This window comes from Protopterus annectens, chromosome 3.part0 (genome assembly GCF_019279795.1).
Source record: "Protopterus annectens isolate FY-2018-M chromosome 3.part0, PAN1.0, whole genome shotgun sequence".
In the NCBI taxonomy this organism is placed as follows: Eukaryota; Metazoa; Chordata; order Ceratodontiformes; family Protopteridae; genus Protopterus; species Protopterus annectens.
This window is the reverse complement of record NC_056731.1, coordinates 432345008-432417096: the sequence shown is the minus strand read 5'-3', so window position 1 is coordinate 432417096 and position 72089 is coordinate 432345008.

Below are 72089 nucleotides of genomic sequence, written 5' to 3'. Positions count from 1 at the left end.
TGCTTCAGGTGAGAGAAGAAGCAAAGGATCATTGTTTCCCAACAGAGTGAAGCTGTGTTGAGACCTGCACTAGCAGCAGCCAGGCAGTAGCCATTCACATAACTCACCTCTTTTCATCATTCTTGACAAGCTAATTCTTTTTTTTACAGTAAGTACTACTTGATTTGTTTCTAACTTCAGAATACCTGCCTAAATACTTCATCGTTAACTTTTCAGGGTGTATATACATTAGTTTCCCCTCAAGTGTTTGACAGTGCCCTGTACAGACATACACTCCTTGAGTGACATCTTTCCTGTAAATGCACAATTGAAATTTCACCAATACAGGGTTGCACACAGGACAGCTCATTTGCAGTGACAAGCACTGTCCCCAGAGCTGCAAACCAGATACTCTTGACCTTGATTTATGTTCTCACTCCAGCTATCTAATCAATAAAAAAGAGTATGTTGCCATGGATATGAATTTTCCTACTATCTCTGTTATCAGCTTGATGGATATGGGCATCCTGAGGCAATGTAGAAATTCCTTCACGTTTACTGACAGCCAGTTAATTCTCAAATAAACTGATATGGTATGTGAGAGATGTATTTACACAATATCACTGAAGCATACCTCTCAACCTGGAAACATCAAAAATCTGGACAAGGCCCATGAAAAATAGGTACAAATCTGTACGCTGATTAACATAACATTTGCATACATAGTTTTGTAACCCCGCCCACTCCAATAGAATTGTGGGACATCAGCTTTCAAATGCAAAGTGAAGAACAGACAACCAAAATATGGCACCAGAGTCCCCCTGCAGCCATTCCAATGTCCCATTACCTGGCTATTTTGCCCCATTTACCATAAACAGTAAGGTGTGCATACTGCTTTACTTATACAGTGATTATTTCGATTTTATTTTTACATTTTATAGCACAATGCACAAACACTAGATTATATCTGCTAAACAAAGCAAGACTGTCTCACAATGAAAATAGACTTGGCATTAAAACTTCTCTGCCCTTGAAACTCACATTCATTGAAACCCACACCACATCCGAAGAAAATGCATCTGGCCAGTGGTGGATAAAGATTACCTTTGGGCTGTTTTCAAATCATAGGCCCCTTGCACACAAAACAAGAAACATACATGCATTCTTTGATACACCTTCCTGACTTTATTAAATTATATTCCTTGCATAATACAGCCCAGTTGTTAGACTTAAGTTAGAGCGCATTTTAACATTTATCATTGTTTTACTACACATATGTATTTGTCTAGTGGCCTAAGCCATTAATGAAAAGGTTCTAACCAGCTCATTTACCTGGTTAACATAAATAAATACATACTTACATAATGGTGTAAAAACTGTTTCCCACTGTTCTTTCAATGAAGTATTGCAAACTGTAAAAGTGTACCTCACATTATATCTTGCTGTTAAATGTACATATTGCTTACTTGTAATTCATATGTAATAAGCAACTGCAGCCAGGTCACTCCTTGAAAGTGTCTTGGGCCAATTCATTTAACCAGTCATCAAATGTAAAAAATAAATGCAATAAAAATAAATACCTCATGGTTAAGGACAGATATTATAATCCATTAGCATAAACAATCATAATAAAACACACTCAACATTTAACAGAACAGCAGACAGCAAACAGGGCAGAGACATTACAGAAGTTGCTCTTAAAAGCTTCCCCCCAAAAAAAACAAACAAACACACAGGCCAGAATTGCTTATCAATTGATGCTTCAGCACAACTACAGAAATGCTGCCCCTAGTACAGGTCCTAAATTCCCTTTATTAAATGTCACTCCATATTTGATGATGATGAATGAGAGGTGAAAGGTACAGGATTTTCAATGCATACGCACTAAGCACTTCCTCTGTTACCATAACAGTTAATGCTGGACAGATCACCAAATTTCTTGGCAGTGAAAGAAATACATACGGAAAATGTCTTTATAAAACAAAGATACTGTAAAGACTACCTAAGCATTTAAGGCAGTTGTTGGAAACAGTGGATATTTGGGCAAAGAAACTGTCAGGCCCTTAGCTGCAAAAATATATATGTCATCTGTGTTACAAAATTTGGGGCATTTGTGCAAATAAACTGTCAGGCATTTAGCTGCAAACATATGCATTTTATTTAACTTGGTATAAAAACAATCCACTGAAAAATATGCAGTTGGCAAAAATCAGGCTTGCGAGAATTAGTGATACGACTGTAAGAAAATAGTTAGCTGCAAAGAACACGTTAGATTATTTTCTCACACACACAAAATGCTACAACTTAACAGCTTCCCGGGGCCTTTTTGAGAACTTTTTCAACTTCCTAGATCTGCTCACACAGCAAAAATGCAAACTTTCCACACATTGCTTTTAGTTTCCTGTAGGGCGACGTTACTCGCCTACTGGGGTCTACAGCTTTTGGCAAGTGCAACAGATCCTCCAAACATATGACACCACCCCAACAATTCAACATATTTTAAGGGGACAAAAAATATCTTACCCCAGACTGCTGATGAAGCCATTAACGGACCCTTCCGCATAGAGGGAGACAATATCCCCAATGTGAAGAAAACTCAACATTTTGTCAGACATTTTTAAGCAGGTCCCCAGCCAATGCTTAACATATCCACACAAACACAACCATCTGGCTGAAGTGGGTGCTGTGGAAAGGCTCTGTGGGCAGGTGGCACAGGTTTTTATGAGCCCAGGGCAGGTAACTAGCCTCAGTAATGTAAGGAAGATCTAAGGAGTGACGTTTCCTCCACGCAAATAACTCCACGATCTCCACCAGCAAAAGCAAAACCAGCCAAAGCTCTCCAGCAGCAGTCGTTCATTTCCTATGTGCAGAATGCATATAACTCCATCAGCAAATGCAAAAACAGTCAAAGCTCTGCAGCAGCAATTGTTTTCGCGGTCACCAATCCATTCAAACAGCCAGAAAGGACGTGAGCACTCAAGCTCAATTCCGACAGGCTGAAGGTGCGGACGTCATCGCGCAAGTGATGACATCAGCTCAAAAAGGCAAGAAAAAAAAATTTTAAACAGCTGGAAAAAAATCAGAAATGAAGGGGTGCCACTCGGGAATCGTTGCACCCCATTATTTGGACCCCAAAACTCGGTAAAAACGGAGCAATTTGGTACAGTTGGGAGGCATGCACTGAAGGCAAAGCTCTCACATAAAAGTACACCTAATGTCAAAAAGGTTGGCAGTAGTACACACCCTGCGCCCATCACACACAACTCAAAGCAGACATATAGACCCACATTTGCTGAGGCACTTAAATGTAACCTCCCTAAACCCCAAAGACCTCCTAGATGAAGTGCACATAGCAAACACTGTCAGCAGCCCCAAATGCACTCTTTCAAAACAACACCTACATCAACACATAGAGCCACAGCTCATGGAGCCTCTACTTCAAATCCCATAAGGAACACCAACTAACAGTACAACATTCTGGTCATTGGATACTCCATTGAGAGACACACTGATGTCCCTTTCACTAGGCTGAGTAAGGAGGAAGTCACAGTCAGTTGCTTATTAGGGGCTAGGATCCACCACATTATGCATGCACTCAGGTCATTGGATGACAAATACCAGTAGAACTCAGTCATAGTCCATGTGGGAGTAAATGACCAAAGATGTACCTCCTTAGACTATATGAAGAAAGACATCAGGCAGCTTTCAGAATATGTGTCTCAGGCTGGTATAAGCCTAGCATTGAGCAGCGTTTTATCTTCTCCAAAGATGATGCCACAATACAAACAAAAAATGACTGACTTTAATAATTGGCTTAGTTTCTGGTGTCATTCTAAGGTAGTGAAATATTTGTCAGCATGGAAGGAGATGGTCAATAGACCACGCTGTTTGGCCAGAGATGGTCTGCACCTCTCCTCTCTAGGCTCTTGAATATTAGGTAAAACATCATCTTCCCCTATAGTGCCATTTTTAGGCAATGCCAAACTGAAAGTACTTCCAACATAGCAAATCAAAACCAAGAAAATCTAAAGGTATTACTGTTCAGTGCTAGGAGTCTAAACAAAAAACACCACTCCCTAGAAGATCTCTTCACCCTAGAGAATGCTGACATCTGTAAAGTCACTGAGACATGGTTTAAAGCTACAGAAAGCACACCGACAGTGCAAGGTTATAATGCCTTCCACACATTTAGACCACTTACTACACAGACAAGGACTAAAGCTGGTGTCTTGATTTACATTAAAACTAAATATACCTAAAGGCTGGTCAAAAAGCACAATGCATTTGAGCGTCTCCATGTTCAAGTCACCATAGGCAAAATCTAATACCACTTCTTTGCAAGCTAAAGGTCCTCCTCTATGACCCAGGAATCCTATACCATGTATTGAAACTCACCACCCAACCCAATACCATATTCATGGGTGACTTTAATCACCCCTCTATTAACTGGGAATTCTGTATGACACCAAACGTACAAGCACAGAAATTACTGGATTTTGTAAACACAAACTTCCTGGACCAGATTATCAATACACCAAACAAGGGTGTAGCCATACTGGATCTGGTCTTCACTGATATGGGAGAGTGCTGCACACCCCCTACTGTAACATCTACCCTGGTAAGGTCAGACAACAAAAAGATCTCCTTTGAAGTAAAAATAATACCTGGACCCACAGCTTAACTTAAAATATTCAGGAACTGCACTGAGGCAAACTTCCTGCTATTAAGTGATAACCTGGCAAAATATCAAGCCCCCATAAATGCTGAGAGAGAACACTGATGATTATGCAGAACTGTTCACAGAAACCTTGTACAAGCATGTTATTAGCTGCACTGAGGCAGCTGTACTCTCCAGGAAGAAGTACAGAACTAAGTCAAAAAACAAGCCACCCTGGAGGGATCACAAAATCAATAGGCTGTATAACAGATGGAAGAAAATCATGGCATAAATTAGGAGATGCATCACTCAGCAAGATAAAAGCACTCTCATCAAACTAAACAAATAACTCAGAGGACAAATAAAGTCTATCAAAGCCAAATTTGAGGTGAATTTGGCCTCACAGGCCAGGGACAACCACAAGGCATTCTTTAACTATATCTGCAACCTCAAAGGCAGGGCACATTTTAAATGGAACCACCCATACTGAGCCAGAAGATATAGCAAACCTCCTGGCTGATAAATTCAGCTCCAACTTTGCCAATCTCTCCCCCTCAACCTTCCCTCAGGAAATACCAGGAAAGATAACTCCCCTGTTATCACTAGGGAACAGGTCCTTAATGCTCTCTCTAAGGCCAAAAACACTGCATCAAAGGGCACAGACAATATTGGGTGGCACAGTGGTGCAGTGGTTAACACTGTCACCTCACAGCAAGAGGTTCTCAGGTTCAATTCTCAGCTGGGGGTCTTCTGTGCAGAGTTTACATGTTCTCCCTGCATTTGCGTGGGTTTCCTCTGGGTACTCCGGTTTCCTCCCACATTCTAAAGACATGCTTCTGGAGCATTTCTCCCCAGGCCTCTGCTGAAAACAGGATCTGTGGAACCTAGTCAGACTTTCCTGGTTAACAAATAATAAATAAATAAATAAATATTCCTGGATGCCTTCTAAATAGCATGAAACATGACCTATCAGGACTTCTGGAATTCTTATTTACTGTAGTCTCCAAACAGGCTTTGTGCCTCATGAATGGAGATCAGCAACAGCCACCCCTTTGCACAAAGGTGGACCATCTAAAGACCCTGCAAACTACAGACCCATAAGTCTCACTAGTCTTATATGTAAAGCCAAAATGGCACGGACACTGTAGCTCAAAAACACACTACCTTTAATACAATACAAAATAGTGAATGAAAAGCGATTTCATCCTGGATAGTACCAAGACTTCCTCAGATAGTTCATGCAAACAATACACCAGAATTTAAAACAAGGGTAAAAGTCATATGATAACATTGCACCTTTTCCTTTAAAGAAACAATGTGTCAGATTGCATCCACTATCTACCACTTACACAGGCTGCCAAATACAAAAAATACATTGTCTCCATAGTCTCTCATATTAAAATCTTACATACAAGTTGTGCTTACATACAAACTTGCTGGCAAAAATTTGAAACTGTTAAAAATATGAATTTGACACATAAAAACTACATTCTTAAACTTTCTCAGTAAGCTAATAATCAACAAATACTTGGGTACATATTTAAACAGTCTGAACTTCAACAAATATATATGTTATACATATCCACCCGTGCATTATAAGCTCTAAGTTATTTAATGATAATAGGCTTTTAGCTTCAACAAACAGACAATAGATAACATGTCATTTAACCCCAGGGGTTACTAGTATTCAATCAAAGTTGGATACCCAATTACATGTTTAGCTAGCACATTATTTTGACTTTTGTTTTTAATGGTATAAAGATGTTCGTGTACCCTTGCTTTAGCATCCATTCAGTTTTTCCCAAATAGAATGCTGGACAGCATTAACATAACAGAATAGATCACACCCTTAGATAAACAATCATAATGACCTACAATCCTAAACCATCTGCCCCTATGTTAAATTGATATGAGTTTAACTAACATGACAGGAATGACATCTACCACATTTAAATGTACCATTCATTCACTTTGTATTAACATCCCTCTGGGTAGCATTAAAAATATTTTTGAAACTAATGCTCCTTTTATACACAAGCTCTGATTTGTCACTAATCCTATGACCTAAATTAGAACAATCCTGTAAAAGCAACCAGTTTTTATTTAAAACTCCCTAATAATGTCACTATTCAATGAATACATTGTTGTGAAACTGCATTTAAAATCTGTGGTATTATTGTGTGAGGGAACCATAGGGGGCTACAAAGTGACCAATGGGTGAGTACAGCTTTTCACCTCAGCCTTTGAGGGAGTCAATGGAAAACTGGAAGCACTGAATTTTGGTAATAATTTTATCACTGAGGCGATGTCTGTTTCCTTCATAAACAATAATGTAGGTGACTTTAATGTTTTTAATTATTCTTCTTTAGCTGTGCAATAAGAGCATATAGGCATTTTTTCCAAAGGGTTTTCATATGTTATTGAGAAGAAAGCTTATATTGCTAAGCTCTTAATGGATTTAAAGTTATTTACAAGAAGGTTAAATTTTAGTCTTTTGTTGGACAACAGCGATAGTTCGGTTGAACATGAGTTGAAATTGTCAAGCTTTTTTTAATCCACTCCTCCTTCCAGTCATGAATCTGTTTGAAAAGATGTATGAACTGGACTTTAGATCCAGTTTGGAGTATAAAATTAATTCCAGTCCCACAAATTTAAATGACGTGGAGTGGAGTTTAATACAGGACATAAGATCTTCTGGTATTGAGGTTATGAAGCCCGATAAAGGGGGTGGGATGGTGTTAATGGATAATTTGCAATATACCAAAAATATGTATAATATTTGATTTGATTAGGCATACTGCCAAATATCCAGAAATGAAATGAATGTTGCTTATGCTAGAATTAACAGAATATCATTTGACATGTTGATGCAACAGCAGATTGATGTTAGTGAGTAAATTGTTTACATATTGAAAATCCCATGACACCTACTATCTTTAGAATTCTGAGGATTCATAAAGATGTTAAACATCCCCCAATACGTCCAGTACCAGGTATTCCATTATCTCTCCATTAGCTAAATACTTAGACTACCATTTGAAGCATGTGGTTCAGGGTATACATTACCTTTGTAGACATTCCTGGGGTTTTCTCCAGAAGTGTAATGAGTTGGTATATGATGAAGTACTGGTATTTATAACAACTGACATAAATGACATTTATATGGTGATACCACATAGCATAGATCTACAATGGTTTACGGAATGTTTGCATAATAAAATGAAACTGTACCAAAGTAAGATTCATTTGTACACCCAGTTGCTGGAGTTGGTTTTGTATAACAATTTTGAAGATCAATATTTTCTCCAGCAAAAAGGTGTTGCTTTGGGATCAGCTTGTGGGTCTCTCTATGTCAATTTAGTTATGGTGGAGTGAAAGAACCAATTTCTATTTAACAGCCCCTTTAAAGAATCATGGTACCTCTACATGAGGTACCTAGATGATATATTTATTGTATGAAAGGATAAAAGGGACAGAATTACTTCATTTTTTTGGAATATATACCTCTACATGAGGTACCTAGATGATATATTTATTGTATGAAAGGATAAAAGGGACATCATTCCTGCATTTTTGGAATATATTAATAGGACCATGGAGTTTTTGCATCTTACCTACAATACTGGGGAGTCTAGTATTTACTATCTGGATGTTAAATTAACCAAAGATAGTGTTAATAGGAGAATTATCTACAGAATTTACCATAAGCCCACATATTCTAATTCTTTTTAAAAATTTTCAAGTGCACATCCAATTAGTCAGAAAAATGCTGTGGTAAAGGGATAATTTGTCCAGGCAGCATGAATGATGAGTCATTTTGAGGAATTTTTGGATGAATGTTACATCCTAAAAATGTTTTTGAGAAGGGACTATCCTGAAAGATTTTTTGATAGTTCTGTGAATGAAGTTATTGCAAAAGGGAGATCTAATTTTTTCACCTCGATTTTGTCAAAGAAAGGGGAATCAGTAATTGCAAACAATATGGTAATTATAGGAGAGTCACCTAAGGTTCCCTCACACAATAATACCACATGTTTTAAATGCAGTTTCACAACAATGTATTCATTGGATTGTGACATTATTAGTTGGGTTTTGAATAAAAACTGGGTGCTTTTTCAGGATTGTTCTGATTTAGGTCATGGGATTAGTGACAGACCAGTGCTTGTGTACAAAAGGGGCATTAGTTTCAAAAGTCTTCTTGAAACTACCTATAGAGATGTTAATACAAAGCGAATGAATTGTACATTTAAATGTGGTAGATGTCATTCCTGTCATGTTAGTTTAAACTCATATCAGTTTAACATAGGGGCAGATGGTTTAGGGTTATGGGTCATTATGATTGTTTATCTAAGGGTGTGATCTATTGTGTGTTATGTTAATGCTGTCCAGCATTCTATTTGGGAAAAACTGAACCCATGCTAAAACAAGGGTACACGAGCATCTTTATACCATTAAAAACAAAAGTCAAAATAATGTGCTAGCTAAACATATAATTGGTTATCCAACTCATCATTTCAAATGCATTGTAGTAGAACAGGAGAAAGTTAATCCTCAGGGTGGACCAGTGTGGTTGTTTTTAGAAAGGAATGAATTTAAATGGCAACTTCAATTGAATGCTAGTAACCCCTGGGGTTAAATGGCATGCTATCTATTGTTGAAGCTAAAAGCCTATTACCATTAAATAACTTAGAGCTTATAATGTACGGGTGGATATGTATAACATTTGTTGAAGTTTGGACTGTTTAAATATTTACCCAAGTATTTGTTGATTGATTATTAGCATATTGAGAAAGTTTAAGAATGTAGATTTTATGTGTCAAATTTATATTTTTAACAATTTCACATTTTTAACAGCAGGTTTGTTTATAGATGAATACAGTTTGTATGTAAGATTTTAATATGCGAGAGTATGGAGACAACATATTTTTTGTATTAGGTAGCCTATGTAAGTGGTAGATAGTGGAGACAATCTGATGCATTGTTTCTTTAAAGGAAAAGGCGCAACGTTATCATGTAACTTTTATCCTTGTTTTATATTCTGGTGTAGTTTTTGCATTAACTATTTGAAGGAAGTCTTGGTACTATCCCGGATGAATGCACTTATCATTCACTATTTTCTATTCTATTAAAAGTAGTGTGTTTTGAGCTACTCTGTCTGTGTACAATTCATTTGGAAGGTGTAACAGTTTGTTTTATGTGTAAAGTCAAGGAAAGAATTATCATGGAAATGATCAATAGTGATGCATTAAACCTCCACACACTGGACCCAACCTAGTTTGGTTTTGTCAAGGGCAGCTCATGCCTAGTCAGCCTGGTGGACTTCTTTGAGAAGATTAACAAAGCAATGGATGAGGGCAAAATGGTTCACACTGCCTACCTTGACCTGGCCAAGGCATTTGACACAGTACCCCACTTGGGCATTGTTGACAAACTCAAGAGGTTAGGAGCAAACCCATATGTCTTCCGGTGGATAGACAACTGGCTCACAGACAGGAACCAGGAAGTTAGAAATGGGGAGTCCACCTCTACAAAGAGGCTAGTCATAAATGGAGCCCCTCAGGAATCAGTCCTTAGAATGCTCCTTTTTGACATTTACTTCTCTGAAGTCAAGGCCAATGTCAATGGTCTCTGGATGAGTAAATTTACAGATGATTGCAAATTAGGAGCTGTCATTGAATCCCACACTGACATCAATGTTCTCCAAGAAGGGCTGACACAGACAAACAACTGGTGTCAGACTGATGGACTAAAACTAAATGCCAAGAAATGCATAATAGTATCCTTCAGGAAGTCATCCACCCCTGGTAAATATCATATTGACAACACACTCCTTAGAGTTGACCTAGTAGTCAGGGACTTAGGGACACACATAGATAGCAATCTAGCCTTTGACCACAATGTGTCTACAGTAGTGAGGAAATCATTCTATGTTGTGCAACTTATAAACAAAGGTATGGCATCTAAGTCCAAGGAAGTCATTGCCTGACTGTATTTGGCATTTATCAGACGTATCACTGAGTACAATGTCCCCTTTGGTATGTACCTAACCAGGCCTATCCAACAACTGGAATGCCCACAGAGGTTCCTCGCTAAAAGAATACAGGATGTAAGTAAAATGTCCTGTTCAGACCGCCTCAAGACCCTATCCCTGTATTCTGTCTTCTCAGGGTTTTGAGGGGAGATCTATGCCTGGCATGTAGAGCACTGTCAGACCCCACTCTGATGGATCTTCTGCATATCCACAAAGCAAACAGCACCAGAATGATCCATTCTAAAAACTTAAACCTTGCCTGTAATATAAATAGCACCTGCACAGGCTCCCCATCCATGTGGCACAGATTTCCTACCTACCCCAATTCAAGTGCAACTTCGACAATTGGAAGGAGAACAGGAAATTCATCCCTGGTTTGGCACCTAGGTCTCTAATGGATACAGGCAACCTGTAAATAGTTCATCTCCCAGACCCCTGCTTGTAAATGTTTCATCTCACAAACCCCTACTTACACTTATCAAGGGTATCAGAACTTTTCAGAGATTTGGGATGCGTGGCTAGGCTTAAATAGGCCACTGTGGTTGTTAGCCTAGTAAACACCTACACACCTATGAATCTAATCATGCATCAGTCTTTCACTTTTCTTTGGGTGATGATAAAATATCTAATCAGCTTGAGTTCAGTAGTCTACCTTTGAAATATAACTATTAAAATCTCTCTGTCATAGAGATCTTCCTTTTCTATTTGTGACTTTTGAACAGTAAAACGGGTAGTGAAGGCAATATGATAAAAACAAGGCAACCATCAAAGTTAAAAACCTGCATTTAATTTGATGACTTGTAACCTTGTTATATTATCTTTTCTCACTGTTTTAAGCTGAAACATACAACACAGCTATTTCCTCTGAATTTCTCAGTTTTATGATCATTCTGAAGGGACAGATAATGGTTTGTGTGCTATATTTCACTGTCTGTGTTTATTCCTATGATTTATTTCTATAAATTAGATGTTTTTATTAAGATATTCCTATCCCTGAGCCATAGATTTGTCATTCTACACCTCTCCATCCTTGGGATTTGGAAACTTTACCACCAGCAGTAAGCCCTATTTACCACTGGTAGACTTCTTTGATTCAGAGACAGCCTTACCAAAGTACTTTTACTGAAAAAGTTGTAGAACTGTGGCCGGCTGTTCCTCTGACTTACTGCATATGTAAATGAGGCATTCTGGGAGAAAGCTCCATGACAAGGAGTCCCCCAGAAAGGCCTGCAGTAAGTGATTTACACAGCCGAGTGATTCATAGAATGGCTCAGTTGTGTAAATCACCATCACAAGCTGCATTAATTAACATGGTCAAAAGTTCACATTCTCTCATTACTTTCAATGAGAGAGATTGTGTTAGAGAAAAATACTGGGAAGTTTAGCAGATAGGTGGAGGTGGGGGACTTGGTGCCTGTGTTTATGTGTGTGAGTGCATGTGCCAGTGAAATGCAGAGGTATGTTACCCCAGGAGAGTGAATGAGTGTGTGTGTGTGTGTGTGTGTGTGTGTGTGTGTGTGTGTGTGTGTGTGTGTGTGTGTGTGTGTGTGTGTGTGTGTGTGTGTGGGTGGGTGTGTGCGTGTGTGCGTGTGTGTGAGTGTGTGTGAGGGGTGTCTCTGTGTCTATTTGTGTGGTAGCAGTATGGAGGATTAATTAAGGGATAGATAATTTTTTGTGTATGGGTGAATCGTGTGTGTCTGTAAGTGCGATCAGGTGAGGGAAGTTTTCAATGTACAGAGGGTGTCTTTGTATGTGGCAATTTCTGTGTGAGTACTGAGGGGCTTCCATACCTTTGTTATAACACTAGACATGAGGAACACTTTTTACATACAACTGCACCTTACTTAAAAGTTCAACAGAACAGACTTTGCAGAAAAAACCTTAAAACAAAAAACAAGCCCTGCAACACTCTAATCTATGTCATCATTGACTGATTGTTTTTGCCTGTGTCAGAGACACAGTCATAAGGAGCACAATAAAAGCTGTTCTGTACAGATGGGGGCACAGTTGAGAGGTATGAGGATGTGTTCATGTGTGTGGGACATGAGAGAGATTGTAAAATTGCAAAATGGTTAACACTTGAGGTAATCACCGAGCAATTTTGAGATGCAAAAAAACACCAGTATGGAGCTTTTTCCTCTTTGCAGCTAATGTGTATTTGAAACACTTGTTTCCACAATTGTGTTAAATGGCTGTCTTTGCTACAGCCTTGCCTCTCACAGCTGGGCTCATTCACATATGTTTGTGTCTTATTCTGAACTTCCTAGTTATTTATATGACATTTTGTATTTGTATTCAAGTTTTGCTTGTACTACAGTGGTGGTGCTGCGGTAGCGTTGTCGCCTCCCAGTAAGACGTTGTCCTGTTTGATTCTCAGCTAGAGCGTCTTCTGTGTGGAGACATTTGTGAATGGGTGTACCTTTGTTGAAGGTTGTGTGTCAGGGCTGGCAACTCGGCATGTAAAAATCTACTGTCAATCATTAGCGGACCGGAGTTCCGCTGAGGCGACCCCTAACCGGGAAAAGCCGAAAGACACAACAACATTCAAGTTTTGTTTGTAACTGTAATAAATACTTATCTTTGAATTAGATGTCTTTATTTTCCCATATCTTTATTACATTTCCTAGATTGTTCAGCTGCAAAGTTTTTGGTGATTCTTGCCCAAGGGTACTGTAATATAACCAGCATACTGGCAGACATATGACTTTCAGATTAGAGTTCTTCAGTTCTATTTTATATGTTGGCCATTTTAACCTTCTAGTTAACTTTCAGACTGAGCACGCTTGCTGTTCAGCCATTTATCTTAAGTTTATCTGCAATAATGAGTTTAAAATATTGCAAAAGCTTGTAGTTATTGCTAGCCTTCAGGTTGCCTTCAGATTCATCTTAAAATGCTGCTTGCATTTATATACGAGCATCATGGTACTATATTTAATTATATTAATTTGTATGTCTGAGCAAATATTTATTGTATTTTTTTTTTCATTTCTTTTTCAAAGAATGATGTGAACAATAATCCATGCTCGGCATATTTTAATAAATTATACCTCTCTCCACTAGAAGAGAGGTTTGAACAGTCAGTGCTTCCTGGAACCCCTAATCCAAATGTTAAGAGTATTTTGCCTGGTTGGTGACTCAAATAATCAACAAAACTTATATGTGCAGAATCTGCCTTTCAGTCAGCTTACGCATTCCCAAAGCAACACAGTTTGTCTGCCTTTCGTCACTCCTGCTGTGTATGTTGCACTTCTGAAATAAATGACAATTGCAGTTATGAAGCAAAGGCACCACTCTTTGTACAACTGCTTGTATTACTCTGCCTCAGAAGTATAAGCAATTTCTGTGAGAAAAAAAAAAAAAACTGGCAATCTACCATTCAAGAAACTAGAATGACCTAACTGGCAGCTGCTATAAGCAGAGCTGGCATATTAGCACATGCACAATCTAATTGTATATTATAAAGTACATCACCAGCCCACTCAGATTCTACGACAGTAATCTTATGGGATTCTTTATTTACAATCTATGCAGTAGCAGATCCAGGTTCTATTTCATACTAACGTACCACAACTGGCATTTGATTATGCAGAGAGCTCTCCTGGCCTCTTCCCCAATGTAAAATAATTTGTTTACTTCCATCTGTGAAGTGATTTCTGAAAACCCATGACTGTTATAAGCAGTGGATTTATGCTCCTCACCAAATTATGTTGGATATCAGGAGAATGATTTCTCTACACTCAGTGAAATGTAAAGTAAATGTTAAACTCAGCATTTTTGTTCTGTAATGTTGAGCTCCCCAGCTGTTTTTACTGTATGAAATCAGTGCTAGTGTGATTTCCATTTGGGTGCAAGCAAATGGCAAAAAGTGTTTGAGATTTTCTTTTTATTCCAGTGTTGTACAACTTTATGATTAATATACTAAAGTAAGGGATGGGAGCAAACCATCCATAATGGTTGTGCATAAAAGTTTGATCCCTTACAAAATTATGCCTGGGATTCATGAAGCTCGGCGCAAGGCCGGCGTTAGGCTTGCGCCGACCGTGTGGCGTGTAGATGGCGCAGTAGCGCCATATGCATATTAATGAAGGTGCGCTGCCGCCACAGCCATGTGCATAGGAAATGAGCGCGAATGCATAGGGCGTGTCGAAGTGCAGCATGGAGGCGTGGAAATGTCGGCTGTCGACGTGCAACCTAAAATGCTTGAATATAACAATCTGCCTGCAGTAGTAATCACACCTGTCAGTGTCCGTGGATACTGAAATGTATGCAAAGCATGCAAGACAGTTCTTGCAAACACAAAATTAAGAAGCAAACACAAATGCACAGTAGTGAATATCGAGTCTCCATCCCTCGAACAAATGACATTTAAAACTGTGTGCCTGTATTCTAACGCAGTGTAGATAGTTATACCAAGTGGAAGTGAAACGCATCATGTTAGCGTGCCGCCAATAGCTACGTATAGCCCAATGGTCAGGGTTACCACCTGTCCCACATTGTGAGGGATAGTACACAGCTGGGCAGTTGTGTCCATACCAAAACCATTATAAATGTAAAATATCCTGCGACCATATGACATATTTATATCCCACATCGCATGTAATAGTCACATACAATAGTTATGTCTGTATGTAACATACCACATGTTACAAGAAATAGAATAAGCAAGAAAACGAAACAGAAGGAGCATATAAACTGCTACAACAATAAGCTAACATGTAAGCAGAAAACAAAATTATTATCTGTAGTACTGACCATGGGTATGTGTTGTCCTGTAAAATCTGATTTGTGTCTGGAATATATCCCATCCTGGCCATATGAAAAGGTGGCAACCCTACCAATGGTCAGAGCATTCGGCGAAAATCCACCCATATGCGGTCCAAGCCGTTCTTGTCAGGATGTGTCACAGTTGAACGGGTATTACCCGGGTGTACCTACTATGTCATGAAAGTTAAGTGTGTGCATGTACCTATGTGTGTGATGTACAGCATGTGGAAGGTGAAAAATGCCAGGGTAGTCCTCACAACCATACAGGTACCTGACATATGTAGTGTATGCAATGTGTTCCCTTGACCGTGTCATGGGCCATCAACCAAAGAAGGGATGGATGGAGTGTCAGGAATGTGTATGTGTGGGGGGGGGATGGGTAATGGTATAATCCACAAAGGCAAGACTGTGTTGGATGCACAATAGGTGAACTGGAGGTGTATGAGGGAGCAGCGGGTGAATCAGAAAGAAACACAAAGAACAAGCATACACATCTGCAATACAACCTGACAGGCCATACTGTAGAACACAATCACACAAACATATGAATATTAAAATGTGCGATACACATGTACAGAAACGTCACCGGCACATACCCACAGAATGGTCTGGATGGAACTGGCCCATCCAAATGCAACACACCTGGATGCATAATTGAATACCCATCATCCCCTCCACAGCACACAACCCGTCCCCATACTTGAACATCCACCAAATCCAGCCATACTCAGGCTACTAGCTTGGCGCAGCCATATCTTCACATATTGACCATTACTCATATGTAGTAGGCAGTGTCACCCTAGGCAGTGTCAGGATTGTAAACTATGTATCCCTTACATGTAAAACCCTAACACGTTTTTGTAAATCCAAAAGAATGGACGGTATTTGGCTTGTTCAATTTTTGGATATCCCTCATGGGATAAGTATCCTGTGTAAACATCAGACTTGGTATCACGACACAATGTCCAGTCCTGTAGACATCTGGACACAAGTTGTATGTGCAGTAGTGGTGCACGAGACTGTTCACCCTCTAGACGGTCAAGCAGAACCTACTACCCAGGATCAAACACCTGCCCATGACGCACGTCTCCCCACATGAATAATCGAGAGAATATATTGTACACATTCGCATAGTGGCACTTGGAAATAGGGTGATTAAGGTGCTGACGTGAACAGGGTACCTCCTGACCCACTGTGTGAGGGACAGTCACTGTTTGGGTAGGTGTGTCCTGACCAAGAATGATACAATGGCAAATGTCCTGTGATTGTAGGAAATAACTATGTACCATACTTCATGTAACAGTTGCCTAAAGCAGTTAATTCTGGATATAAAATACGTAAATTGTACAAGAAACAGAATAAGCAACTAAAGTGCTAAAGGAATAGGCTCTCAGCTAGGAAAATACTGAATGTTCAAAACCCTGCACTGACCGTGGGTATGTGTTGGCCTAAACAATCTGGTGTCTCCAGAATATATCCCATCCTGTACATATGAAAATGTGGCAACCCTACCAATGGTCAGAGCATTCACACAATAACTGGCCAGCCTCTTAATCACTCACAAAACCAGTGACCTTTGGAGGAAAGGTGTTGAATGAGAATGACTAATGGCAATAATTAAGAGTAATAGATGCTTTTAACTGCAGAAAATAATTAGAAATACATATGTCTCCAAATCTGTCAATACGTTTCAAGTTAATAGTACTAATATTGTAGAAGTGTCTGTGATTGTCCCTGATTTGTCATTGCCTTGTCCCTGTCACTGTTGAAATTAGTCCCTGAGTATCACAGAGGTCCGTACACATATGCACACCAACCGTTACATTTATTGACAGTACTATTGCATACACGTAGTGAATTCATAAGTGATGTCCAGAATAATATTCATCGCATATATGAATGAATTAAATAGTCAAATGTGAAGGGAAACACCAGTGGAAATACCCCCCCACCCTGTATTATGTAGTGCCAAACTAATAATGTGGTCAGAGGTACCCAAATCCCTGCATCTGTAAACACAGGTAGAATGTTAAAATTGGGACCAACTCTGTCCATGTGCTACATCTGACAGTTCCAGTCACAAGTCGGACAAGCCTAAACCTGGACCAGCACATGAACACCCTGACAATCAAACACACATATGTGCCAGGACTATAAGCGTGGGAGTTCTGAATATCCTTGGAGTGAGTAAACATGCAGCACGGGTCCAGAGCAGTAGGGAATAGGGAATGTCGCATGTGTAGTACTGTGGTTTTCCCAGCAGGAGAATGGATGCCTGCTGTGTAAGTGAAGCGGTGAGGCATATGTTAGGGTAGCTATGAACCATGGGTATACATATAAATGAGGCAGAACACCAATAGTGTAGTGGTTAGAGCATCTGCCTAATGTAAAGGCATTCCTGGTTCAAGTACGACTATAGCACATATCATTTTTTGTGTAATGAATGCCTCTGTGCTGTAAAGCCAACATTTAAACATGTAAAGGTGAACGTGTGTTTCGCATGGGGCCGTTAACCGGATTCCATCAATCAAAGTGGTACTGTCATAATGAATAAGGCACACGTCAGCACAAACAATTGGCGGTAAACATATGTAACTCACAATAAGGAGATGCAAGTGCACCTGCGCTTGTGTAAGCAGCTCCCAGCATAGCAAATGTATGTTGTTTTGTACAGATGTAACTTATATATATATATATATATATATATAGAGAGAGAGAGAGAGAGATATGTGTGTATATAAAATAAAGAAATATATATATATATATATATATATATATATATATAGTGCTGCGGTAGCATTGTCGCCTCACAGTAAGACGCTATCCGGTTCGATTCTCAGCTAGAGCGTCTTCTGCGTGGAGACATGTGTGAATGGGTGTACCTTCGTTGAAGGTTGTGCATCAGGGCTGGTAACTCGGCACGTAAAACTCAACTACCAATCATTAGAAGACCGGAGTTCCGCTGTGGTGACCCCTAACCGGGAAAAGCCGAAAAGACACAACAAAATATATAGAATGAACACCAAAATAAGAAAGCATACACAAGGGTTGTGAAGGGAATCTAGAGCAACTAAGGTATTATATAGTGCTTGCAGCATATGTCAGATAAAGCTGCACAACAGTCAGTAGAGCACCGCTATTCACACCAGAGACAGGGTTATACCAGTGGCCATAATATCATTGAAGTGCTACATCAACATTACACACAGACGGAATGTAGTTCATGTTGTGACCACCTACACTTGTAACCCGCAAAATGTTCGTAATCCATAACACCAGGAAAGGCATGTATGTGCAAATATAAATGGAGGGAGACCCTGTGAATACACAAGGCGGTACAAAATGTGTGTAGGGCCCCAACGTTCTGGAGAGGGCAATGTGTAAAGGTGTGTCATGGCTGTGATATCAGGTGGATAATGGCTGTTACGCATGGAAACTCAACATGGGTGAGCTGGAGAAACTATGGCTTTGCGATTATGGACACAGGAGTGCCAGGGTTGGTTGTGCCGGTTGCAATGGAGCGGCCCATGTAGGTCAACTAGTACATAGGTGCGATTCCCAGCTAGAGTGTCTTCTGCGTGGAGACGTGTGAATGGGCGTACCTTCATTGAAGGTTGTGCGTCAGGGCTGGCATCTCAGCATGTAAAACCTCTCTGCCAATCATTAGCGGACCGGAGTTCTGCTGTGGTGCCCCCTAACCGGGAAAAGCCGAAAGACACAACAATATGCAGACATCAGTATGTTGACGTACATTCTCTGTAACACATGCACTCCATTTATTAACATAAATAATATGAATGTGCACAGAAACAAATACAGTAGCAGGAATAATAGGCTGTGCAGATGAGGAATACGTCAAATGACACTATCACATCACACTTATCAGCGGGACTCCATACATGAACAAAGTGCGACATCTGTCCGCTGTATAATGTGCTGTATACTGATTACAAGTTAACCGGAGTGAAGTGTCAGTGTCATAATGACTAAGGCAATAATATGCTGTTGAAGCAGAGATAAAACCCAATACGCATATGTAAGTGTGTATGTCCGGGAAATGTATTGGTTAAAGGACACACAGATGTATATATAGATATTATATATATATATATATATATATATATATACATATATATGTATATATATATATATATATATATATATATATATATATATACATACACACACACACACACATATACAATATATATATATATATATATATATATATATATATATATATATATATATATATATATAGATATAAATATATATACACATACAACAGTTATTGATATATACGCATATACACACAAAAAAATATATATATGTCATTGTAGATATACACATGTACATAACTAAGTTACTTTACACTAATTACGGGTAACATATGTTCAGACCGGGCTATGTTACTGGGAGGTCCAATAAACAAACATTTACCTCCCACATCACCCAGCTAGGCCAGTCAGACATACAGACAGGCAATAAAGATAAATACACTGCTGCTTTCCAAACCACCGGCAGGAAAGTACCAGTGGGAGAGATCTGCAAGGTCTACACTTTAAACATGGTTAACGGGGTCCCTTGCGGGACACCAAAAATTCACTTTACGTGTGAACCCTTGGTTATCGATGCGAGCAAGATGTAGGTGTACATGGAACAGTAGGTTGTGCAAGTGTAATAACACATGGGTTGACAAAACATACGACATGTGTCCCGAGACGGGGAGAGTGGGCAATGTGTAGGGGTGTGCTCGTACCCCAGCTGCGCTCACAGTAAGTATTTGTCATGAGTGCTGTAGAGGGGTGTCAGGTAGGTGAATCATGGCTATGCAATAATGGGCCTAAGTGTGCAGGTGCTGGTTGGCAGAGATGTAGTAGGCCCACCCAGTGGAAGTAATTAATATTCCTTTGTGGGCATAGCAGATGCCTATACCTCCCAAACCTGAAGAGCACATCTACTGGATAGTCTGTAAACCATTGAGGGAACACGTAGGGACTATATCAGTGCCGTGTACCCGATTAGCATGAACGTCCATATTTATGAATCAGAATGTAACAAAGTCCAACTAAACACTTCCAGAACTAGTGATATTAGGTGGACAGGTGGCGGAATACAGGGAATAACTGATGACAACATGTATGAGTCATAAACAGCATGTACCTTGACAAACATGAATGAATACATATGCCCTGTGACTATCAATGTGTCTGGTTAATAGAACCAATCATCTAAATGTGTCCCTCAGGGTGTTATGCAGTGTCCCTGATACAGTGTTCATTCTCCCCAATTGGTATGTGAGGTCTGCTAGTGACAGAAAGTGCATATTCTGCTGATCACCTTAGGTAGATGATAGCATAATAGATTTGGATTACCACCTGTTCACCTCTGTGAGGGGACACACCACTCTGGGCAGTTGTGTCCTGCAAAATGAATGTTATGGCACATGGCCTGTGATTTCGGGAAAGGAAATCATATATTGTGTGTAGTGGTGTCATAAAATGATTTTGTTGTATTAGAAACAGCTACATATTACAGGAAACAGTATTAGCAACTATAATGCTACAAGAATAACCTTAACGTATGCAAACCGGTGACGTAGTCAGTTTACTACTGACTGTGGGTATGTGTTGCCTTGCCAAATGTGACAGCTCTACATATAGGTCTTATAAGGCTGCCACCATTCCGAATGGCCAAAGTGGGACCTGCTCTGTAGAAATGTCAGACATACCAGGGCAGAACATACCTACAGCCATGCATAGTACAGAAATATACATATTAGCACAAATCAAAGCTTAGTCTAGCAGCAGTCAAGTTGCTTATGCTACTTCACATAACATATTGACGTGTCATGTATACAATAACCATTACATGCAACTATTACAGACATGTAGAATGTAATAATGTCCTCTAATCAGGACAGTTGCAATGGTTAGAGTATTTTTGCATGACACATATGCCTAATGAGGAACTGTCCCATGCAAAGTGGGAAAGGTGTTACTTCTAGAGTCTCACGTCGTCCAATCTAAAAGGTGGAAAACCTACAATAGGTATTCGGTAGCATGACCCGGTAGAGAGATGTGTTTCCCAAAAAACATTTACATGTCAGCATTGCAGAGTATCGGTTCCCATGTATCAGTCAGATGGGAGCAGATTGTATGAGGAACATGCATATAATATGATTATGTGACTGGACAGGCCGCCGAGTCCGTACAATCGAACGCCTGCCATCGCCTAATGGCTAGACACACCTGATACTGTAATCATGTAGTCCGATGTAACAGGCATCACAAGGGATTGTGCCCACCCAGCGTGAGTGACAAATGTAAGCACAAATGTTGGTGCACGTGCAAGTGAGTGAGCGAGCGTGTGTAAGCGTGTTTATCTACCAGTATGCCAGTATTGCACTGTTAAAGAAATGTGGAGTCTAAACAAGTATAAGGAGCTGTAACCAGAAGTCAGCAGTGCTTAAAACCATGCAAACCCATGCACAACCGCTCCCACCTGCTGGAATGTGTCTTACCCACTCGGTATCCAAAGGCGTCGTTTTGGCCGCAAACAAAGAACCGTCCTTTGCACATGTTGGTAGCAATACCCTGCACACACAGCTCATGTGAATTACCAAAACACCACGCATATGTACAGACTATAGACAGTACCACACACATACCATACAGCACAGTCATCCAACAGTATAGCAATGTACTGGCAGATATGGAAAACAAACTGAAATAAAGAAGTAAACCAACGACCCACAGGTTGCTTCACCGCAATTCTCAATGCCAGTCCAGAAAATGTTTTAAATAAATGTTTTAAATAAATCCACTTCAGAATGAATGAATACAAAGGTAGTAGTTTTAATTAATTAATTTAATTAATTAATTAAAACTACTACCTTTGTATTCATTCATTCTGAAGTGGATTTATTTAAAACATTTATTTAAAACATTTTCTGGTCGTTAATGTACTGGCAGATATGGCTGGACTACTGGTGTTTGCAGACCTGGCCATCCTGTGTTTCAGTGTGTGAGCATGCCCAGTATGACTGTTACGCATGTTGTCGACTGACATTACCGTCATACCTTCATGTGTTTGAGGATGCCAAGTATGGTCAACTGGATTGCATGTGTCACATGTCCAGATAGTCAGTACTGTGGTGCCGACCCCTGCATTGTACACCGACAGGTGGCATGCTTTGTCTGCAGGGTAGCTAATGGTCATGTGGCATTGACTGTTGCTACATTTCTTCACAGCGTGGGGGGACATCCAACTGCATCCACAGTCCTACACAGCACCGGGGGTGGCGCACATGACTCTCACATGTGTACATTGGAAGGGGGGCACAGCTGACAGTTGTACACATTTGCTACTACTGTACTGGTATGCCAGGTACTCCATTTCAGTGTGTGGACCTACCTAAATTGCTGGTTGGAGGCATAACAGTGTATGTCAGATCCTAGCTTTAATTACCAGCATAGTGGGTTCAGACATCCTAGCCTTCACAACCTACATCCAACTGCCTGGCCTGCTGTAGTCTATGTGTGTGTCTGTGGGGGTTGGGGTCATTCATTGGGCATATCCAGAGGCCATTGTATAGCATTTGTCTGTATTGGTCTACACCTGTCCAGCTGTATGAGACTTGTGTGGGCTGTATGGACACACATGATGTTCAACCCATAACCTGCAGTGGGGTAGGACACCCTGTGTACTACTGGCTACTATTGTGACCCCGGTATGTGCTACAGATGTCATGGATGTGTACTGTCTGCTGCCCTAACAGTCGGCCACCAAATTCCCTTGTATGCTCACATCCATACCATAGCAACGGGTAAATACACATTCTAATACAACTACCAATTGGTAGGTTGATTGACTTACCTTGGGGGTGTTCCAGACCTGAGGATGGTGCTGGAGGGCTTCCTATGTCAGATGCACACAGTGCACTTCCTATACATGGCTGAGCACAGGTAGTGTCATGCGTGGCATCCATTGTACTGTCTGTGCGAGTCAGAGAGGGTGAAATCCCTGGGTACCTACTGTGTCAGTGCATATGCCATGTGTTGCCTCTTTGCCAAGGGAAGGTCATACTGTACACGGCCCTTTTGCCTACTGGGCCCATCTTAGGTAGTTCCTCCTCCATGTCACACTGTCCCTGTACAGGCCTTGGCATTGATGGGGGGCTGTGTGGCCCTGCCCCATGCTGTTCCTCCTGCAACTGTTACCGCAGGATCAGATTGTGTAGCATAGCACATACCATAAGAATTTGGGTGCATGTAGCTGGTGAATACTGCAGGGCTCCACCGGATGTGTCCAGACACCAGAACCGTGACCTGAGCATCCCAAACACATGCTCAATTATATGTCTTGCCTGTGCGTCTGCCTCATTATGGTGTGGTTGTTCAGGTGTGTGTGCATTGCTGATGGGTGTCATTGGCCACGACTCCAGTGGTTACCCAGCATCCCCCACTAGGAGACTGCAGGGGATGTCCATATTGGCAAAGGTGTGGTACAGTTGCATCAGATGCCATATATCGGAATCGTCATAGCTTCCAGGGCAGACAGCACACACATTCAGTTTAATGCCCTGGCCATTGCATATGGCCTAGCTGTTGGAGGGTATGCCCCTGCAGTTAATGTAGGCCCTACCCCGCTCAACGGGTGGTGCTTTGATGCATATGTGCATGCAGGCTATAGCACCCAGTACCCCAGGGTAGTCAGCCATTTGGTGGAAGAGACGCATATTGCTGGTCAACAAACCAAGTGTGTTGAGGACATGTACGTGCTCACTGGCATGTGGTGACATGGCGCCTGTGAACTGGTGCAATACTCTGGATGCAGATGCCTGTGAGATCCCCATGATATCCCCAGTTGTGCTTTGGGAGGTACCTGTGGCTAGTATTCCTAGGCCAACACGTACAGTGGTATCCACTGGGATGGGTTTCCGTTGGCCTGTTCAATGTGACAGGTGTGGCTGGCACAGCTCAACAAGCTGCTGTAGGAGGTCTCTGTCAACCCCATAGCGCTCCACTATCTCCAGCTCATGTAGCCCCTGGTAAGTTACCCTGGGTCTGTAAAGTCTTATGTCACCTCACTAAGGGTTGTTCAGCAGCATACACATCCTCACCACCCTCAGCCTCCTGCACATGTTGGTCTATGTTGCCTGCTGCAGCCCTTCTCATTTGGTTGGACTGTGTTGAGAAATGTCCCCGCATGTATACACCTGTGGTGTAGAGTGTGGAAGAAACCTGTGTGTATGGTGCTTGCTCACATTACTGTACTGTTCTGGGGTGGGCTGGCCATGTAATCTGCTGATTGTGATGATTATCACCTGTTTGTGCAGCCTGTTCACCATGACTACTCCACTACTGCTGTTGTCCCTCCCAATTTCACCAGGCAGGTATAGACACACCCCTAGCTAAGGTGTGCTAAGGCAGGAGCAATCCCGAGGCACAGGTCTCCAATGTACGTACAGTATGCCTGACCCCCCTCCCATGCTTTCACCTATATTCGAGCCCTGCACCCGACTATCTGCACACATACACTCCTGGGATCTGCATCACACACTGGGGATAAACAGGATTCACTATTGTCAACCTCATTTGCATAGTATAGTCTTCTAATGCATAGTTATATGACCCATACTGACCCTCCAAATGAATAACCACTGCTTACTGTCACTCAGATCCGTACACACCTGGTTAAAGGTGCCTTGCTATCACCGTATTCGATGTCCCTTGGTCTTCCTAGCAACAAAATAACAGTATCTACCCAACTAGAACCCAGGACCCTGCACACCACAGATGATGTGCTTTACCACTACACCATGGCAGATATACATACATCCAAGGTGATCATGCACAGATCATCCAGCACAAACATTCAATAGTGCTAATGTCCACATAAATATATGTATATATCTATGTCTGTCTATCTATATATATATCTATGTATATATATATATATATATATATATATATATATATATATATATATATATATACATACATACACACACACACATATACATATACACACACATATGTAGATATTGCATTTATATCAAAACAGCAGACCACATGACACCAAAGCATTAGACAAGAATGAAAAGGAAACCACATGTGCCTCCTGCATTATGTACTGGTGTTACTATCAAGGCAAGTGTGTTTCATTGCATCACATGGGTCAGACTGTATTAAGGGTAAGAGTAGGGCTGCTGACATTTACTCACCAGACCTACTGGCGAATGTATGTGTTGACAATCCAGTGTCTTGGGCGATTATGAGATTTGTGGGCACTATATAGGAAAGCAACAAAACATACAAGCATCCTGAAGCTAGCCACCCACAGATACCAACACATAAGGTATGACTGCCAAACACGCACACCTGTTATGCCTTGGAATCGAGCACCTACCTGCCTATTCTATCACACTACAGCATTATGTAGCTAGAGAACGCGCTACTGAGATTACTGGATCACTGCACTCCCATAGGTATACTTCTAGGTGGGTGACATCATCAGCAAAGGCAAAGACGCCGATAGGGATTGTATGGAGAGTGAGCAGTCTAAAAGCATCACTCTGTTCCCAGGAAGCTGGAAGCACACACACACAGCAGGGCTGGGATTAGAACATACACCTGACTACCTTATCACACTACAGCATTACGCAGTTACAGAATGCACTACCGAGATTACTAGATTGCAGCACTCCCAGAGGCATACTTCTAGGTGGGTGACATCATCAGCAAAGGCAAAGACACCAATAGGGATTGTATGGAGAGTGAGCAGTCTAAAAGCATTACTCTGTTCCCAGGCAGCTGAAAACACACACATGGCAGGGCTGGGATTAGAACATAGACCTAACTACCTTATCACACTACAACATTACTCAGTTACAGGACACTCTATCGAGATTACTAAATCACAGCATTCCCAGAGGCATACTTCTAGGTGGGTGACGTCATCAGCAAAGGCAAAGACGCCGATAGGGATTGTATGGAGAGTGAGCAGTCTAAAAGCATTACTCTGTTCCCAGGCGGCTGGAAACACACATGTACATGGCAGGGTTGTGATTAGAACATAGACCTCACTACCTTATCATACTACAACATTACACAGTTACAGAACATGCTACCGAGATTACCGGATCACAGCACTCCCAGAGGCATACTTCTAGGTGGGTGACATCATCAGCAAAGGCAAAGACGCCGATAGGGATTGTATGGAGAGTGAGCTGTCTAAAAGCATTACTCTGTCCCCAGGCAGCTGGAAACACACACACACTCACACGGCAGGGATGAGATTAGAACATAGACCTGACTACCTTATCACACTACAGCATTACACAGTTACAGAATGCACTACCAAGAGTACTGGATCACAGCACTCCCAGAGGCATACTTCTAGGTGGGTGACATCATCAGCAAAGGCAAAGATGCCGATAGGGATTGTATGGAGTGTGATCAGTCTAAAAGCATATTACTGTCCCAAGGCAGATGGAGACAAACACACAACAGTGGTGTGAGCAGGACAGCTGGCTATCTACGGAGCACTATTACAACACTACATAGATACTAGATGCGCCACAGACAGTACACCTTTCAAGGCAGTCAATATGACCTTCTAGGAATGCAGACATCGACATGGATGCTGGCAGTTATGGTGTACATACCTGTGAACCAGTGTGTTAAATGTAGGAATTCATCCTGATGTGGGGTATGGCCATCTGTTGCCTGGATGACCACTATCATTATACAGGATAACAGTGGTCATGCCCATACACAGAGGCACACAACTGACACAAGGTGTCACTGGGCATGCTCACACACTTAGTAGCACACGTCAGTTCGGAATACACTATGTGTCCATCTACACAATGGCGTACTGGGCATGCTCACACACTTAGTAGCGAAGGGCTGTCATGTATGCACACAGATTCTAAACACGGAAGGGCGCAGCGTATCGATAGTCATCATTGTTAGCATGAACGCTGCACTACATATGTCTGACACTGGTCTTCTACACAACATCTGCTGCTGTCCATCACCTTAGCTGTACCAGTCTAAACCTGGCACACTAATACCACCCATGGTGTTGTCCTGGCAGGAGTGGGTACTTTGCACATGTAGTACCATACATAGACGAAGAACCTGAGACCAGGTAAATACCCTGACACCTACAGGACAACTGCATTGTATGTGCATGCTAAATAGTGCTAGATGTGTAGCGTTTGTAATCATAGCTGCCAATCTAGATCCAACAATGGGGAATACTGACATCTGTGCAGTGAGGAACACCTGGCATAAGGCTCAGTTGCGCACAATAGCACTAACACTGTATATCACAAATACAGACATGTGGGCCATAAGACCGTTATGGACCGCTCCAGGTGTTAGTGTCCCCACATATATCAAGGCCACTCACATGTACTGACCAGTACACTCTCAAAAGCCATCACAGATGTGTCAAGTGCAGATCACAGTGGTAAATGCTGCACTCTAGTATGTAGCCCTCACACATCACCATGTCCTTGGACCAGGAACACACATCCATACATTAGTACAACACCATGTTACTCATGACCAGTGGACTGTACCTAGCTCTACAGCAACTGTGCAGACTACCCATGTACTAACAGGGTTCCATCATGTGTTATGCAATGCACTGATGCCACTATTCATAACCAGGTTGGCTGTACACATAATAGGGGCCCTGGGTCTTATACAGCTGTAAGCAGTGATATGTACATGCCCCACACACACACAACACATATGTACATAGCATAGCTATTGCTGTCCTTTGTGCAGACATGTGGTTACAGCGATTACACGCATGCACATGGAAGGTAGGTCCATGGCTGTTGAATGCTAACAGTACATAAGGTAGCAATGTTGACTGAGTTAACATTCCCTCTGTACTGGTTACCCATGACAACTATCATATCATACAACAGTCCATGTGTCATGTATGTCATCACACATGTTCACCAATTGCAATGCATACAAACATGGCTACATGACAGGAATGTAGGACCTATACACATGTACATGTAGTGGTGTGCATTCAGCTACCATGCATGAGCAGTAGCTGATGTTTGCAGTTCATCTGTGTCTTACTGCAACATGCAGTTGCAATGCAGCCCCATCATTGACACCTGTATATGGTGAAATACTGACAGTACGGTAAGATGTACATCAGGTATGGATGGATGTGTGTACATAAAGTGGTGGGCCACCTTTGCAGATGGATGTTTGCTGAAGACAGCTCACAGGTGTGTCACAAGCCGTCCTACCATAACATGTGCAAACAGTAAGCTATGTTTCTGGTAATTGAAGGTGAAGACATACAACCTACACAGCGGTCAGGGTGTCACTGACTGTAAATCACTTGACACCTGTAACACTTAAGTCCTCCCGTGTGCATATAGCAGCACAATTGCCGAAGGTAGCATTGGAATACATTGTAATGCGGGCAATACTTCTGCATGTCTGTCAGACGTATCATAAGATAGCAGGTGTTTGATTCACAGTACTGCCATGTGTGTTTGCTTGTGTGACCATATATGCCATGTATGGTGGGGAATACATCCCAATTGTTACACACCCCTGTACACTGTTGTAGAGATCTGTACATACTGCAGTGTAGAAAGCAAGACATAGGCAGGGGTGGTGTGTGTATCACACAAATGTTAGCTATCTGTATGTGCATGACATTTGTGGACTCCAGTGTGTGTATGTGTATGTATGTATGGCTGTCTGGTGCATGGAGTGAGGCTGTATGCCACCACTGAGAACAGATAGGGCCCCTAACCCCTCAAGGTGATGCAATCTACTAACCTGTTGATGCCGTCAGTCTTAGGCATTACTGAATACCTGTACATGTTCATTCTCTGTGTCGCATCATGTGGGTGCACAGTACTGTAATGGTGATTACCACATAGGCAGGAATCCTCACCTCAACACTATCAAGTGTGTGTTATAGTGTCATTGACCCCGTGAGTGTGGGTGTGTTACTGTGTGTGTCTGTGTATGTCTGTGTGTGTTCTCATCCTGTAATGTGAAAGTGTATTACTGCTCACAGTGAGTCCTCATGCTATCAACTGGCCCCTACCCTTGACATCAGCTAGACTGCTGTGTAAACCCCCGCACCATGTAGCTGTACCTGTGATGTCACCCGGTATGGATGTCACGTCTCTAGCCACTGTAGCCTAGTACACAACTCACATGCTCCTGGATCAGTAGATTGTTGAGATCTATGGAATGTCAGCCTTTCTAACAGTGAGGTTGAGGCTACGTATAGCATGCTGGTATTGCCATCCATGCCTGTGAGTACTCCACATTTACATATGTGAAACTGCAAACACTGGTACTTAATGGCACATGCAATTAGACCTTAAGGAGGGAAGCAGGTCATCATTACCAACATGCTGTTACTGTTGTTACCAAGACACATACTGTGAACATAAAACAATGCATTCTAACTGCAAACACTGTTACATAATGGCACATGCAATCAGACCTTAAGGAGGGATGCAGGGCATCATTACCAACATGAAGTTACTGTTGTTACCAAGGCACATACTGTGAACATAAAACAATGCATTTTAATCCTGTACTACATGGTATGTCTGCTGTGTGTCAACAGTACACAACAATTGTAATATACACCTATCTCACTATTATGTTCACCCTGTGCGTCAGACCATATGAGCATGTCCCTGAACCGATGGAGTGGAAGACAGGGATGCAGCACAGGTATCATCATATGCACAGGGTGATAATGTTTGCCAGGGTCCTAGGCTGCACCAGTGGATGACATCATGTGTGTGGGTTAGGGCCTGTGATCTAATTGGACATGTGTGGTTATTATGCATGTGGGTGTTGCGGTGCCCTACAGATGTTTCTGGTGTGTGTGTGTATGTGTGCACACAGTTCTGCCATGTATCCGGCCTACACAGGGGTATTATTGACAGCTCCAGATTGTACAGACCAGGATTTACAGCTCACTGTGTCTGGCCATGGCCACGTGACCTGTGCCTGCCAGGGGTTGCACAGGCACTACCAGACAGAGGTACAGATTGGGTACTGTCCAATGACACATGTCCACTGGAACTGTGTCCCCGCTGGGACCATCCAGGGCCACGTCCATGTGGCCTGCTGTGTCCTGGTGTGGACAGCGCAGCACCAGCTGCACTGCTGCTGCTACCGGCACTATGGGAGCAGGCATGTGAGGTAGCTCGTTCGCGTAGACCTGCACCAGGTGGTGTAGCTGGCTTATGTCCACGTGGCCTATGCCTTACTCCTACCAGATGTTCCAGCACAGACAGCTCATGCTCACAGATTGCCATGCCACAGTCAAGGATTCCAACCATGTCACCCAATTACCTGTCCAAAACGTCAGCAATCTGCTGTTGAGCATTTGCCAATGCCTGGATGTTTTCGTTTAAAGAACGGATAGCAGCCCTCTGAAACCTCTGCCCTTCTCTGTTCTGCCATTCAGCATGTGCCTGTGCCACCATTACAGTCTGAAACATGTGTCTGGTGACACCAGCTGCTGCGCTCTGTCGTGCAGGTGCATGTCGGGCAGAGGTCCTCCTACGAGCAGCACTGGCCACATGCCTGTGTGGCACATCTGCAGTCATTTCACTGACACCATGGTGTGAAGACACACCTTCTGTAGCCACCACATGTTCCTGTTCCAAGCTAACACACAGTAACTGTCCTTCCTCTATGGCCACTGGTGATGGGGTATGTGTTGGCATGAGAACTGTGTGCGGGGAAGAGGGGGATATAGGTGGGATGGCAACCAAAGGCACATATTCAGCCCCTGACAACCCTGCCTGTACCTCAAGCATATGTTCATCACTGCTAGAGTCTGTGGGGATACTAACATCAGATGGACCGCAGGAGGGCAACACACCTACATCACCTGTGAAGACAAACAAAGATTACATTACAATAAAGACACACACATAGACACACACACAGACACACACAGCCAACCATGCATGTGATATGACAGAAGGCATGCAGCATGCATGTGATACAGCAGACGGCATGCAGCTCAGACATTACTAGTGTTAGTTAGATTACATCCCTGGGTTGCACACAACAGCAAGTGTGTGTCATAGCAGAAGCCATGCATTTCACACAATCATGGTAGTAAGCATGCATCCCTGTGATGCACCATGTGGACCAGCACAGGTTAACAGTACACATGGCTGATGTGAGGCATATGTCCTTGACATTAACATGTAGTATGACATGTAATCTGCTGATGTGTGCAGTGACATGCATACATGTTTGACACAGTGGTGTCCTGACACATGTACAGCAGTGTAATGGTGTTTGCTTACAGAGAGGTTCCCTGTCCACACCAGGACACAGCACGCCACATGGACGTGGCCCTGGATGGTCCCAGTGTTGTCTGTATGTCCTAAAGATAGAATGCAGTTTTAGCAGATGTTCATGACCATTGAGGGTAGTATGAGGCATCTATATTGCTATACAGTGTGAAGTGCAGACACAGTGCCATTGCATGGAATTGTGAGGCGTCTCTATTGCTATACAGTGTGGAATACACATACAGTGCATAGCCATGACTGGGTGCATACACAATACATACATACATACTGTGGATTGTGACCCACGTCGCTGAGGTTTATACACATTAAACCATGCTGTGTCATGTGTGACAGGTCACCAAAAGACATACGGATGACACCCCTGCACAACTGCTAACATTTCTTAGCTGCCTGGCAACCATGTCCACACATGGCAGACTGGTCAATACACCATGTCCCACATGACATTTATGTACCATACACACGAGGTGCACAGCTGACAGTAATGTCCAACAGCAGCAAGGGAAATGTACGGTATCTCTGGCCTGATGTGGTGTCTGTGTATGTATGTGGAAGCTGTACAGGTGACTACTTCCATGCTGTGACACAGTCATGATGTTCAATACATCTTATGTGGTCGAATTAAGTGACACCTCCAAAAGCTGTGCACAGGCTGTTAGGATGTCCAGTGTTCCACGTCTACTATATAACCATTCAACAAAGGCTATAGTTGGACCATGTGTAGACAATGTGGAACAGGGTGTACACACATACACATCACAACTACTGTGTGTTACTACATGTCTCCGGCCATCCTCCATGGCCATGTGTGAACATGTGTTGGCCAGATGTGTGTGATGGCCATCTATGTCACACATCTGTGTTGTCCCATATGACATATACCCATAGATGTCAGATACTCCAGTGTCCACAGGGTTATATAGATAAAGGGTTGTATGTTTGGTATGTGGGGTATGTTTTATGGGATAGTGTGACAATGTTGCAGCCGGACCATTCCATGTCTGGGACACGTCAGATGGCACATCACAATGTCTGCACTCATTGCAGGGGCACATTCCACAATGGTGAATCATGTGGGCTGCCCATACCCCAGCTCACTGTGTAGTACTGTTTGCGTACCCCACATGTATTGTTCTGATGTATAGTACATATTCCTACATTGAACAATGCCTCCACCGTTGTATGCACAGCTGTCCACACATCTAGCAATGACAGTTACTGTGGTTTCATGTTGGTGTTTCATTTGGTTTGTATATCTTGCACATGGGTAGCCAGTGTGATTGATGAAAGCTGCGACCTGTATATCGTGACTGGACCATACATTATGTGTACATGTGTTAACTGGCCGCATGGCGAATAGATCTGTGCATTCACATGCCTGATACTGATAACTGTCTCACCTGCAATGGCCTGCTGTCTCTGCGGCATGACAGAGGTACCTGTATAGGGGTGACACAGCAGTTTGATCATTATCCATGACTGTATGACAGCTACAGGGTGCACTGTGCATGTTAACACATTCGCCAGTACAATACCATATACTATGGAGTACGCCCATGTGTGCATACATAGGGTAGCATACTATAGTATGTGGCATGTGTGCAAACATACCTTGCATATGATGTTACATTACATAGTGTACAGTGACACATGTGACTAAATGGGATATAATATTTATATGTGCAGTAGTGACTTACCAGGCAACTCCAGGCTCTGTGGTTGGGAGACACCCACCTCCATGATGGCAGCTAGAGTTTGTGGATGCTGTTCTGATGGGGTCCCCAGGCTGGCCAGTAGCTCCTCGGTAGGTGTGAGTGGGGGCTGGGTTGGTGGCCCACCACCTGTTCTACCTTGTTTCTTGGTGATTGCATTGGCATGCTGTTTTGCATGTCGGATCAGGTCTGTGCAGTGTCTGCGCACCTGCTGGTAGGTGCGGTTATGGCCACCCACATCTTTAACCCTCCTGCGAAGTTCCTGCCACAGGTCATCACGCTGCTGGGCATGCTGTGGCACATGGCTGAACAGTACTTCATAGTTATCCTGGAGGTATGGTATGAGGGCATCATCCTCCAAGCGGCTATATGCCGGCAGTCGTGATTGAGGCATTATCTGCAAGACATAATGATGGAGACAGGTCACAGCATCTCAGAGATGCACAGAGATACAGATACACAAACATGTGTATTACATTTAGTACTTATGAACAGTTGTCTTTGCAAATTCTCATGACACTGACACGACTGACATGTTTGTTTCACACACATGTAACACCCGATGGGGATTGGATATTATCACCATATATGTGTGTCACCTCATTACATTGCTCATACTCCATGTGAAGGCTGTCTTGATGTGAGCATGTCTGTTTGCCTGTTCTGGTGTTCTTACTTATCAGCACATGCCTGGATGTGTGCACATCAATGCTGTTGACCTTGATGCTGTGTATATGTCACATATCATCACATACACTGCCTTAATGGACATGGGCAGTGACAATGCAGACATGCACACGGAAACCTTTACATGCATGTGTTTTGCCATATACATCTACATGGCACTGTACAGCAGTTCAACATCCTGCCACGTATCGCCTGTGTTGCACATGTGATACACATGGGACAATGGCTAGCCGGATGGTATTCGCAGGGATGGTTATCAACTATAGCATGTACTGCCAAGATCATGTAGTAGTGTGTATGTCCTGGGCCATGTATGGGCATAGGATGTAAGGTTTTCTAGCTGTATCCGACAGCCATGTTCCCACTGACAGGTGAATCAGTGCCACATTTCTGATCCAGACAGTTAATGATACATCTACCATGCGGTCATCGCACCATGTATGACAGAGATGACAAGTGCAGCTTTGCTGGACAGGGTTGCATGGTATGGCAGGAGTATGTCACATGCATGGCACAGGGATCTGTCCAGCATGTGGCGACCCTTGTACTAGGAAGGTGGCCGTCAATGATGTATGTTTTTCAGATCAGGATATGTACGTGTAGCATGTCCAACATCACAGTGTTGCACATGTCTTTATGCAGGGTAGGCAGCATGCTGCATAGTGGAGATGAGGATCGTGAAGGCTGGTGTCACCCATCCAAGCATGGCCAATACCCCTTAAAGGTGATATGTGATCCGATATTGGTCACTTGAGTGCTGAGTATGGCTGTCCAATGATCTCCATGCTCATGGATGGCACCCTGTCATGACTTGGGTTGCCTCTTATGACTACCTAATAGGCCTGGTGATGTCACTAGCTCAGGTAGGTAAAGTGCACAGCACCATCCCTTACACACAGTGTCCATAATGTTGACCACTGCCTAGGTGGTAGTTAATGGGTACAGGGTTATTAACATAGCGGTGACAATGCAATAAGCAGCTGTCAGATTGTGCACATATGTCACGCACCTCACCCACAAAGCCCATTCTGTATGTTGTCCACAACACTGAGTCAGCTATTGCTCCTAGGTCATGGCCATTCACATACTCACATATGCAGATGCCTCCCATTTGTCTGTGTGGTATGGGCTACAATGACGGGGGAGTACAAAACATTAACCCTGTTTTACTGTAGCTGCCACTGGTGTGATATGCACATGTCACTCAGACACCTTTTGTACTGTTGCTTCTGTGAACAGGCCACTGGTAGAGCACTCCTGTGATGTACGAAGGTACATGTAGTATACTGAGTATAGGTGGAACACAGTATGGGTGATGATGTCCTATGACCTGTCACAGGTATGCTATGCAGTGTGAATTCATCCATACTGTCATCTACATCTGTACTGCTATCAACATCTACGTTGATTAAGGTTCATAGACTTTCAGATCATACTCAGCAGGGTAATAGTGCTGTGCCTCCCATTATGAGTGGCGTCTCCACTTTGTGGGTTGTGATAACTGTTAATGTGATCCATTCAGTATTTTCACAGACTGCCATAAACCTATGTTTTACATGGAAGTGTATGTGTAGAGCAAACTGTTTTGCCATATGTGTATTATATGACCAGGGATTTGAACAGGTCACATGCAGCCTGAGTGCACCTTGTACCATCATAGTTATGGTTACAGGGGTTCTGTAGTGTTCATGGATATGTGATTGTGTACCTGTTGGGGGGGCAGTGAGTTTATGTTATCCAACACCCTATCTGTATTGCTTATTCATGCTCAGCACTTGTTCAGAACATGTACGCACTTCATGAACTACTAATTACTATATCACTCAATCCTACTCATTTCCTACAGGTAAACACTGTTTGTCCTTACATTTCCAGCATGCTTACAGTACAACAGCTGTTGTACACACTTACCTCACATATCTTGTGAGAAATGGTTGAATATACAGGCATGTCCGAATATCAATTACCAGTGTTATTGCCTGTCTATATGATGAATATGGGCAACATGAGGCAATTGTCTCATGTACACAGTCAATGCTCACCTCCTAACATATGACACTACAGCCTGTGGGAGATGCACATATGTAGCCATGCTGGAGGTAATGCTCTCTCCAACCCAGACTTAACCTGACAATCATGTGGGGATGTTAAACATTTGCAGCACACCGCACTCATCACATAGTCTCACTAGATCTCCACCACCACAGGCCACACATAGTAAGACTACAACATTTGCGGAGCCTCTCCATACTACTCTGTGTAGGCAACAGAGGCAGCCCCCATCACCAAACACAACACCAATTACTTATAGCCCACAGACTCATGTGTACCCATCAACTACAGCCAATAGGGTGTTATAACATACCCAACACACTAGTCATAGGTGACTCTGTAGGCGGTCACACTGACGTCCCACTCATCAGGCTACACAAGGCGATAGTCACTGTCATCTGGCTGTCGGGTAAAAGGATCCACAACATAACCTATGCACTCAGGTCACTCCTCAACAAGTACAATATGACTGTCATTCTCCATGTTAGTGTGAATGCCCTGAGATGTAACTTCCTGGACTACATGTAGAGGGACATGCAATAGCTCTCTGATCTTGTAGCCCAGGCAGGTATCGCCCAAGCCCTGAGAAGCATTCTGCATTAGTCCAGACTGATGACACAGTACAACGACAGAATTATTCACTTCAACAGTTGCCTATGCTTCTGGTGTCATTCCAAGGGTATCCAGTATCTGTCTGCTTTGAATGACATGGTTGAAAAAACACAATGTTTTAGCACAGATGGCCTGCACCTGTCAGCCCTGGGATTATGGATAACATCTAAGGCTCTTGCTGCTCCTATACTGTCTGTTTCAGACACATTTCAAATAACATATTCACCACCAGAACAGGTACAGGCAAGCAAAACCTGAGGGTAACGTTACTCAATGCTTGACATCTTCATCTCAAATGCACTCAGCCGAGGCACTCCTTATAATGGACCACTTTGATATCTCTGCAGTGACTGTGACCTGCTTCTAGGCTCCGGAGAGCACCCCTGCACTGACAGGCTATTACGCAGACCACACCTTTCAGTCATGCAACCAGGACAGCAACACCCACGGTGGAGGTGTGTCCATATTTCACAGGGATGTACACACCTCCATGCTGGTTGCTTAGTACAATGCATCAGAGGTAATCCAAGTGCAAATAACTGTAGCCAGAACTGCTATACAAATTGTAGCTTGCTACGGATTCCAACCATACCCCACGGTTAACGGCCCTCATTTCTTGGTGTACTGGAAAGTAGGGTTCAAACAGGAACTACTGATCTGAGACTGACACTACCCCACACTTAACTGTGATACCTACTCATGTACTGACACATTAGGCCAACACTTTCGGGGATTCATAAACTCCAATGAGCTGGATCAACCTATACACACCACCACCAAGGCCAACAATATCCTAGACCTGGACATTACCAACATGTGTGACTGGTGTTCCACACCTGGGGTTATCCCCTCATTGGTCAGTTCCGAACATATGCTAATCACCCTTGTTATTCACATCCCGGCACCACACCCTTTACGGAAAACACAGTACAATATTTCTACAAAGCCAACTTCAGGCTTCGTATGACAGAAGTAGTAAATGCCATGACACCCGTGCAGATGGACAATATAGTTACAAACGCTGAAACATTCACAACTGCACTTCATTAGCACTTACACGACTGCATGGATCATGCTATCCCAAACAGAGCCATGGTCATAACCACCAGATAATGGACGCCACTCTGGGGGTCCACTGCCATGGACATACTGTACGACAGAAGGAGGAGACTGTTGCAAAGTAAGGTACACTCCCATAGGTGGGGTAGCTCCCTGGTCAGCCTAAGTAGGAATCTGGGATCCCTTATCACATCCTCCAAAGCTAGCTATGTAAACATTACTGCAACACATTCCCAGGACTACCACTAAGCGTTATGGACGTATGTCACTACTCTTGATGGCAATACCCACATCTGCTCTGACATACAACGGTTAGGCAGAAACATTACAGAACCGACTGATATTGGCAACATCCCGGCAGCTAACTTTACACCCCTCTCACACCCTAAAGGGCCCAAATCTATATCTATACAGGAACAATGCAGAGTCCCTGCAGTCACAACTACGCAGTTCAAACCTGCTCTCTCTAAAGCCTGGAACACAAACTCCATGTGACCGTCCAACATCCCAGGCTGCGATTTACACAAACCTCAGAATGACATAGCTCTCCACTTGGGCACCAGATTCACTAATAGCCTTGTATCAGGCATTGTGGACCCTGAATGCTGCACAGCAACAGTTACCACACTCCACAAAGGTGGCGCCACAATGGACCAGAGGAACTATTGCCCTATACACCTGACTAGACTGTTCTGCAAGGCAATGGAGAACATCATCATGGAAGTCATTCACAGAGACATTGTTGGCCTCCAAACCTTTGATACCACCCAGGTTGGATTTGTTAGGGCCACACCATGGATCCTACACCTGGTGAAGTCCTTTGAGACAGTTACCAAGGTAGTAGATGATGGTAAGGAGGTCCACACAGCCTACCTTGTCCTCTCATTGGCTTTCAACACTGTTCACCATTCTGGTATTGTCAATATACACATCCACCTGCACAGTGACCCATACATCTTAAGATGTTATGCAAAGTGGCTCATGGACAGGACACACGCAGTGAGGGTAGCATACCGTAGTTCCTAATGTACATCAGTTACAATTGGCATACCCCAGTCCTCGGTCATAGGGCCCCTCATGTTCGTTATATGCTTCCCTGAGGTACAGTCTAGCACAGAAGGACTTTCCCTGAATAGGTTTCCAGACAACTGCAAACTGGGAGCTATGATTGATTCACCAGTTAATACACACACCCTCTATAAGGGTGTCACTGTAACGGATACCTGGTGTCGGTAACATGGCCTCAAGCAGCATGCCACAAGGTGCATAGACATCCCCTTTGGATTACAACAATCACCCAGTCACTATCACATAGGTGGTAGTCCCCTACATACATAAGACATTGTACGGGATCTTAGTACACACATAGATAGCACCCACTCCTTTGATAATCTTATTGCCAAGGTGGTGTGGATATCCTTCTACATGGCCACCCTAATCTGTAATGGGTTTGTAGCTGGAACAAAGGCTGCCATTGCACCTCTATACTCCTGACTTATGAAACACATTCAAGGGTACAACACCCCATTTGGGGTGTACCTTACGGAACAGCAACAGCTTTAAATACCACAATATTAACACACCAACAGGATTACTCACCTCCGAAGGATGAAGTATGGAGCACAACTACAGAAACCCCAACTGTACTCATTTGCATACTGCATATTCAGAGGTGACCTCTGCTGAATATACAAGGCCCATGTCCACAACAATATTGATGGATATGCTCCACATAAGCAACATAAGCAAAAGCCACTAAGAGCAACATGCTCTGGGATAAGTACCCAAATGCAACAATGAGTGGGACTCCTGAAACGGACACTCACCATGCTTTGGAAAATGATTCCTATGTACATCAGGCAGGGACCCTCACTAGCACATTTCATGAGATACCTCGATGTGTGGATGAGGAACAGACATGTACGCCAGGGATCACTGCAGTGGCTGTACTGTACACAGGTGCAGGAAACAAATGGCTCTGCTGTTCACAGGCACAGGACACTAACCTAGGGAGGTGCCGCCAGTGAAAACACTGTATTTGGGCTTACAAATGGACTTGGCCAGACAGCATAGTACCTAACTATGAACCTATGAAGCTATTACATGTCCTTTGTTCATGGATAATTGAGTAGCTCTTCCATTTCAATTAGCTATCATGCTGTTAAACTGTCTGGTGACTACAAGCTATATGTATCCTGTTATTGTGTATTGTACATTCCAATAGACATACCTTATGTTTGCATAATATAACAGTAATGCTATGTAAAATATTTGACATATCTACCTACAATACTGTACATTTTACATTTTTGAAACCATATCCCATAATGCAAAGCATAATTGCACAGCAGGACCACTTTAGGCATGTTATTCTCGTTATACGCCCATACATATGCCTACTGTTACAGTATATCAACATATACTATCCCTTGTTATGGCACGTACTTGTTGGACAAACCCTACCACAGACAGCGGCTGGAGTGGAATTGTTATGTTTAAAGCCCTTATGTAGCATCCCTTGTGGTGTATGAGGTGTTTACTTTGTGGCCCACAGCAGTACACACAATCTCTATAAGCATTACTATGCTCAACAAGACATCACTACATAATACCTTTTCCCACTGTATGCATTGCATACACTTTCATTAATACAGAACAGGCACTACATACACTAACATATTGAGTGTTCTACATACCTTCTTAGTGGTCCGAGTTTACGATAATATCTCTGTTACTCCTTTCCTCTTTAAATGGTTCTATGGTATGAGCATACGGTTTGAATGTATGGCAAGCCATCGTTTTATACATAGATACCTGTAACATGTGATATCCTGCCACCAATTGGTGTTCCGGAGTAAATTATTACATGCATATCAGCTGTGCAGCTACTCCATTGGCCAATTACACGGCAACAGTGGGGTATAATTGAATACTCCACCTGGGCATTGTCCTTTTGCCCTACCTTTGAGGGAGATGGTCTGGATGTGTTTTATTGTGATGAATTGCAACTGCTATATGGAGAGACTCAGATATTTTGAATTCATGTCCCCCGTGGATTGTGTGTGACGGCTAGAGTATATAGTTCTACATGTGAGAGTAGCTGTTATCTCAACCGTCTGATACGAGACTATTGCAAACAAAACCTGTAACATCGGCATCTGTTCCATTGTACAACAGCAACAATTTCACATGGCGCCATTACAAGTGTGTCTCTCACAAGGTATGTTAACACTTCTGCAGACGTCATTGAGTGAGTGGATGTTTGTGATGTTATTACAGTCTATTGCAATTGTTTCAGGTGTTGGGGAGATGTAGGTGGGTGTACATAGCAGATAAAGGTTTGTAGGGACTGCATTTATACATATTCCATATGTGTGTGTGGGGGCTCCTTCCCTAATTGAAGACCTGTCATTTAGTAGACTAATACTATGGTTATTGTAGACTTATTCATTAAGCCATTGTTAATTGGTTCCTATATAGCATGCAGGTGATGTTGATCCTTCAATCCCTCTGAAATACATCGATATGTAATGAAATGTTGCTACATGAAAGCTGTCTCGTGTATTTCTGTCACAGATATTTGCACTCATTGCAGTTGTGTTGGTGACTGAGCCTCTTTGGCTTGGGTTGCCACCTTTTCAAATGGCCGTAGTGGGACATTTGCAGGACACACATCGAGGTTTAGAGGCCGACACATACCCACTGTCAGTACAAAGGATAGAACTTACTTTTGTCCTAAATAAAACCTTATTCTTGTAGCACTTTAGTTGCTTATTATGTTTCATGTACAATTTACGTATTTTAGATACAGGGATAATTATTTAATGCAGCTATTACATAATATATGGGACATCATTATGTCCTACAATCTCAGTACATTTGCCCTTTTTAATATTTGTTGTCAGGACACAACTGGCCAAAGAGGGACTGTCCCTCTCAAAGTGGGACAGGTGGTAACCGTATGCCTAAGGCCGGCTATGACCACAACTACTGTGATAATCTACCTCCGAATTAGCATGAACAGACACATGACGCAAACACACACACACACACACACACACACACACACACACACACACACACACACACACACACACACACACACACATTACAGTCCCACGGAAACACACACCACACTCTCAACATGCACTTACACACACTACAGCAATTGGAACCACACTTAAACACAGTACCTACCTGGACTGCAGCACCAGCAGCAATAACTAAATGTCCCTTAACATCGTGATAATATTACTCGCGGTTATAGTGTTCCGGTACTGTGGTCTTTCAGTCTTTAAGCCTCGTGATTACACGTGTCGGTATGTAAAGCATGCAGTAATTGGCAGTATCCTATTTATTTGTACCTCCATGGTTGTGTACAAGTCGTTAACCTGTCTATATATTTGCAGATATATGTATATCCGTATATATCGGCATACATCTCTCTATCACCCTTTCTATCCCATATATATATATATATATATATATATATATATATATATAGACAGGGAGAGAGAGAGAGAGAGTGTACGCACCTTTCGTTGGGTACATGGCAGTGTATATTGTTTGCTGAACTCCGCCCTTTTGTGTTTTAACCTATCACAATACACACCTGCCATTGGTACATCTCGGCTAGCTTAGTGGTAGGTGATTGTGTACATGGTTGCATGTTCTACTCCTGGCAATGGTCGTTTTACCTCTCAAAGCAGGCACTATTAGTACAAGGGTGAATAATGCTGGTTTCACCTGTTCTGGACATCTTTGACCATGATCTGCGCGGAATTTGGCAAAGCTTAGACCTGTTTTGCGCATATCCATGTAGTCATGTTTAAACAGTGCTTACCGTCACTTGCCGCCACATAAACCCACTAACCTGTGCTTAAATGTGCTCTAATGGCCTGCATCCAACATCCATTATTCGTGCCATCAGGATTATGTAACGGACCTTGCAGGATGTGGAACCGGGAACATGCACCACACAGTCAGTGGCATTACCACTTGGTCATCTGGGATTTGTACAAGTGTTATGGTGTTTTGTATGTGGACTGTACTATGGCTGTTCCTCCATACTGCAATCAAATGTGTAACTCAGTTAGTTTACATATGGATGATACCAATTAATGGTATGTCCAAGTGATGTTTAATGGATGTGCTCCAGCATTGGGAATCTGTGTCACAGTGAGCCACACACTGTAATGTGCTACACCTTGACACAACCATAACTGGAGAATGCTGGGGCGGCAAATACCTGTAATGGGTACTCCCCATGCTTTGGCACTAAATCCCTGATTACATTATATGGAGGCCCTCATTAACACACCGGGGAATCCATGCAGAGTAGGTGGGGAACAGTGGTTACACCCATGGATCCCACAATTGGCTCTGCTCCACAGAGGGACAGTTGGTTAATCGATGGGGTGGCGATAGCAGACGCATTTTGCCTAGGCTGATGAATGGCCTCTGACAATTGGGCATGTACCTACCGATGTACCTAGGAACTTATACATACAGTATCAACATATGCTGTTAGCTTCATTTACTGTTCAGGTGTTGACTTTCCTTGTTCCAATAGCTGTTCTGTGTGGAATAGTTGAGGGCTGCCTATGTAGGATTCACACAGTAGGCCACCTATACATTACAATTTGCAGGTGGTTGTGTGTGTGCGCCATCCATTTTACTGTGTGTGCAGGTGGAGAAGTGTGTCAGTCCGTAGGGGCCTACACTGTCAGTGTATGTGCTATACGTTCCCTCTTTGCCAAGGTGTGGGCATATTGGGCATGCCTCCGTCTGCCTACTGGGGCTGGCACAGGATGTTCGTGGTCTGAATCCCTCTGTGCCTGTGATGGCCTTGGCAATTGCGGTGAGCTGTGAGGGCCTTCACCATTATGTCCCTGCTGCAGCTGTTTCCGCAGGATCATATTATGTAGCATCGCACATACTATAAGGATGTGGGCACACATGCCTGGAGAGTACTGCAAGGCTCCACCAGATATGTCCAAGCAACAGAACCGTGATTTCAGCATCCCAAACACATGCTCTTTGATGATTCTGGTTTGTGCATGTGCCTCATTATGGTGTTCTTGCATGAGTGTGTGTGTGTGTGCATTTCTAATGGGAGTCATCATCCACGGCTCCAGTGCATAGCCAGCATTCTCCACAAGGTGGCCATATGGGATGTCCCCCCCTGACAAATACCTGATACAGCTGTGAGGCATGCCAGATGTGGGAGCCATGGTAGCTTCCAGGGCTGCCAGCACACACATCCGTGATAATGCCCTGGGCATTGCCCATGACCTGGCAGTTGATGGAGTGTTATCCCTTGCAGTTTATGTAGCGCCTACCATGCTCACCGAGTGGTGACTTGATATGTATGTGCGTGCAGTCTATTGCACCCAGTACCTCCGGGTAGTGTGCCACATGGTGGAAGAGATGCATATTGCTGGCCAACTCCTCCTGAGTTCGAGGGAAGTATATATGCTCACTGGCATGTGGTAACATGGCATCCAGGAACTGGTGGAGTACCCTGGATGCTGATGCCTGTGAGATCCACATGATATCTCCAGTTGGCCTTTGAAAGGTACCTGTGGCTAGTATTCTCAATCTTACACATACCTTCGTGTCCACTGGGATGGGTTCCCCTCTGTTGTTTCTGGATCTCAGGCGTGGCCGGCACAGCTCAACTATTTGCTGTATGATGTCCCTGTTCACTCTGTAAAGCTCTACTATCTCCAGATCATGTAGCCCCTGGTAGGTTACCCTTGGTCTGAATACTCTTCTCCTCCTCCGGGGCCTGAGGTGGTTGTCAGCATCATCCTCCACAACACCTTCAGTCTCCAACATATGCTGATGAATCACAGCTATGGCAGCTCCCAACAAGTACATTGTAAAGGTTCCCTGTCTGTCTACACCGATGGTGCAGTGTTTGGGAATACACAAGTGTGTGTGAGGTGCCTTCACACTTTATACTATTGTGCTTTGAACACTGATGATGTCATAGGGTGTGTATGTACATTCGGAGCTGCAGGGTAACTTATGTGTTTTACCACAGGTACTGCTATTGTGCTGCCTTTGGTGTTGAATTACATTTAGCTGCCATGGATTATCTCTTGCCCTTGCCTCAATTTTTCTTAATGATTCCCCTCCCATTGTCTGGCATGCACCCAGCAGCCTGCTTTCTTGTTTTGTACTTTCCCAAACCAGGATTGTCTTGAGAAATGTGTTCTATAGCCGATCTACTGCAGGTTTGCTTTGCTCTGCGGTTACAGTTCTCTTTTCTTTGCAATCCGACACCTCCCCTATCCTGTTCTGCAGGTTGCTGCTAGCAGCCTTGTTAGCTGCCGTCAATGGCCCACTGTGAGTTAATAGGTGTTAATTGCTCAGTTGTACTCCAATTACCCTACTGCGGCATTTCCTTATTGTCTTCCCCTAAAATTCCTTTTTGGGCTGTGTTGCGCCGTGCGTGCATCCGCTTACTGGGTTTCAGGCATGTTTTCATCCACGTACACATGCGCTTTCGGGCACCATGTGTGCTCTCAGCTAAACAAAGCTATACCTACATCCACGCCCCTGTCCTGCGGCTTTGCTTATCAATGGGCAGCCCAGATTTGCATTGCTCCAATGTGCTCATAGTTCATAGTTCATAGATTCATACTAAGCTAACTGCCCTTGCGAGCCATTTTAAGCCTAGCCAATTATCCCTTGTGAGACTCAAACCCTGCACCTTGTGTTTGTAAGGCAAACACCTTAACCATTAGGCCACCCTCCCAACTCCCAGCTTACAGCTGCAGTGGCACACCCCACTGCTGATGTCATGTATTCCTCCAGACCACTCCTCGGTGTTGTAGTGCTGTGCTGTATGGTACATCCTTAGACTGGCGGGATGTTTGAGATTCACTGTTACTTGCCTCATTTGCATGGCATTGACTACTAATTCATAGTTACTGCACCAAACACTGTCACAGGCCCTTAGCAACCCTTACAGCTTGGTTGTGGTGTAGCATGCACACCATTGAATATTATGGTGAAATCATGATTTGTGTTACATTGCTATTTTATGACATTTGTATATATTTTCCTTGTGTTCCCATTTGTGCACACATGCCCTGCGGTTGTACTTTGCATTACTGTGGCCATGACATTAAATGTTATTTTTTTATGTGCTGTGCATCTTTTCTTATGCCATTGGCTGTATATTTAGCCATTGGCATATGTTAACTTTGTAATACATGAGTCTGGTCCGCTTTCATGGCTCCGATGTTCTGTTTGTCAAAATGTAAACCTTTTTTTGGTTTACATTTCTGTAGGCTTACGCTATGCCTACACCACTTCATGAATCACTATGTACCTTCATTTGCATGCTGCAGTACTGCACATGGAGTGAGTTGCATACCCACGCAGAGAGCTGCGCAGATCTGGCGAACATTGGTAGTGCACGTGGAATTGGATCGTACCTGAATCGCTCGGCGGCCATATTTGGCATTATACCGCCTACGCTATGCCTGCGCCTGGCGCAAGCTTCATGAATCCCGGGGTATGTTTATTTAATTCATTGTGACAAAGCTTAGGATAGTTTATTTTTCCAGGTGACTCTTCAGTAAACTGAGCCTCAACGGACTACCTGTGGAAAGTCCAGACTAGATTTTGATGTGTCCTTTTAATATTACAATTGCACTATGATTTCTATATTGCCTTGTACCTCATTAGGCATTCAAAATACCCTTACCATGATTTTTATTCCCATACTTCTCATTTGTGAATGAATACCACTGAGTATTGAAAAGAGACCCTGCTTCACCTTTGATGGCATCATACAGGGATTGATCCCTTATTATGACTCAGGGGAAATAAGTGTAATTAGTGGCTGAGATGCTTGATGGGGCAGGTTGGGATGATATACATACCATCATGGGGGGCATGCACTTTAGAGCATCTCACAGCTGATCCCTGGTGGAGATTATGGATCCGCAGAGGCATTATTCTCAAGGTGGAAGCAGTGGGTGAGCTGCCTCAGAGGTAGGACAATATGCTATCACTCTCAACAATTCCCATTGCAAAGCTAGGATCTGACAGGATACAGGGAAGAAAATATAGATACACAATAAGAAATCCTCCTTCAAAGCAGTGTAGAGATGCCTCGGGATGTCTCAGTCTCCTCATCAGCCCTAATCATGGGTCAGATAAAGTCCAGGGGAGGCTACTCAGGCTCTGTAGGAACTGTCTGGTAAATGACCCATCCAAAGAATAACGAGAGGGTCCTGGAAGCAGCTGATAGTCAGCTGTGTGGGAACTAAAAAAAAAAAATCATTGCTTCACCTCACACATAAAAGAAAACAATAGACAGCATTCCTTGGGGGAGTGTAGCCTGTTTTCTGACTTGACTGCCTCAGCCTGTGGCTTTGATCTATGTACACTTACTCCAGTACCCCAGCACTGAGTTTAATTGTTGCTGCATGGAATGCTTCATCTGCTGCTCAGAAATGTGTTCTAGTAACCAAGTTAATTGCATATTAACCCACCTGGAGCAGTCATCCAGATCACCAGCCACTAGGCTTATACTCAGCAACTCTTTTTGTAGTCATAAAATCAGGTGGAAACAAGTCAGAAGTACTCTGTATTTTTGTTAGACCTTTTCATACACTGTCCTGTTATTGTTCAATTAAGGGCCTCATGTTCATTGTTATTTCCAACATCATTTGAATGAAATATTTATTTATTTATTTATTCATTTAACCAGAGAAGGACACTGATCCAAATGGTCCTATTTCAGTCTCAGCCCAGACCAATATTAATGACAGTAAACAAGCAAGTTAACAGTAAGTATTATAAATACAAAGAAAATGTGTGTACATAGCAATGAATGAATAACAGTAATAATAAGAATAAGAATAAGAATAATAAAATACAAGTACAAAGTAAAAGTACAGGGGACAGTAGGAAGGGATGCTTAGAGTAAAGAGAGTAGTGAAGGGATAGAGCACAAAGTGTAAAAGATAGCAAAAGTAAGTGCACACAGAAATCAACTACATGCAATTCAAACAATGTGGAAGAGATGTCTCATATTAGTGTAGGGAAATAACGTGAGGAAGACAAAGGTCCCTGACTGGTGAAGAGGAAAGCGGGGGATTAGGTGATGTGTCCAAAGGGAATGCATTTGTAAACTGACTTAGAACTGAGATAATCTTTAAGCTGAGCATGAAATGATGGCATGGTGTGAGGTATTTAAGATTAGTAGGGAGGGATTCCCAGAGTTTGGAGCCTAGGATGGAGAATGCATGGTTAGTGCAATGAAGTCTGTTTTCTGAGACACTGAAGAAGTGGACCAGAGTGGTTATGACTTCTTAGATTATAACTGGGGATTGTAACTAGAGGGTGGGGTCATCTGAAGAATAATCTGGTTTAGTATCCAAAGTGACATTTTAAGCCTCGTCTACTGCATTCTACAATTCAGTTATACCATTTAACTCATTCACTCTAATGGAGCTCAGGAAATTTGCACTGTAACTTCCAATGGGTGGAGCCTAAACCTTTTGACAGAATGAAATTATGTCCTTACATTTCAAACAAATGTTCATATTTCTGAACCATAGGGGTTATGAAAGAAGTGTAAATGGCAAAGTCTTCAGTACAACCCATTTTATAATGGTAGTATTCTTTAGGTCCTAGGTCTTAAACCAAATTTTACAAGTCACAGTAAATACAGTAACTATTACATTTGTAATATTTTGTAAACAACTTACAGTATCTCAGCAACCCATTCAAGTTACACACATACTGTCAGCAGCATTTTATTCATCTAGCTAACAGCTTTCATATGAGGCTAAGGAGTTCTGTCTGCACTACCTGGTTATTGAGATATTTAGAAAAAATGTTAAAATTATATCTATGTAAATTAATATCATAAAAACAACAGTTAATATCTATTTACCTGGACTAGACAGAGGTCAAATATTAATACATTTTGAGTTTGCCATTGTATAAGTTTTAAGATGAAATCTTTTAAAAAGTTGTACACATCATGGTTTTGGAATTGTTGTTGTGTCTTTCGGCTTTTCCCGGTTAGGGGTCACCACAGTGGAACTCCGGTCCACTAATGATTGGTAGTTGATTTTTACATGCTGAGTTACCAGCCCTGACGCACAACCTTCAATGAAGGTACACCCATTCACACATGTCTCCACACAGAAGATGCTCTAGCTGAGAATCGAACCAGACAGCATCTTACTGTGAGGCGACATTGCTACCGCAGCACTACCACTGCATGGTTTTGGAATTATTGATGCAAATATGAGCAAGCAATATTTGACGCCTAGATGCATCAGTAGGAGTTAATTGTAAATGCGCCTAGAGGTGTCACTTGGATGTTCTCAGGAATTTCTGCCTAAACAATTAGCTTATTATCCTTGGAGATTGGGGCCTTAAACCTTGGCTGCTAGCTTGCTAAGTCTTAGAATAACCACTGATGGGGAGATTGTTGTGTATTTTTTTTGTGGGGAACTTATAGCAAAGCATTAGATAGTATCAGCTATGTAAATCCTTCAACAGTAAGGAGATAGCCTGGGTTAAAGGTTGATGCAGAGCAGATCACACAGAGTGAGTGCACATGGCATGTGAAAAATTATATGATGTCTTCTGTTGGTTTCTTGCTATTACTTGCATTTACATGGATGCATACCAAAGTTTATTTAACTATTTATTGTGACCAACTAGTCTTATTACTGTATTGTACTAAGTACAATAAATACACAGATAACTGCTTCAGTTAGTATGCTTTACTGTTACATTTTCCTTTCTACAAGCATGCAACACAGATGCTGTCAGCTCTCTATGACAAATTCCCAAAGCTCGTTTATACACACTCATATTTATAACAAAAAGTCTGATATTTTTTCCCAAAGTCTGATGTATAACAGTTTTTTCTTTGTATAACAGTTTTCCTTTGCTCCCTTGTCCTTGGTTCTCTGTAGTTTGATGATCCATGGAAACTCAGTCTTGTATTATCTGAAATGTGGTGTTTCAGTACTACCTGAAACTTGATATTACATCTCTTTACATCACTGATGTCCTTTCAGCTGCCATCTGCGCAGTTATTTTTACAGACTTTGTTTCTCAATAACAGACCCCTTTACATGGATGCCAAATCTAATAATCTATGCCAGCACACTTACTACTTTTTTATTTTTCAGCATTTTATACTATTCCTAAATTAACCCTTTATATTTCATATCATTCTTGCAGCTTTTTATTTGAGCTAATAGTCATGTTAACAACAGTTTAATTGGAGACCTAATACTAATTTCTTTCATTTCCCAATTATTTTATTATTTTGTGGAACAGACTAAACTTCAGTTAAAGAAAAGACTGCATTTGTTTTATTAGCATTATTATTTACAACATTCACCACTTTGCTTATATTTACAATCATAACTTGTTGAATTATTGCAACTCTTTGTAACCTGCAGCATATAAAACAATTCTAAGATGTCATTATTATTATGATCCCAAAACTACTAATACAGGATGTATTAACCAATTTATCAATTTGGTCCCAGATGATGATCATCCTCTGAATATGTCCCACCAATTATGGGCAGTATCAGCTTCTGTTTGTCTTTTACTATTAATACTGGGTTATTTGAAACCACACATACAAACTGTGGTCCCACTTCAACAAACATTTTGAAGTTTGAAGGCAATATTGTCCATTTGCACATATTTACAGAATGTTGCAAAAAACATGATGGTTCATAGATGGGAGAATGCTGCCCACATATGAGACCATTCATAGTTTTTGCACAATGTTTTAACATGTGTGTTTTGTTATCCATATTTATGTAATTTCCTTCAAGTTGAGGTAACTAAAGTTCAGTATTGTTATAAGTAGACAATAATATTATGGGTAATACCATGAACTGACACATTACTGTTTGTTTTGTTACATTATAATACATGACTTTACCAGTGCAATAGTTGTGCTCACACTGAGTCTGTTCTGTGAACAGTCTTACCCAGCTAGTGGATGGAATCCATCTGCTGAATAGTTGTCGCCACGTGTACTCATTTTTTAACATCAGCTTTGTCTGTAACTCATTTTGCTGTATTTTAACATACAATGATTGTAAAGTACATTTTGCCCAATCTGCAAATATAGATACATTGGTGTCAAACTGCAATCTGTCTATTAATGATACAGTATAATGATTTAAATAACCCTCTTGATACTCTACATTTTATGTACATACCAAATAGTGGGCTTCCATCGGGCTTGCAAATGTACAATTTGTGATATGTCTTGTCCTAGTAACTTTAGTTTGTTTTGAAAAATGTCAATATCCACAGCATTTAGAGTTCCCACTCCTGCTCCTATTCCCCCTAAAAGTGTGTCGTACCAAGCTATTTTAAATCTGCATTTTGTCTGTTTAAAACTTGGGAACGTAATGTTGAAGTGCAATATTGTTTTTTGATATTGTTGTCCTATCATAGTACAAGTGGATGGTATTTTTACCATTTCATCTGTATGAAGTATTGGCCTGTTGTTCAACATGGTATTTTAACTCATGGTCCTTTTTTTGTATTACTCTGTTGTTTATACAAATAAACAAGAGTATTGGTAGAAACCGTACCCCTTTTTCCCCCTGTTGAATTTATTCTTATTTTTGTGTTATTGTCTACACACTGCGACATTTTTGCATGATGTCTTCCCTTGTCAGAGCTGGTAGAAATTATACCTTTTTCTTCCCCTGTTGAGTTTATTCTTATTTTTGTGTTATTGTCTACACACTGTGACATTTTTGCATGATGTCTTCCCTTGTCAGAATTGTTACATCTTCAGGGGCGAATGTACAGCATCTAATAGAGATAGAGCTGTTTACAGAAATGTTTGTCAGTCTTTGATTTTTTTCTCTACTTTTATGTATGCCTGACCTTGTTCAGCTAACCATGCTGTTATATTTGTGTTAAATGTTATCTTTCCAAAGGTACATGCTGTATGCTTTTTACAACTGAAATTGTCTTGTGCTCTATATTGTGTAGCATTTTCCTAACTAGCTTTTACTAATTCCCTCTGTTTTGATGTTCAGAATGATGCAAACAAGGGCGCCTGCAGGCAGGTGCAAGGGGGTGCACTTGCACCCCCCTGGAACCGGGCTGGCTGAGAAATTTATTTTAATTAAAAAAAAAAAAAAGAAAACGTATTTTTGCTTTTTTTTAAAGGGCAATCCTCTTTAAGAACGCCCCTTTTTGTCCAGTCGCACAGATGCAACAGGTGTTTGTGACCTGTTTTCATCTTCTGTGTCTGTGCGACTCAGGGAGGGCTGCTACTAGTGTGTCAAGTGTAGGTGCATTTCATTCAGTGTGTTCTGGTACCTACAGCCGGTTTTCTGTTCTTGGAAATAATGCCTTTAGAAAATCTGGAAGATGAGGGATTACTAAAAAATCCCGACCTGCAGATTGCACAGCTCAAGTTCTTGTTAACCGTGTCGGCAGGATGTAAAAGTGAAGACAGAGTTAATGGAAGCTGTTAAAGAAAACAGTGAGTGTTCTAATTTGCGGAAAGATCCTATCTGCATAATCATGAGGCCTGACCGGAGCCTGCCATTTGAGTAAAGTGTGCATGCTTGTCTGGGGAATTTAATGAGACCTTGGGACCAACAACAGGGTGAGAGATGGGCAGTTGTGAGAAAGGGTACAAGCTCTGGGCATTTTAAAATCATATTTGTGTAAAATAAATGCAGTTATGCATTGTTAATGTTGACATGTAGTCTGCTAGCTTTTTAATTTGTGTAAGTTATTCATTACTTGATCTTTCAAGAAAGGACATTAAACTATCCCAACTGATTGCTTCTATGTGTTGCTGGTGAAGAATATGTAAATGAAGAAACGTAAATAGCTTAAAATGTATTTTATGCATATTCCACTTTTGCTCAGTGTACTTTAAGATGTTTGCTTGCTGTTAAAATAAGTCTTGTTAAACTAAGCACAGCCATGGAATATCTGACTAAAGGTGTTGGAGGCATGTGTAGTTTTTTTATGGAGATAGCAAGGCAGGAAGGGTAGTACTCTGTAAACTGCATTATGTTTCACTTGATAGTGACATATGGACGGTGTTTACAAAATAACACTGCTGGGTGAAATGCTGGTTACTTCCAAAACAAATCACATGTAAGCTTTAGGTCATTGTATGAAGTAAAAACTAATTAAATGCATATATCTAGTACTTTACTGTAGCTTTTCCACTTTTGAATTGTCTTTTTTTTTTTTTTTTGGTACTATTAGGGGTTGAATAAGTTAGCTCTTATTTATAGCGGTTAAAATGATTAGGTGATGCAGACATTAACGTATGCATCTGAATATATGATAAAACTGGTTTTCTGATTAAACATATATATATAATCTACTTGTGTGCGTACCTTGTCTGTAAAGGAAGTGCTTTGGGATTTCCATTACTATAGTGACCTTATGCATTTTTCTTGACTATAGCTACAAACAAGACATTCTCAAAGTGTCTCATCGTTAACATGTCTTTTGTAGTGTGAATGTGTAACGTGTGGAAGGCCTAAAAGTGTACAAGTACTGACCACTCAATGCTATTTATGCATTTTTAAATATTCTTTAAATGCAGTAAAAATGCTGCTCTCTTGGTCCATTTATAGCTTTGAGTGGTGGTTTTTAATTTCTGTACTTGCGCTATATTAGAACTTGTGTTGCAGGCTGTGTACACTGCCTTTTGTATTTATTCCTTTCAAGAACCTAGGTTGTTACATCAGTCAAAACTCGGTGCAAATTGTACTACAGCTTTTAAGGCTGTTACAGGTTTCCAACTCTGTTATGTGGTGCTGCTGTTGTAACTTTTATGTGAGGCTAGAGCATAGTAGCACTGATCAATGCTTAACTCAGAGGATTACGATTGGATTTCGGATAATAACTAGCTTGCTATTTGAGGCATGTACTCTATGGCATATACCTCCCCAAGCATCTAAAGCAACCGGAGAGCACTCAATGTTTCCTCTCTAAAAAGATCTCAGGTTTGAGTACCCTTTGCCATTCTGATAGACTAAATGCTTTGCCCCTCTCTTCAATATCATACAGACTCCTGAGGGGTGATTTCAGCTTAGACCTCTATACTACAAATGACACAGCACTCTTTGAACTCCTTCACTTAAAGACAACTAGTGGTAAAGCAAACACCTGCTCTACAGAGAGGGAGGTGTGTGTAAGAGTGAGGTAGGTCTGTGTGTGTGTGTAAGTAAGGGGGGGTCATACCTCACAATTATCCAGATTTTTGCCTCATATTTTCTGTTTGTTTCTCATAAAATTGTGTTTTTTCTTGCAAATCACTGAGGATTGAAGTCAAAATATTGGCAGACATTTGAGTTTTAGGCTTCATATCCTCAGAAAATGCATACTAATACAAAACTTGTTCTTCTATCCACTTTCTATGGAGGTAGGGGTCTGTATGTGTGTGTGTGTGTGTGTGTGTGTGTGTGTGTGTGTGTGTGTGTGTGTGTGTGTGTGTGTCATACCTCAGAACTGTAAAGATTTTCACAGAATGTCCAAATTTTTGCCTCATATTTTTGGTCTGTTCCTCATAAAAATTATTTTTTTGAGAAATCACTGGGGTGAGCTAAGGATTAAAGTTGCTAAATAATGACATTTGAGCTTCAGACTTCATCCTTTAGAAAACGCATTCTAACACAAATCCTGTTATTGCAGCAACTTTCTAAATGGGTCCCTAGTTTTGGGGCCTTGTCCCAACATTATAACAGGCTTTGTCCAGATTTCTTGTGCTAAGAGATTGAGAGGTAGTGTGTGTGTGCATGTGTGTATGTATTTATAAGAGTGAGGTAGCATACCCTTCAGCTGTCCAGGTTTTTGCCCAATATTCCCACTTAAAGGATTGAAGTTGCTAAATAATAACAGACATTTGAGTTTTAGACATTATATCTTTTAGAAAAAATGCATATTAACAAATTCTGTTATTTTTAGCAATTTTCTAAGTTCGTGAAGGCAATATTTATAATCTGTCCCTGATTGTTTATTTTAGGCTTTGTCCAGATTTCTTGCACTAAGATGAGGGAGGTGTGTGTGAGAGAGAGTGAAATGCCCTAGTTAGAGTTAGCAGGTGGAATTTATTTTCAAGTGTATTTTTAAGGAATTGTGAGCTTCAAGGGAAGAAAAATTTACTGTTGCTCATGCTAAGTTTGCTTAAAATGTACAACTGTTTTGTTCAGCGAATGCTATCACTATTGTCATATAGAATTTTAAAGCAGTGTTAGTAGCACAGCAGGTAGCATACTTGCATCTTGATGTGGAAGGCTATAGTTTCTGCTTCCACAGCATGTAGATTTGTATTTTAAGGAGATGGGGTGCTGCAGTCCTGAGTATGTCCTCCTTTGGAGGAAATGCCTAATAACTATGAACCTGTTTTACAGCTTGCCACCCATTCCCTATTGCAATATACTAGCTTACCATTTTTTAATGTAGCATGGGCAATTTATTCTTTAAGGGCAGTAGTCACTAAATTTGTAGATGAAACACTGAAAATAAAGTTGTTTTCTAGCAGCAACCTCTTCATTAGTTTCAGATCTCTTTAGTGTGGAATTATTCAGATGACTTTTACTTCTGCAGAGATTGTGCATAATGACTGACATTTGTGGATTGTAATGACAAAAGTTTAAGTGGCCTTTTATGGTTGAAATGTTCTGAATTGGGCAGTTTGTCATTATTGGTTCATATGTTTTGTTTCATTGTTTGCTGGGAAAACATTCAAAACTATAAATTTAAAACACACTAACAAGTGGTGCTGTATTATAGAAGGGATATAATTAATTATTTTATATTATAATTAAAACAAGCTGTATATATTATAATCATATGTATAAATATGTACACTTCTTATGCATGGCTAATCTGGTTTATCACGGTAACAGGAAGGATACTGTAATGTCTGTGTCAAGAAATAATGTCTAAAGCTTTTAGTTAAGCATATAATGAATTTGTTCACATCACTGATAATAGACCCAGTTTCATATAACTAAGGGTCAACCACACAAAAGCAGAAAACACCCAGAATTTCCCTCGCCCACGCAGTAAAACTAATCTTGAAAAAAGTATTAATAATGTGCATATATTAGGACTACTGGAATTATCTTTAAAAATATGATGACTTGCAACTGTGTCAATGTTGGGATTATGAAGAAATGCTTGATTAAGCATTAATTAAAAGATATGCATAATTTAGTGACTGCACACAGTTTAAGTTAAATACAGCTATAATGTGCCGTGCATTCAGAGCACAGAATGCCAGCTTTTATTTAAACAACTTGTGTTACTGAAAGCTAATCTTGGAAGACAAGTAACATTAGTGTTATAAACTAATCTGTTTAAATCTGTATAATTTGAACATGCTTATGGGACTCAGTTTAGTGTCCTACATGAAAAATACTGAGCTAATGAACACTATTCCCCAGTAGTTGTTTCTAAGTCACTTATAAATAAATAAAACAAGGGGAAGTATTTTGAGATAAAACAAATACCTTGTCTTTATGCTAGGTGAAAAGGAAAACTCTGTTAGTACCCAAGTAAATAAAATGATTATTAGCAATGAATGAGAAATTATTCCAGTATAGAGAACTGAACAGCCAAGCCTTCGTGATCAGATTTCAAAAGGGCTGGCAGCTGAAAGTTCCCTTAAGTTAGTTGCAATGTACATGGAGTATGTAAAAAAACTTATCGTGGATTTCTAATTAAATCTAGATATCTGTAATCATTGTAGAAGTAAAGCATAAAACAGTATGCACACTGAGAATTTTGAACAGTGTTTATGGCAACTGGGGAGAAATAGTCAAGTAATGGGACCCTGTAATGACTGCGTGGGGGTGTGGGGCTGTGCGGGCAGAGGGGGTGGGGCTGCATGGGTGGAGGGGGTGGGGCTGCATGGGAGGGGTTCTGGGTTTGCACCCCTCTGCAAAAAATCCTGTGGGCTCCCTTGGATGCAAATGAAATGCAGATGTCTGCGCTGAATGTTGCGTGCCTTGTGTCACAGCTGCATTTTTATCTATAGTCCTTGAAGCATGTTCCAGACACTGAACATTCAGCTTGTCTCAAGCTGTACCAGGATATATGTATGCTAGCAAACAGAAATACATGTATTTAACTAACTATATTATTTCTACATATATTATAGCAACATATGTGTATATGCATCTAACTAACAAATAAATGTGCACATGCATTAATACATTTCTAAACATATCTATCACTGTACACATTCCCTCGGTTTTATTTTAAATATGTACTTTTTAGTCAAGTCATATTGCTATTAACTAGAAACACATTGGGAAACAAAACCTTTAGTTTTCTTTTAATACAGCAAGTTAACACAGTTTTATATTGTCAGCACAATGATGACAACCATTACTATTAGAACTGGGATAATTTGAATATGACTCTATACAGTGACGTTCTATACAGTAATTTATTGACAGTGCTTGAGGATTTCATTGCAAAGGCATTGCAGTCTTGTTTTTTGAAAAAAAAACACGTCACAGATGTCAAGCTTTGACTTGTTACTCTATTTACATAGATAAACCATTTACTATATGCTGTACAGAATACACTTGCTTGTTCAGATTGTTTTTGCATTTGTATATACATGGGCTGTAATGTACACTCAGTTCAGTTTTCAAACAGCATTAAACTGAAGCCTGCTAATTACATTTCTTATTACTTTGCACTTTTGAGTCCCTTTTGCAGTACTGTTTACACAGTGTTAAATTGAAAGCATGTCCTTCCTCCTGTAGTATACATTATTTTATTGCAGTACTGTTTATGCTTTATGCTGGGAGAAATGAATGTATGCTTGTCTTTGGCTGTTACCTAGAATGTGACACTTTGGTCTTACACATTTGCTTATATTTTTTTGGCCATTTTTAAAAACAGAAAATATTTTTGTAAAGTTATTGCTGTTGGTTATACTGCTAAAGTTGTAATAGGAATTGCTTTTACTCATTTTGAAAAGATGTTTACTGTTACTAGTAGCTATTGGTACCCTTCCTTTTTGTAAAGGGACCTGCATAATTTATTTTAACTGCATACCATAGCCCATGTACTGACTGTACTAGGTGTATTTTTTACTTGCAAACTTTTATTTATTTTCTTTGTTTAATGCTGTACGTGAATACTTAACAATAATGTTTTAGGAAAATGTAAGCCATTTGGCCTGGTGACCAGTCTTGTTTTCTTGACCTTATACATTTCAGTACCAGTAACATTTTATCTTATACAACATTTCTTGTAAATACCCATTCCAGCCTGGAAAGATTTGAGCTCACATACTTTTTTTTTCTTTCTGCGCATTCTAGACGCTTAACCCTTAACTCCTTTAGCACTTACTTGTACCTTCAGTCATTCGTTAATATACTTGCAACTTGATATTAGAATGCAGTTGTAATAAACATTAACTTGCTTAACTGTGCATAATATTGCTTTTGAATACTGTTTTTGCTAGAGTCTTTGCAATTTTTTATGCTATCATACAATTACAAAATATTGTAAGAAACAAAAGAGATATTGACTTAACTAAGACATGCTTATTTACATGATTTACATTTGCTGTTGTGTGCCTTTTGCTGCACTTTAGGTGAAAAGAAAATACATGCAGTCAGTCTTGTGACGTCATGTCTTTACTACGTTTAACTACTTTTATTTGATTTCTATACCCTAGAACTGTTTTATTATTTGAAATGGTTTCACCATTTAGGTGCCTTGCTTTAACTGAATGATAGTTTGTGCTGTGTACACTTAACCATTTAGGAAATGTAGAATAGTATGTCGTAAATTATTTTCTATCAGCGTAGTTAACTGCTGTTGCTTTAACTCTTTACTGACCAGATTATATTTGTTAGTATTCTGTTCTGCTGACTTTAAAGCTATTATGCAGTTCTGAAAAAGTGTTTGCATATGTTGTCTGAACTTTTTGAACTTACTCTGAATGTGTCTTAAAAGTTTATTAAATATTTTTGTCAGTTCATCATGAACCTCATCTCTGTTTTTATTTGTTTTGTAATGTGCAGTGGTTTTATGCCACTTTTGTCTAGCAAGATGTACAGAAGATTTTGTAAGTAACTGACTTGACTGATATTGTAACTCTGAAATTAACATTTTACATGTGGTGACAGGACATAATGCATTTGGTTGTTTACCATTACTTTTATGACATTGCACACAGCAGTTTCATATAACTTGCACAATAAACGTTTACTGTCATACAAATGATGTTGCTGTTTAAGATACCAGTCAGACATAATGCATTTATATAAAGCATTGACATTAACATTACATAATAAAGTACTGCATGTGCTACAGTTTTGTCTTTACAGTCTTTACATTCTGACCATACATGTGCTGGACTATTATTACTGTCTACCTGAAAGGTAGTCTTACACTTAACAGTTCTTTTGTTTATGGCATCCATGCTGTAGAATGAGTTTCTGTGTGGAAGGTGGCCAAATCGTCAGTCGAGAAAATGTAGAAAGTCCCTCATTGAGTGTCCCAAAATGTGGTCAAACACAGCTGGCAGATTCAACTGAGTGAATGTACAGGACCTGTGGAACTTGTAGAGATGCATTGTTCTGCTACTGGATACTGTGCATAGAAAGGAGGAGGCAAACGTTTGCACTGAACTGGACGTACTAACTGAATAAAATGAAAAAGAAGCTGTAGTTGTCATGAGAAGAAACCATTCGGTCGGTCAACTGTGGCTCGCCATTGAAAAATTATATGACGTCTTCTTCTTGGTTTCTTGCTGTTGCTTGCATTTGCATGCAAGCATACCAATGTCTATTTAACTATTTATTGTGACCAACTAGTCTTATTACTGTATTGTACTAAGTACAATAAATACACGGAGACACTGCTTTAGTTAATACACTTTACTGTTACATTTACTTATGGATCTACAAGCATGCAACACAGATGCTGTCAGCTCTCTATGGCAAATTCCCAAAGCTTGTTTATACACACTCATGTTTATACAAAAAAGTCTGATATGTTTTCTCAGAATCTGATGTATAACAGTTCTTTCTTTGTATAACAGTTTTCCTTTGCTCCCTTGTCCTTGGCTCTCTGTAGTTTGATGATCCATGGAAACTCAGTCTTGTATTATCTGAAATGTGGTGTTTCAGTGCTGCCTGAAACTTGATATTACATCTCTTTACATCACTGATGTCCTTTCAGCTGCCATCTGCGCAGTTATTTTTACAGACTTTGTTTTTCAATAACATACTCCTTTACATGGATGCCAAATCTAATAAGCTATGCCAGCACACTTACTACTTTTTTATTTTTCAGCATTTTATACTATTCCTAAATTAACCCTTTATATTTCATATCATTCTTGCAGCTTTTTATTTAAGCTAATAATCATGTTAACAACAGTGTAAATGGAGACAGAATATTATTTTCTTTCAGCGTGTACACTGCAATGTTCAGCATGAGGACTAATCCTCCTGTCTGTGCAAATATGTGTGTCTCTGTCTGCATGTATGTATCTGTTTGTCTGTGTATCCTGCTTGATGTGTGTGTGTGTGTGTGTGTGTGTGTGTGTGTGTGTGTGTGTGTGTGTGTGTGTGTGTGTGTGTGTGTGAGTGAGTGTGTGTGTGTGTGTGTGTGTGTGTGTGTGTGTGTGTGTGTGTGTGTGTGTGTGTGTGTGTGTGTTTGTGTGTAGTTCATACTCTGATTACACAATTACAAAGCTGATCAATTGCTTATTAGACAAAGGCATATATCAGAGGTAACTATTGTAGTTATACCACTTGGTCTCCACAAAGTGGTAGTCACTCAGATTCTTAAGTCTAAATGACCACAACGTACTGTAACTATTATAAAAAAAATTAATGGAGTACTTCTGTAAACCTTTGATGATTGTATATGAAAGATTATGTACAAGTCCAGAAGTAATGGCATATTTACAGGAAGTAAGAAGATTGCTTAGTTAAAGGATGTGTTTGTACTTATAATATATACAGGAACAAATGAAGGCTTCTTTTCATGGCCTCATTGTTTGAGTCACAAAGTTTCAGGGACATTCCAGATGACCTCAAGAGTCAGAGAAATAGTGTTTATTTTGATACAATAATGAATAATTTATTTCAAAAACTTAAACTTCTAAATAAAACTAAACCAATGTCTAGCTATAGCTGCACTTGCAGAAATGTTATATAATTAATCATCATTTAATCCATTATTTCTACTTCTATACTAATAATCAAAAACACAGAAAGAACCTGGCAAATATCATCAAAATTGTGGGTTGCATGTATTGTTATTACAACATTTTTGTACCTTATTCACTAATGTTTGTTACTAACATCTGTGACAGAATGTTGAATTCCATCTTTCATTGAAATATTTATTTTGGAATAAATTACGACTCTGCAATTTCTGAACCTACCTCTGAAATATTTTTTTCACTTATGTTGTATGTGTAAAGCAGACTTAAATATATAACTTTGAAAACTTTGCCCTTGTGTTCTTACTTAAAGAGCTATTCTTTGCTAGCTGTCCTTTTACAAACTAGTTACTATCGATAGCCTTAACCTTAGGCTATAATGTTTATACATTAATATAATCTGAGATGTCTGATTCTGTTCTTAACAGTTTATCTTATGAAAAACAGCACTAAAATCATTTTCAGAAAATCTTTATTTTAGATATTCAGATATAACTTCAAACAGTTGCTTATGCAAATGAAAAGTTTGCCTTCGTGCAGATTAATTACTTTGGAAGAGTAATCGTTTACTTAATAGAAGTCAGAGAACAAATATTGTTAACCTTCACGGCATCAGTGCATTAGGCTTAAACTTCTGTGGTAACAACTTGTGTAGCAGAACATCACATACTACAGACAGAGTGTGTTTGGCTCATTACTGAAATGCTATAGGTATTTCCATTTTTTATAACAAATATACTATCCACAATAGGCTATATTTAGGAAGAAATAAGAAGAAAATAAACAAATAAAAAAAACAAAACAATGTCAGTATAAGAAAAAGCAACTGATGTGTAATAAACTATTGCAGATTATGCATTATATGATTTCTTCACCATAAAGTACCAGTGAAAATATGTGCAGGGATAACCACCATTAGTATAGTATCCTATTGAAGGCATGATCTACTATAACTGGATCATTTAGAGTGTACTGATATGCCAGAAGTCAAATAAATATGATATATTGTGACTCAATAACCAAAGAAAAAAGACACACACACACACACACACACACACACACACACACATTTATTTTATTCTTTTTTATTTAATTGCAATATAAGAACCACCTGCCTATGCCAAACCACAAAGATTCCTTATTTTTCTTCCAGCTGTGTTAAGCTCCATTCAGCTGCAGACAACTAATTTTTGCTAAGTAAGCCAAAATTAAATTTAGATTTAAAACCCAATAATTTGAAGCAAATAGCTATTTGTTTTTTAATGTATTCATAGAAAACAACGATTATATATATATATATATATATATATATATATATATATATATATATATATATATATTAGTGTGTGTATGTGTATGTAGATATACAGGTAGAGAGATAGGTAGAACTAAAACTCAGTTGGCTGTATGCCACACTTTTATAAACACATTACTTTCCATATATTTACATTGTTCATATATCTTCCAGGCATGTAAAATCAGCAAGATTTATCATAAAATGTCCAAATGCACTAAGAAATTTGTTTAAAATTCTGATAAGCAGCTCAAGGAGCATTCCACATTTATAAAACAGATTTAAATATGTTCTGAAGAAAACCGAGGAAAAGTTCTTGAATTTATATTTAAGGAACTGTACTGTGTTCTTTTGTAATGTCTGAGAACAAATTATATATATATATATATATATATATATATATATATATATATATATATATATATATATATATATACTTTTCAGTTTTGCCTAAAAAAGCACATTCTTGTAGTATTTTGAGTTGCTTATGCTGCTTCTTATACTATTTAGGCGACAGAGGCACAAAATAATTTTTTTATGAGGTTATTAAAGAAATTTACGAAATATTTTTTACCTTAAAAATCTCATTTTCATTTTTCATGTTTTGTTACATTTGCCTTGCATACACCCTGGACACAAGGAGCTATGACATCAGAAACATAATAGCCAACATATAGGGGATTATGATCAGGTCTCCAGTCATAACCAGGATGTCTCAAGAAATTCACCTCCGAAGCAGATTGGAAATAATCATGATTCTTTGTAGTACATGGAGCTTTACCTGTTCCAGTGTACTGCAAAACTTATGAAAGAAATAATATAGCATCGGTAAGCACTTTTTAGTTTTGAAAGCCATAACCTAATAACCTGTGTTACACGGACGGCAGCTACCCAAGAAGAACTTTGGGAAGCTGATAAAAACTTAATTCATACTTAAAAAAATGTTTGAATTAAGTGTGCAATTTGGTTTAATGGTTTCCCATCTGCAGCAGCTGGAAAAGCCACAGAAGTACCTCACAAAGAGGATTACTGGCCTCAAACAAATGCCCTACAATGACAGCCACAAAAAACTCCAGCTTTACTCCGTAGCATATCGCCTACTCCGAGGTGATCTCTGCCTAACATATAAAGCTATGTCAAACCCAGAGCTGTTGGACATGCTACACCTAAAGAAATCCCAATCCCTCCAAGCTACACACTCTAGGGGCCTAAACCTTGTCACCACAATAATAAACAGGACATGCTGGAGGGATAGATTCCTGTCCCAGAGACTTCCCATGCTCTGGAACAGGCTACCCATCTATGTCAAGCAAGGTTCTTCATTAGCACTCTTCAAGAAAAATCTTGATGAGTAGATGGGAAATAGGAAATACACCCCAGAGATCACTTCTGTGTCTCTGCTCGACAGTGGCACAGGAAAATAACTTTCTTGGGTGGCATAAGCCAGGGAACCCTGTTGGCTAGGCTTACGTAGGTCCTTGGGCCGATAGCCTAGTACCTACCTATGAATCTATTAACCTATGAACCCATCTCTGCTGTGGCCACTGAGCATTAAGTGTGAGATTAGTACTTAACAGAACTGAGAAGGTGCTTCACAATTGCCTAGCACCTTTCTGAAGTTATAAAAGTGTTTAAGACTCCTGTCTTTTCACCAGTTTTGGAGCATAATTGTAGAGCTCCATGCACTACCAAAATATTAAGTGATCCTTATCTATTCTCAGTTCCTGTTTCTTGGTAAACAAATAATGCGGAGTGTGACCATTTAAATGTGTCACAAAATGTGTGCTATTCTAACACTATAAATAATACAAAAAATACCTGAGAAGAGATAAGATGAATCACCACACATAAGAGCAGGAATACTTTAAACACAAAGTCAGTGACAGGTAAAAATTCATGCTTTTTAACATCATAACATGCACAATGTAAAACACCACAGAGTCAGTCATAAACATTTGAACACTAGTAGTAGAGAAGGCATAAAACAAAACCCACTGCAGTATGATATACTGAGTGAAATCATCACAATTAATGAGCACAGATATTGGCATACCTCTTACATAGGGTAGCATTACAGTAAAGGAACATTTACAAGGGCAAGCATGTGTTATAATATAGGAGTAGAATATCACAAAAAGGCAATATGAATGCAGGATAAAGTGACAATGACAAGCACGCATATGTTAATGATTAGTTTGCTGGTATCGATGTTTATGGGTAGAATGCTTGCAGGTTACATAAGAAGGATATGGGGATTTACTTATTTTTTCAAATTATATGATAAATTTGTGAATACTGTATAAATTACAAATGTTGAATTGGTAAGTACCTTAAATAAGGTTATGAGTAAATGCTAAAGTAATATTCAATGTAAACCTGTATATCATATAACAGACATAAGATTGTTTAAATGTACACTATTATGTCATTTTAAGTAACAGAAAAGGGAAAAAGTACAAATTCTCAAAAGAAGATGGATTAGGAGATGGACTACAATGTGTTCCTGCAGAACACTTAGGAAGGGACTTTTATTCCAGAATGTTTTTGGCCTCAAAAAGTAGGAATCCTTTCTCAGTCACTAAGTAAGGCCCAGGATTGGAAACCCTACTGTTAGTACTAAGAATCTGAAATTTGTTGTGTGAGGATAATTTCCCTAAAATGATTAGAAGTTGAAATCTATTGTGTGAGTACTTGATAAAACAAGAAAAATCCAATGTACTACTATTATATGTAAGTACATCGTGTGTGAGCAATTGTAAAAATGATGCTGTTGAGTAAGAAAGAGAGACTATATATTACTTGCTAATTTTACATGTGAAGACTGCACAGTTCCTTGGTGGGATGAGAGAAAGTGTGGACTAACTCCAAAAAGGCATCTTATTTTGTGTCCAACCAGTATAAAGTGCACATTGCAACTGCTGTCTTTGCACACAGATATAAGATCCATGAAAGCTGTCCATCCATACTTATAAGGTCTGGTATGTTGTAGTCTTGGTTGCAATTGAACTAATACAATTATTAAAGACTTGCATTCCATTCTTTCAGTCATGACAGTAGAACATCTGAGACTGTGATCCAATGAGGCATACTGCAGAAGGGAGATTATCAAAGATGGTATTACCATTTTGACAGTAGTTAGGTATTGCTCAGGGCATGGTAATAGAGCCACACACACAGTTTTAGTCTATGTCTGGTAACAGAGCTACACAAAGTTAGTGTATGTCTGGTAACAGAGCCAGACAGTCTATTCTGGTAATAGAGCCACACACAGTTAGTCTATGTCTAGTAACAGAGCCAGGCACAGTTAGTATATGTCTGGTGAAAAAAGCCACACAGCTAGACTATGTCTGGTAACAGAGCCACACACAGTTTATTCTGGTAATAAAGCCATACAGAGTTAGTCTATATTTGGTATCAGAGCCACACACAGTTAGTCTATGTCTGGTAATAGAGCTGCACACAATTAGTCTATGTCTGGTAATAGAGCCACACACAGTTAGTCTATGTCTGGTAATAGAGCCACACACAGTTAGTCTATGTCTAGTAAGAGAACCACACACACACTTAGTCTATGTCTGGCAATTCAGACACACACAGTTGGTCTATGTCTAGTAGAAAAGCCACACACAGTCTATGTCTGGCAACAGAGCCACACGCACAGTCTGTTCTGGTAATAGAGCTATACAGAGTTAGTTTATGTCAGGTAACAGAGCCACACGCAGTCAAATCAAGTAATAGAGTCACATAGAGTTAGTCTGTATTTGGTATCAGAGCCACAAACAGTTACTCAATGTCTGGTAATAGGCCATACACAGTTTATGTGGACAGCACAGTGGTGCAGTGGTAGTGTTGTCACCTCACAGCAAGAAGGTCTCTGGTTCAATTCTCGTCTGGGGTGCCTTCTGTGCGGAGTTGGCATATCCTCCCTGCATTTGTGTGGGTTTCTGCTGGGTGCTCCGGTTTCCTCCCACGTTTCAAAGACATACGTCTGTAGCATTTCTCCCTGGGCCTCCACTGAAATTGGTTTTGTTCCAAGTCGGACTTTCCCAGTAAACAAATGTTAAATAAAATAAATAAATAAATATATCTGGTATTAGAGCCACACAGAGTTAGTCTATGTCTGGTAACAGAGTCACACACAGTTAGTCTATGTCTGGTAACAGAGACACATGTTTGTCTATGTCTGGTAACAGAGCTGCACACAGTTCGTCAATATCTGGTAATATAGCCACACACAGTCAGTCTATGCCTGGTAACAGAGTTGCACACAGTTAGTCTATTCTGGTAATAGAGCCACACAGAATTAGTCTATGTCTGGTTTCAGGGCCACACAGAGTTAGTTTATGTCTGGTAACAGAGTCACACACAGTTAGTCTATGTCTGGTATCAAAGCTACACAAAATTAGTCTATGGCTATCACAGCCACACACAGTTAGTCTATGCCTGGTAATAGAACCACACACAGTATATGTCTGGTAAGAAAAGCCACATACAGTTAGTCTACATCAGGTAATAGAACCACACAGAGTCTATTCTGGTAATAGAGACATACACAGTTAGTCTATCTGGTAACAGAGCCACATGCAGTCAAATATGGTAAAAGAGCCACACAGAGTTAGTCTATATTTTTTATCAGAGCCACACACAGTTACTCAATGTCTGCTAACAGAGCCACACACAGTTAGTCAACGTGTGGTAATAGAGACACACACAGTTAGTCTATGTCTGGTAATAGAGCTGCACTCAGTTAGTCTATGTCTGGTAATAGAGCCACACACACAGTCTATGTGTTGTAATAGAGCCACACACAGTTAGTCTATGTCTGGTAAAGCCACACACAGTTAGTTTATGTCTGGTAGCAGAGATACACACAGTTAGTCTATCTCTGGTAAGAGAGACACAAACAGTTGGTTTACGTCTGGTGATACAGTCACACACATATAGTCTATGCTTGGATATTCAAACTAATTAGCCATTCAGATCTTATATTTTCCAGTGGAGCATGATATAGTGCAACAACTTCTGTTTTAGACATATTGACATGCAAACTGGCAAAAGCATTAAACTTCTACTAAACTATATATATATTTTTTCATAATAAACAATCTGGGTTATTTAGAAACAGGATAAGTGGTCCACAAATGATATTGTTTCATTATAAAATCTGAAGTTAAACCATATTGTTCAAAATAAAGATGCAAGTCCTAAGTTATTCTATGAGTTGCTAGAACTCCCTTTTAACTTGTACCTTGCATTCACTTCTACCTATGTTGTCCTGCTTTCCTCCTTGTATTGTACTTCCTGCAACCCATAATTCTGTCTCTTCAATGTCCTATCTTTTACATTAGCTGTTTCCCTCAATTACTGATATATCCACATCAGAATTCTCATGTTTCCCTTTTTGTCTCTTCTAGAAAGCCTTTCACCATAGCTCTGAAGATTCTGTCTTTGAGACGTTTGCATTGTTTGTTTAGTACATCATTTTAATCTCAGTATCCTAACTCATATTTGACCACCTCGACTAATGCAGCATAATTACTCTGCTAAATTCCTGCATCTGCATCTTTCAGTTTGCCTTCTTACTCCACCTGCCGCTCTAAATCGGGTTCCTATTAGAATGACAAAAATGCATTTTGTCAAATGCATTTTCATCTACACATGTAGGGCGAACAGGCAAAACAGCGAAGCGGCTGTTCAGCAAATTCTTTCCCTGGGAAAGAAGTCACTTGACCACTCCGTTACTTTGCCTGTTCTGAAGTGTAGTGTGGTCCCTTGTCCGATACAGCTCTCGAGCGTGATTGTGCAACAGTTACTGACTTTAGGGTTAGGGTGCGGGTTTACTGTTTTTTTATTTTGTGTTAGCTGTATGGTTGAGTTAGGTGTGCATGTGTTTTCAGCTGTTTACTTTTGTTTTGAGGGGCTAGGATTAGGGTTAAGGTAAGTGTGTATGTGTTTGGAACTGTTTATGTAAATGTGCGAGAGTTACTGACCTTAGGGTTAGAGTGCGGGTTGAGGTAAATGCATATGTTTTAAAATGTTTACTTTTTTTTGTTTTTTTTTAGATTTATGGTTGGGTTATGTGCATATGTGTATTTAGTTGTTTTCTGTTTTTTGGGGGGGTATAAGGTATGTGTGTATGTGTTTGGAAGTGTTTAATGTTTTGTTTTTTTGGGGGGTTGGAACAGCGATTTCTTTCCCGAGGAAAGAAATTGCTGCTCTGTGGTTTCAACATTTTCAGCGTTCACTAAATATGTGTCAATGAAACACCATTTGCTGTTTTCAGCATTCGGTGTTTTAATATGAACCCTCTAAATCATATACCTATACCTATATCATCTGTATCATCTGTATCAACTGTCTGAAATTCTCATTGTCTTAAACCACAAGTGGCTCCCACCCCCTCTCTGTCATGAACCTTGGAATCTCCCAGGGTGCAGCTGATGCACTCAGACCCATTATGAGTATCACTTTTTTTCTCCCACCCCATTCATAGGTTCATAGGTAGGTACTAGGCTATCGGCCATGGAGCCTATACAAGCCCAGCCAAAAAGGTACCCTGGCTTTTGCCACCCAAGAAAATTATTTTCCTGTGCCACTGTCGAGCAGAGCCACAGAGGTGATCCTCAGGGTGAATTTCCTATTTCCCATTCAATCATCAAGATTTTTCTTTAAGAGTGCTAATGAGGAGCTTTGTTTGATATAGATAGGTAGTTTATTCCAGAGTATGGGAAGTCTCTGGGACAGGAATCTATCCCTCCGGCATGTTCTGTTTATTGTGGTGACAAGATTTAGGTCCTTAGAGCATGTAGCTTGGAGGGATTGGGATTTCTTTAAGTGGAGCATGTCCAACAGCTCTGGGTTTGACATAGCTTTGTATGTTAGGCAGAGAGCACCTCTGGGTAGGCGATATGCGACGGAGTAAAGCTGGAATTTTTTGAGATGGTCTGTGTAGGGCATCTGTCTAAGGCCAGTAATCCTCTTTGTGAGGTATTTCTGCGGCCTTTCCAGTTGTTGTAGATGTCTTGTGAGGTACATACCAAAAGGGGCATTATACTCTATAATGGGTCTAATGAGTGATGAGTAGAGGGGAACAATGACCTCTTTTTTTCTGGATGAGAAACCTTTTGTGATGAGGTGTGCTACGTAGAAGGTTTTCCTGACTACTGTGGTGATGTGATTATCAAAGGAGAGACTACTGTCCACCTGTGTCCCAAGGTCTCTTATCACACTTTCAGTGTTAAGTATACTACCACCTATGTTTTAGTTCATGGGTACAGAGTTTTTACCAAAGGGGATGACAATGCACTTTTTGGCATTGAGCTTGAGGCCATGGCTTTGACACCAGGCATCTGTCTCAGTGAGGCCCTTTTGTAGGATGTCCACATCATTAGGAGTTTCGATTATGGCTCCTAGTTTGCAGTCATCTGCGAACTTCATTAGCCAAAGACCTTCTGTGTTAGCCTGTACTTCAGAGAAGTAGATACCAGACAGGAGAGGACCCAGGACTGAACCCTGTGGTACTCCACTTGTCACTGGTCTGAAGTCAGATTTGGTGTCTGCCACTTTCACAGTGTGGGTTCTGTCAGTGAGTCAGTTGGCAACCCATCTTGTGACATAGGGATTTATACCTAGTTTAGTGAGTTTATCTATAATTCAAGAGTGGGGTTTGGTGTCGAAAGCCTTGGCAAGATCTAGATAGGCTGTGTGAACCACCTTACCCTTGTCTACGGCTTTGGTGACTGCTTCAAAGAAGTCTATCAGGTTTAGGGGACATTATCTGACTTTTACAAACCAGAACTGGGTGGGATCCAGAGTTTGGAGATTGCCAATGTCTTTGTTTATAAGTTCCATGATGATACATTCCATGCCCTTGCAGACCAGGCTCGTCAGGCTAATGGAGCGGTAGTTCCTGGGGTCCGTGGTGGCTCCCCCCTTGTGGAGTGGGATAACCATTGCTGTGTGCCATTCAGCAGGCACAAAGCTTGAGGTGAGGCTATGATTGAACATGGTACTTAGGTGGGGTGCCAGTTCGTTCTGTAGTTCGTGTAGAACGCAGCCTAGGATGTTGTCTGGTCCCATAGATGCTGTGTTCTTGGCTTTGGAGAGTGTGGTTTTTACCTGTGCAGCCATGATTACAGGAACTTTACATTCTTCCAGTATAGAGATGGGCTCTTTAGGGGGTGGGGGTGGGGGGTAAAGTTAGCACTGAACCTATCTGCCAGGATGTTGGCAATATCAGTTGGGTCTGTATATTTAGTGCCATTGTGCTGTAACTCAGAGCAGATCTGAGTGTTGCCATTGAGATTCTTGACATAGCTATAGAATGCTTTGTGGTTGTCTTTAGAATCAGTGGCGATTTTGTTTTCATAACTAGCTTTGGAGGATTTTATCAGGGATCGCAGCTTCTTACTGAGGCTGACCACGGAGCTCCTCCACTCGTGGGATTTTACTCTCTTTTGCAAGAGTTTCTTTCTTCTGTTGTACAGTTTGTTTATGGCAGGGGACCACCAGATTGGCTTCCTTTTCTTGGAGGATAGCATCTTGGTTCTGTTTGGGATAGCACGATCCATGCACTCATGTAAGTGCTTATAAAGTGCAATTGTGTAGGATTCAGTAGTCATAACTGTATTGTCCATCTGCATGGGTGTCATGAAGTTCACCACTTCTGTCTTAAGAAGCATGAAGTTGGCTTTGGAGAAATTTTTTACCATGGTTTCCTTAATGGGGGTTGGAGGCAGGATGTGGATATCTAGGGTAATTAGCTTATGGTTGGATCGGACCAATGAGGCGTTGACTTCAGGTGTGGAACACCGGTCGCTCATATTGGTAATGACTAGATCTAGGATATTGTTGCCCCTGGTGGGGGTGTGGATAAGTTGATCCAGGGCATTGGAGTTTATGAATTCCAGAAAGCGTTGAGTGAAGGAGTTGGTACATGACTAGTTTTCCCAGTTAATGGTGTAGTAGTTGAAATCACCCATTATTAGGTTGTTTGGTTGAACCCTAATATTTTCCAGTACATCAAGAAAAGATAAGTGGGAATCCTGGGGCATGGTGGGTGATCTGTAGCAAGCTACAATTTGGATTGCAGTTTTGCCCTGAGTTAGTTGCACTTGGATAACCTCGGCTGCATTATGCTGAGCAACTAGCCTGGAGGTCTGGATATCCTTAATGAATATGGACACACCTCCGCCTTTCGTGTTCCGGTCCAGGTTACATGACTGAAAAGTGTGGTATGAGTTATAGCCTGGTAGTGCAGGGGTGCTCTCTGGAGCCTTGAACCAGGTCTCAGTCACTGCACCTATATCTATGTTCTCCATTTTAAGGAGTGCCTCGAGTGAGTGCATTTTGAGATTTAGACTTCTAGCATTGAGTAGCATCACCCTCAGTTTTTGCTTGCCTATTCCTGTTACGCTGGTGAATTTGTCATTTGAACCTTGCCTAAAAAAGGCACAATAGGGGCAGCAAGAACCTTAGCCAGTATCCGGAATCCCAGGGGTGACAGGTGCAGGCCATCTCTGGCAAAGCATCGTGGTCTGTCGACCATGTCATCCCAGGCAGACAGATACTGGATCCCTTTAGAATGGCACCAGAAGCTTAGCCAATTGTTGAAGTCAATCATTTTGTCCTTGTACTGTGGCATAATTTTGGGTGA